Source organism: Kogia breviceps, chromosome 15 (assembly GCF_026419965.1).
Source record: "Kogia breviceps isolate mKogBre1 chromosome 15, mKogBre1 haplotype 1, whole genome shotgun sequence".
Taxonomy (NCBI): Eukaryota; Metazoa; Chordata; class Mammalia; order Artiodactyla; family Physeteridae; genus Kogia; species Kogia breviceps.
This window is the reverse complement of record NC_081324.1, coordinates 27,791,462-27,863,550: the sequence shown is the minus strand read 5'-3', so window position 1 is coordinate 27,863,550 and position 72,089 is coordinate 27,791,462. Positions and strand designations below refer to the sequence as shown.

At 37.1% G+C, this 72,089-nt stretch overlaps 1 long non-coding RNA gene across 1 annotated transcript; it reads left to right on the top strand.

Annotated features, from left to right (window-relative positions):
• The first annotated feature begins 33,694 nt into the window (after positions 1–33,694).
• On the top strand, positions 33,695–62,871 carry LOC136792686 (uncharacterized). The gene is made up of 5 exons (XR_010836831.1): positions 33,695–34,151; positions 46,720–46,847; positions 50,758–50,898; positions 59,845–59,987; positions 62,796–62,871. It is a non-coding gene; the product is annotated as an uncharacterized lncRNA (long non-coding RNA).
• Positions 62,872–72,089: the final 9,218 nt, after the last annotated feature.

Genomic DNA, 72,089 nt, shown 5'->3' with positions numbered 1-72,089 from the left:
CCTGGAAGAAATGGACAAATTCTTACAAATGCACAAGCTGCTGAGATTGAACCAGGAAGAAATAGAAAATATGAACAGACCAATCACAAGCACTGAAATTGGAATGGTGATTAAAAATCTTCCAGCAAACAAAAGCCCAGGACCAGATGACTTCATAGGCTAATTCTATTCCACATTTAGAGAAGAGCTAACACCTATTCTTTTCAAACTCTTCCAAAAGATAGCAGAGGAAAGAACACTCCCAAACTCATTCTATGAGGCCACCATAACCCTGATACCAAAACCAGACAAAGATGTCGCAAAGAAAGAAAACTGCAGGCTAATATCACTGATAAACATAGATGCAAAATCCTCAATAAAATACTAGCAAACAGAATCCAAGAGCACATTAAAAGGATTATACACCATCACTAAGTGAGGTTTATCCCAGTAGTGCAAGGATTCTTCAATATATGCCAATCAATCAACATGATACACCATATCAACAGACTGAAGGAGAAAACCATATGATCATCTCAATAGATGCAGAGAAAGCTTTTGACAAAATTCAACACCAATTTATGATAAAAACCCTGCAGAAAGTAGGCAGAGAGGGAACTTTCCTCAACATAATAAAGGCTATATATGAAAAACCAACAGCCAGCATCATTCTCAATGGTTAAAAACTGGAACCATTTCCACTAAGATCAGGAAGAAGACAAGGTTACCCACTCTCACCACTCTCATTAAACATAGTTTTGGAAGTTCTAGCCATGGAAATCAGAGAAGTAAAAGAAATAAAAGGAATCCAAAAAGGAAAAGAAGTAAAGCTGACACTGTTTGCAGATGACATGATATTATACATAGGGAATCCGAAGATGCTACCAGAAAACTACTAGACCTAAACAATGAACTTGGTAAAGTAGCAGGATAAAAAATTAATGCACAGAAATCTCTGGAATTCGTATACACTAATGATGAAATATCTGAGAGTGAAATTAAGAAAACACTCCCATTTACCACTGCAACAAAAAGAATAAAATATCTAGGAATAAACCTACCTAAGGAGACAAAAGATCTGTATGCAGAAAATTATAAAACACTGATGAAAGAAATTAAAGATGATACAAATAGATAGATAGATATACCATGTTCTTGGATTGGAAGAATCAACATTGTGAAAATGACTCTACCACCCAAAGCAATCTACAGATTCAATGCAATCACTATCAAACTACCACTGTCATTTTTTACAGAACTAGAACAACACATTTCACTATTTATATGGAAACACAAACGACCTCGAATAGCCAAAGAAATTTTGAGAATGAAAAATGGAGCTGGAGGAATCAGGCTTCCTGACTGCAGACTACAAAGCTACAGTATTCAAGACAGTATGGTACTGGCACAAAAACAGAAATATAGATCAATGGAACAGGGTAGAAAGCCCAGAGATAAACCCACACACATATGGTCACCTTATCTTTGATAAAGGAGGCAAGAATATACAGTGGAGAAAAGACAGCCTCTTCAATAACTGGTGCTGGGAAAACTGTACAGATATGTGTAAAAGTATGAAATTAGAACACTCCATAACACCATACAGAAAAATAAACTCATAATTGGTTAAAGACCTAAATGTAAGTCCAGACACTATCAAACTCTTAGAGGAAAACATAGACAGAACACTCTATGACATAAATCACAGCAAGATCCTTTTTGACCCACCTCCTAGAGAAATGGAAATAAAAACAAAAATAAACAAATGGGACCTAATGAAACTTAAAATCTTTTGCACAGCAAAGGATACCATAAAGAAGACCAAAGGCATCCATCAGAATAGGAGAAAACATTTTCAAATGAAGCAACTGACAAAGGATTAGTCTCGAAAATTTGTAAGCAACTCATGCAGCTCGATAACAAAAATCAAACAATCCAATCCAAACATTGGTAGAAGAACTAAATAGGCATTTCTCCAAAGAAGATATACAGATTGCCAACAAACACATGAAATAATGCTCAACATCATTAATCATTAGAAAAATGAAAATCAAAACTACAAGGAGTTATCATCTCACACCAGTCAGAATGGCCATCATCAAAAAATATACAAACAATAAATGTTGAAGAGGGTGTGGAGAAAAGGGAACACTCTTGCACTGCTGGTGGGAATGTAAATTGATACAGCCACTATGGAGAACAGTATTGAGGTTCCTTAAAACTACAAAAAGTACTACCATATGACCGTGCAATCCCACTACTGGGCATATACCCTGAGAAAACCATAATTCAAAAAGAGTCATGTACCAAAATGTTCACTGCAGCTCTATTTACAATAGCCAGGACATGGAAGCAACCTAAGTGTCCATCAATAGATGAATGGATAAAGAAGATGTGGCACATATATACAATGGAATATTACTCAGCCATAAAAAGAAATGAAACTGAGTTATTTGTAATGAGGTGGATAGACCTGGAGTATGTCATACAGAGTGAAGTAAGTCAGGAGAAAAACAAATACCGTATGCTAACACATATATATGGGATGTAAGAAAAAAAATGTCATGAAGAGCCTAGGGGTAGGACGGGAATAAAACACAGATGTACTAGAGCATGGCCTTGAGGATATGGGGAGGGGGAAGTGTAAGCTGTGATGAAGTGAGGGAATGGCATTTGCATATATACACTACCAGATGTAAAATAGATAGCTAATAGGAAGCAGCCACATAGCAGACAGAGATCAGCTCGGTGCTTTGTGACCACCTAGAGGGGTGCGATAGGGAGGGTGGGAGAGAGGTAGATGCAAGAGCGAAGAGTTATGGGAAGATATGTATATGTATAACTGATTCACTTTCTTGTAAAGCAGAAACTAACACACTATTGTAAAACAGTTATACTCCAATAAAGATGTTAAAAAAAATCAAGTAAACAAACAACCCAATCCAAAAATGGGCACAAGACCTAAATAGACATTTCTCTCAAGAAGATATATAGATTGCCAACAAACACATGAAAAAATGCTCAACATTATTAATCATTAGAGAAATGCAAATCAAATCTACAATGAGATATCATCTAACACCGGTCAGAATGGCCATCGTCAAAAAATCTAGAAACAATAAATGCTGGAGAGGGTGTGGAGAAAAGAGGACACTCTTGCACTGCTAGTGGGAATGTAAATTGATATAGTCACTATGGAGAACAGTATGGAGATTACTTAAAAAACTACAAATAGAACTACCATATGACCGTGCAATCCCACTACTGGGCATATACCCTGAGAAAACCATAATTTAAAGAATCATGTACCACAATGTTCATTGAAGCTCTATTTACAATAGCCAGGACCTGGAAGCAACCTAAGTGTCTTTCCTCAGATGAGTGGATAAAGAAGATGTGGCACATATATGCAATGGAATATTACTCAGTCATAAAAAGAAACGAAATTGAGATATTTGTAGTGAGGTTGATGGACCTAGAGTCTGTCATACAGAGTGAAGTAAGTCAGAAAGAGAAAAAGAAATACAACATGCTAACACATATATATGGAATCTAAGAAAAAGAAAAGTGTCATGAAGAAATTAGGGGTAAGATGAGAATAAAGACACTGACCTACCAGAGAATGGCTTTGAGGATATGGGGAGGGAGAAGGGTAAGCTGTGACAAAGTGAGAGAGTGGCATGGAGATATATACACTACCAAACATAGGGTGGATAGCTAATGGGAAGCAGCTGCATGGCACAGGGAGATCAGCTAGGTGGTTTGTGACCACCTAGAGGGGTGGGATAGGGAGAGTATGAAGGAGTTAGGTGCAAGAGAGAAGAGTTATGGGAACATATATATATGTATAACTGATTCACTTTGTTGTAAAGCAGAAACTACCACACTATTGTAAAGTAATTATACTCCAATAAAGATGTTAAAATAAATAAATAAATAAATTCCCCTACTATGATTGTATTACTGTCTATTTCCCCTTTTATGGCTGTTAGCATTTTCCTTATATATTGACGTGCTCCTATGTTGGGTGTATAAATATTTACAACCTTTATATCTTCTTGGATTGGTCCATTGATCATTATTAAGTGTCCTTCTTTGTCTCTTGTAATAGTCTTTATTTTAATGTCTATTTTGTTTCATAAGAGAATTGTTACTCCAGCTTTCTTTTGATTTCCACTTTCATGGAATATCTTTTTCCATCCCCTCACTTTCAGTCTGTATGTGTCCCTGTGTATGAAGTGGGTCTCTTATAGACAGCATATATATGGATCTTGTTTTTGTATCCATTCAGCCAGTCTATCACGTTTGGTTGTGGTGTTTAACACATTTACATTTAAGGTAATTACTGATACATATCAGCATATTACCATTTTCTTAATTATTTTGGGGTTGCTTTTATAGGTCTTTTCCTTCTCTTGTGTTTCCTTTTATAGGTCTTTTCATTCTCTTGTGTTTCCTAGAGAAATTCCTTTAGCATTTGTCGTAAAGCTGGTGTGATGGTGCTGAATTCTCTTAACTTTTCCTTTTCTTTTAGTATTTTGATTTCTCCATCAAATCTGAATGACATCCTTGCTGGGTAGAGTAATCTTGGTTGTAGGTTTTTCCCTTTCATCACTTTCAATATATCTTGTCACTCCCTTCTGGCTTGCAGAGTTTCTGGTGAAAGATCAGCTGTTATCGCTGGTTTCCTTATGTGGAGTCCCTTGTTATTTGTTTATTTTCCCTTGATTTTTTTTTTTTTTTTTTTTTTTTTTGTGGTACTCTGGCCTCTCACTGTTGTGGCCTCTCCCACTGTGAAGCACAGGCTCCGGATGCACAGGCTCAGTGGCCATGGCTCACAGGTCCAGCTGCTCCACGACATGTGGGATCTTCACAGACCGGGGCATGAACTAGTGTCCCCTGCATCGGCAGGCGGTTTCTCAACCACTGCTCCACCAGGGAAGCCCCCCTTGATGTTTTAAATATTTTTTCTTTATCTTTATTTTTTATTTTCCATATTTATTTATCTTTATCTTTATTTTTTTATTTATCTTTATTTTTTATCTTTATCTTTATTTTAATCAAACAAAAATAGTTTGATTAGTTTGATTAATACCTGTCTTGGCATGTTTCTCCTTGGGTTTATCCTGTATGGGCCTCTCTGTGCTTCCTGGACTTTATTAACTATTTCCTTTCCCATGGTGGCAAGTTTTCTAGTATAATATCTACAAGTATTTTCTTAAACCCTTTCTTTTTTTCCTCTTCTCTGCTACACCTATAATTCAAATGTTGTTGTGTTTTATGTTATCTGAGAATTCTGTGAGACTGTCCTCCACTCTTTTCATTCTTTTCCTTTTATTCTGCTCTGCAGCAGTTATTTTCACCATTCTATCTTACAGCTCAGTTATCCATTTTTGGCCTCATTTATTCTGCTCTTCATTCCCTCTAGAGTATTTTTAATTTCAGTTATTGTTTTGTTCATTACTGTTTGTTTGCTCTTTACTTTTTCTAGGTCTTTGTTAAACGACTGTTGTATTTTCTCTATTCTGTATCCAAGAATTTGGATCATCTTTACTATCATTACTCTGAATTCTTTTTCAGGTACTTTGCATATTTCCGTTTCATTTCTTTGGTCCTGTGGGTTTTTATCTTGCTCCTTTGCCTGCAAGATATTTCTCTGTCTTCTCATTTTGTTTAATTTACAGTATTTGAGGTCATATTTCCCTAGGATGCCAGGTTGTTTCTCCTCTTGATTCTGTTATCTCCCCCCTGTGGTGAGGTTAGTCCAGTGACTTGAATAGGCTTCCTGATGGGAGGCAGTGGTGCCTGCGTTCTGGTGGATGGAGGTGAGTTGTTTCCCTCTGATGAGCAGGGCCATGTCAGGTGCTGTGTTTTTGGGTGACTGTGAGCTTAGTATGACTTTAAGTAGTCTGTGTGCCGATGGGTGGGTTTGTGTTCCTCTTTTGCTTGTTGTTTGTTGTGAAGCATCCAGTGCTGGGAGCTGCTGACCATTGGGTGTAGCCAGAACTTGGATTCAGATAGAGGCCTCTGTGAGAGCTCACAGTGATTAACTTCCCTGTGGCCAGGAGTTCTCTAGTGGTCTAGCTTCTTGGACTCAGTGCTCCCACCCCAGAGCCTCAGGCACAACTTCAGGTCTAGGAACAATGACCCCACAAGTTGCTCGTTCTGGCAATAAAGGGGATTAAAAAAAAAAATAGAGTAACACACCTCCAAGGGTAAAAAGTAAAATCAAACCAACAAAAACAGAATCAAGGAAACACACACACACAAAAGGAACAAAAACAGAACCAAATAAATGAAAAAGCAAAAGAACAACAAGACAAACAAAATACTGAATAACGAAATGAAACAATTGAAAAAAAATGACAAAAACAGAGAAGAAAAGAGGCAAAACAAAATCAAAGGGCCAACTGAAGCATGAAGCAAAAGAACAAAACAAACTGGAAAAAATGATTAAAAATATAAAGAACAAGAAAAAGAGAAAGGGGAAACAAGACAGAATAACAAAAAAGCAATTTTGAAACAGAAATATATGTAAAAAAATAGAAATATATTAAAGAAAAAAGAAAGACAAATGAAATCCCAGAGAAATGGTAAAAACAAAATCAAACAGACAAAAACAGAAACAAGGAAACACACACATGCAAAAGAAACAAAAACAGAACCAAATAAAACAAAAACAAGAGAAGAACCAGGAAAACAGAAGAACTCAAAAACGAAATCAAGTGATTTGGAAAAAAACTAACAAAAAAACAAAGCCAAGCAGTGTGCCAAGTGAAGATTAAGGCAAGGAATCAGAAAAAAACTGATAAAAATGATTTTAAAAAATAACGAAAAAAATTAAAAAGGGAAACAACACAGAACAACAGATAAGAAAAGTAGAAATGGAAATATGGAAAATAAAAGTTAAAGAAAAAGAAGAAAAAATAAGAGACAAGAACACAGAACAACAGAAAAGCAAAGTAAAAATAGTAATATATATTTAAAAAATTTAAAATGTGTTATAGAACATGAAGACCACCAAAAGATAAAACAAAACAAAACTGAACTAAAACTAAAACAGAGGACCTGTGGGGAAGGGGAGAGTCACCATGTTGAAAGGAGGGCATCTGGAGTATGGAGTTCTGGAGTTTTGAGTCGTGTGGCTGACAGGATCTTGGTGCTCCGGGCAGGTGTCAGGCCTGTGCCTCTGAGGTGGAAGAGCTGATTTCAGGACATTGGTCTAGCAGAGACCTCCTGGCTCCATGTAATATCAAATGGTGAAAGCGCTCCCAGACATCTGCATTCAACATTAAGACCCAGTTTCTCAACATTAAGACTCAGGTCCATGACCTGATGGTCAATGACCATCAATCTACAGTCCTGGACACCCTATGCCAAACAAGTAAGACAGGAACTCAACCCAACCCATTAGCAGAGGGGCTGCCTAAAACAATAATAAGGTCACAGACACCACAAAACACATTACCGGACGTGGTCCTGCCACCAGAAAGATAAGATACAGCCTCATTCACCAGAACACAAGCACCAGTCCCCTCCACCAGAAAGTCTAGACAACCCACTGAACCAAGGTTAGCCACTGGGATCAGACACCAAAAACAATGGGAATTATGAACCTGCTGCCTGCAAAAAGGAGACCCCAAACAAAGTAATTTAAGCAAAGTGAGAAAGCAGAGAAACACACAGCAGATGAAGGAGCAAGGTAAAAACCCACCAGACCAAACAAATGATGAGGAAATAGGCAGACTACCTGAAAAAGAATTCAGAGTAATGATAGTAAAGATGATCCAAAATCTTGCAAATAGAATGGAGGAAATACAAGAAAAGTTTTACAAGGACCCAGAAGAACTAAGGAGCAAACAAACAATGATGCACAAAACAGTAAATGAAATTAAAAGTTCTCTAGAAGGAATCAATAGCAGTATAAATGAAGCAGAAGAACGGATAAGTGACTTGGAAGATAAAATAGTGGAAATAAATACCACAGAGCAGAACAAGGAGAAAAGAATGAAAAGAATTGAGGAAGTCTCAGACACATCTGGGACAACATTAAACACACAAACAAACGAATTATAGGGGTCCTAGAACAAGAAGAGAAAAAGAAAGGGATTGAGAAAATGTTTGAAGAGATTATAGTTGAAAATTTCCCAACATGGGAAAGGAAATAGTCAATCAAGTCCAGGAAGTGCAGAGTCCCATACAGGATAAATCCAACGAGAAACAAGCCAAGACACATATTAATCAAACTATCAAAAATTAAAGCAAAGAAATATTATTAAAAGCAACAAGCGAAAAACAACAACTAACATACAAGGCAATCCCCATAAGGTTAACAGCTGATCTTTCAGCAGAAAATCTGTAAGTCAAAAGGGAGTGGCAGGATATATTTAATGTGATGAAAGGGAAAAAACTACAACCAAGATTACTCTAACCAGCAAGGTTCTCTTTCAGATTTGACGGAGAAATTAAAAACTTTATAGACAAGCAAAAGGTAAGAGAATTCAGCACCACCAAACCAGCTTTACAACAAAAGGAAAGGAACTTCTCTAGGCAGGAAACACAAAAGAAGGAAAAGACCTACAATAACAAACCAAAAACAATTAAGAAAATTGTAATAGGAACATATATAACAATAATGACCTTAAATGTAAATGGATTAAATTTTCCAACTAAAAGACATAGACGGGCTGAACCTATCAAATACAAGACCCTTATATATGCTGTGTACAAGAGACAGACCTCAGACTTACAGACACATACAGACTGAAAGTTAGGGGATGAAAAAAGATATTCCATGCAAATGGAAATCAAAAGAAAGATGGAGTAGCAATTCTCATATCAGACAAACTAGACCTTAAAAGAAAGACTGTTTGAAGAGACAAAGAAGGACACTACATAATGATCAAGGGATCAATCCAAGAAGAAGATATAACAATTGTAAACATTTATGCACCCAACATACTGGCACCTCAAGTAATAAGGCAAATGGTAACAGCCATAAAAGGGAAAATCGACAATCACACAATCATAGTAGAGGACATTAACACCCCACTTTAACCAATGGACAGATCATCTGAAATGAAAATAAATAAGGAGACACAAGTTTTGAATGACACATTAAACAAGATTGACTAAATTGATATTTATAGAACATTCCATCCAAAAAGAACAGGATACATTTTCTTCCCAAGTGCTCATGGAACATTCTCCAAGCTAGATCATATCTTTGGTCCCAAATCAAACCTTGATAAATTTAAGAAAATTGAAATCATATCAAGTATCTTTTCTGACCACAATGCTATGAGACTAGATATCAATTACAGGGGGAAAAAATGTAAAATATACAAACACATGGAAGTTAAACAATACACTACTTAATAATAAACAAGAGATGACTGAAGAAATTAAAGTGGAAATAAAAAAAATAGGAAGAAACAAATGACAGTGAAAGCACAACAAACCAAAATCTATGGGATGCAGCAAAAGCAGTTGTAAGAGGGAAGTTTATAGCAATACACTCTTATCTCAAGAAACAAAAAACATCTCAAATAAACAACCTAAACGCCTAAAGCAATTAGAGAGAGAAGAACAAAAATACCCCAACGTTAGCAGAAGGAAAGAAATCATAAAGATCAGATCAGAAATTAATGAAAAAGAAATGAAGGAAATGATAGCAAAGATCAATAAAACTAAAAGGTGGTTCTTCAAGAAGATAAATAAAATTGATAAACCATTAGCCAGACTCATTAAGAAAAAAACGGAAGAAGAATCAAATGAATAGAATTAGAAATGAAAAAAGATAAGTAACACCTGACAATGAAGAAATACAAAGGATCATGAACATTACTACAAGCAACTCTATGCCAATAAAATGGACAACCTGGAAGAAATGGACAAATTCTTAGAAAAGCACAACCTTCTGATACTGAACCAGGAAAAAAAAAGAAAATGTAAACAGACCAATCACAAGCACTGAAATTGAGACTGTGTTTTAAAATTTTCCAACAAACAAAAGCCCAGGGCCAGATGGATTCACAGGCAAATTCTATGAAATATTTGGAGAAGAGCTAACAGCTATCCTTCTCAAACTCTTCCAAAATATAGCAGAGGGAGGAACAGTTCTAAAGCTCTTCTATGAGGCCACCAACACCCTGATACCAAAACCAGACAAAGATGTCACAAAGCAATAAAACAAGTGGCCAATATCACTGATGAACATAGATGCAAGAAATCCTCAACAGAATACTAGCAAACATAATCTAATAGCACATTAAAAGGATCATACAGCATGATCAAGTGGGTTTTATCCCAGGAATGCAAGCATTGTTCAATATATGCAAACCAATCAAAGTGATACACCATATTAACAAATTGAAGGATAAATACTATATTATCCTCTCAATAGATGCAGAAAAAGCTTTCAACAATATTCAACACCCATTTATGAGAAAAACCCTCCAGAAAGTAGGCATAGAGGGAACTTACCTCAACATAATAAAGGCCATATATGGCAAACCCACAGCCAACATTGTTCTCAATGGTGAAAAAGTGAAACCATTTCCACTATGATCAGGAACAAGACCACTTTGCCCACTCTCACCATTATAATTCAACATAGTTTTGGAAGTTTCAGCCACAGAAATCAGAGAAGAAAAAGAAATAAAAGGAATTCAAATTGGAAAAGAAGCGTAAAGCTGTCACTGTTTGCATATGACAAGATACCATTCATAGAGAATCCTAAAGACTCTACCAGAAAACTACTAGAGCTAATCAATGAATTTGGTAAAGTTGCAGAACACAGAATTAAGGCACAAAAATCTGTTGCATTCTTATACACTAATGATGAAAAATCTGAAAGAGAAATTAAGGAAACACTCCCATTTACCACTGTAACAAAAATAATAAAATACCTGGGAATAAACCCACCTAAGGAGACAAAAGACCTGTATGCAGAAAACTGTAAGACACTGATGAAACAAATTAAAGATGATACAAACAGATGGAGAGATGTACCATGTTCTTGGATTGGAAGAATCAACATTGTGATAATGACTATACTACCCAAAGCAATCTACAGGTTCAATGCAATCCCTGTCAAATTACCAATGGCATTTTTCACAGAACGAGAAAAATTTATTTCACAATTTGTATGTAAACCTTAAAGACCCTGAATAGCCATAGGAATCTTGAGAAAGAAAAGCGGAGCTGGAGGAATCAGGCTCCCTGACTTCAGACTATACTACAAAGCTACAGTAATCAAGACAATATGGTACTGGCACAAAAACATAAATATAGATCAATGGAACAGGGTAGAAAGCCCAGAGATAAACCCACACACATATGGTTACTGTATGTTTGATAAAGGAGGCAAGAATATACAGTGGAGAAAAGACAACCTGTTCAATAAATGGTGCTGGGAAAACTGGACAGCTACATGTAAAAGAATGAAATTAGAATACTCCTTAACACCATACACAAAAGTAGACTCAAAATGGATTAAAGACCTAAATATAAGGCCAGACAGTATGAAACTCTAAGAGGAAAACATAGGCAGAACACTCTATGACATAAATCTTAGCAGGATCCTTTTTGGCCCACCTCCTAGAGAAATGGAAATAAAAACAAAAATAAGCAAAATAGACCTAATGAAAGTTAAAAGCTTTTGCACAGCAAAGAAAACCATAAGAAAGACAAGAAGACAACCATCAGAATTGGAGAATATATTTGCAAATGAAGCAACTGACAAAGGATTAATCTCCAAAATTTACAAGCAGCTCATGCGGCTCAATATCAAAAAAACAAGCAACCCAATCCAAAAATGGGCAGAAGACCTAAACTGACAATTCTCCAAAGAAGTTATACAGATTGCCAACAAACATATGAAAGGATGCTCAACATTATAAATCATTAGAGAAATGCAAACCAAAATTACAATGAGGTGTCACCTCACACCAGTCAGAATGTACTTCATAAAAAAATCTACAAACAATCAATGTTGGAGAGGATGTGAAGAAAAGAAAACCCTCTTGCACTGTTGGTGGGAATGTAAATTGATACAGCCACTATGGAGAGTAGTGTTACTTAAAAAAAATAAAAATAAAATTACCATATGACCCAGCAATCCCACTACTGGGCATAAACCCTGAGAAAACCATATTTCAAAAAGAGTCATATACCACAATATTCATTCAGCTCTATTTACAATAGCCAGGACATGGAAGGAACCTACGTGTCCATCTACTGATGAATGGATAAAGAAGATGTGGCACATATGTACAATGGAATATTACTCAGCAATAAAAAGAAACAAAATTGAGTTATTTGTATTGAGGTGGATGGCCTTATAGTCTGTCATACAGAGTTAAGTGTGTCAGAAAGAGAAAAACAAATACCGTATGCTAACACATATATATGGAATCTAAAAAAAGAAAACACTGGTGGGATAGGGAGGTTGGGAGGGAGGGAGATGCAAGAGGGAAGAGGTATGGGGATATATGTATATGTATAACTGATTCACTTTATTATAAAGCAGAAATTAACACACCATTGTAAAGCAATTATACTCCAACAAAGATGTTTAGAAGAAAAAAAAACTTGTTCTGAAGAACTTAGGGACAGGAGAGGAATAAAGATGCAGATGTAGAGAATGGACTTGAGGACACGGGGAGGGGGAAGAGTAAGTAGGGACGAAGTGAGAGACTGGCATAGACTTATATACACTACCAAATGTAAAATAGCCAGTGGGAAGCAGCCGTATAGCACAGGGAGTACAGCTCTGTGCTTTGTGACCTCCTAGATTGGTGGGATATGGAGGGTAGGAGGGAGATGCAAGAGGGAGGAGATATGGGGATATATGTATATGTATAGCTGATTCACTTTGTTATATAGCAGAAACTAACACACCATAGCAAAGCAATTATACTCCAATAAAGATGTTAAAAAAAAGAAAGAAAAAAATTTAAAAAGCCAGAACCAACAACAGAATGAATTAAAACATAATAAAATTAATAGTAATAATTATGTTTTCTTGAGGTCTCAGCTGAAAGTGTCCTTGCACATGTCATGAGCCACAGCCCACCTCCATCTCCGCAAGAGGCCCTCCTGTGCCTCTGGTCTGGTCTCTGGACTTGCTATTGGCCTTGTGGAGACTCCTCAGACTCTCATCTGGCCCAATTCCTCTGTTTGTTTGCCTCCAAAGTCTACAGCTGCCAGAGCTAGACGTTTTCATTTGTGGTAACACTCATTGTCTACTCAGATATTCCAAAGACGCAGGGTCTCCATAGCTGAGTGTGGGGATTTAATCTGCAGCTTGTACAGCTGATGAAAAGATTTTTGATCTTATTACTTAGTCACCTCATCCCTGGGGTTCAGCTTTGGTTTTATCCCCACCTCTGCATATGGTCCACCCACAGGAGTCTAGTCCTGAGTCTGCCTTGGAGCTCTTGGGCCTGCACCAGTGAGGACAGGGTGCAGAGGTGGTATGACTGCTTGGATCGTGGGAGCCCTGGTGGCACCAAATGAACAGGGAAGCCAGTTGCCACGGGTGCAAGAGATGTGGCCCTAGCAAGGGCCTTTTCTAACTCCCAGCAGCAGGCCCATGAGAGCCAGCCCTGAGTAGGCTTCTTTTATTGTTCGTGGGCAGGCACCAGTGTGTGGAGAGAGAGAGGTTAAAATAGTGGCTCCTCCCCTGCATGTGACTCAGCAGTATCGTCCTGCTTCCATGGCCATCTGGTCTTCCTCTGTAGGCTTTCCCTGCTGCAGATTTCCTCCCTTCAGTTCCCTCAGTCCGTCTCCCCAAAGCCAACAGCAGTTCTTACTCTGGGCTGGTTCTCTAAACCCCATGCTCCAGCTCCCAGCCCCCTTGCACACCTGTGGCACAGGTCCCAGTCCAGGGCACATAGGGACGAGGTACGGACTGTCTATTTCTCACTCGGTCCCGTCTGCCACTGATTGGGCTCTTCACTCTCTTCTGACAGCCTCAAATTCTTCCTTTCTGTCCCGATCGATTCTGCCGTTAGAGAGTGCATTTCCCCATTAGAGAGGGGGTTTCCCCGAATTTGGGAATCTCTCCTCTGCTTCAGTGCCCTCGCCTCTGGGGTGCAGGTCCCATCCTGCTTCCTCTCCTTCTCCTTCTCCCCCTTTTTCCCCCATCCTACCCAGTTATGTAGGCATCTTTATAGTCCTTTCCACTGTCCAAGGTCTTCTGCTAGTTTTCAGATGGTGTCCTGTGAGAATTGTTTCATCTATAGATATATTCCTGATGCATCCATTGAGAGAGATGAACACCATGTCCTCTGCCATCTTTAATCTCTGTATATATATACTTTTTAAATCCTCAAAATAGATGTGCAAGATGTATGTTATTATGTCCAGAAGATGAGACACAAAGAGGTTAAATAACTTGGCCAGGATCATATAGCTAGTAAGCTAAATTCCTTGTATCAATCACAGATGGTATAATAAAATTGGAAATGTGAGGATAGTCTAATAAAAGAACTATTTTCAAAGGTGTGGGCAGGATATAGTGACCTATGATTAACAGTGGAATATCTTGGATATAGTGACAGAAGTGGTGCTACCACCCCTCAGCATAAAGGAGCAAGGAGCATAAGGAGAGAGAATTGCTGAGCTGTAGTTATAAGTTGAGGGACGCAGCCAGCCTAGGTGCCTAAGCATGGAGGGAGCCAGGAGAATAAATGTTCCCAAACTTCTCTCCACTTTCTATCCATTGCCTCTTTGCAAGCTTCCCCATTAACTGAACTAAAAAGAAGGCAGAGAGCAAGAGGACCTGTTCAAATAGCACATGGTGCTCAGTCTTCTGGGACACTGAAGTAGGTAGCTGGTGAGTCAAGAGGGACAAATGGAAGTTTGCCAGTGCATTTCTCTGCCAGAAAGTAATTCATCCCTTCAAGTCAGTGACAACAGTATCTGACTCATCTTCACATTCCACTGAACAATGCCTGTCACACCATAAATAATTAATGAACACATGTATTAATTCTTTCTTTCTTCACCATTCTTCTATCTCCAAGACCTCAGGCCAAAAGTGAAGATGGCATTACCAGCCAAGTGTGAGCAGCTGGTGATAAACTAATAAGAGAAGGGTTCTTCCCTTCTCCACCCCCTCACCACAGTTTGGGAGGTGTGAGTGGAGAACAGTCTAGAGCAGGACTCCTCCTTGTAAGGACTCCATGTTCCTTGACCTTTTGCAGTTGGCCTGGAGGCTGGGAACAGGGAGAGTGGTGTGTTTCTTTTTCTGGGGATGCTTCCAAGCCATTTTGTAGACCATCAGCAATGTTAATTTGGGTCATAACCAAAGTTTGAGAACCGACCTATTCAGTGAACTTATTTATAAGACGTTGGAAAAAAAAACAAAAAACAAAAAAACCCACTGTTTTTCAAGTGGCCAAAATTGTTGTCAGAAGTATTTTAGGTTTGAATCATATTCATGAGAAAAATGTGGCAGAACAGGGCTGCATATCTGTTCTTTCAATTAGTGTTTATTAACTCTCTATCAAGTGACCTTGTACCATAAACAATCAGATAAAGAGGATGAACAGATATCGTTTAAAGGCTAAAGCCAATAATGATTTTTTTCTCCCCAGGGTCCCTTCCCAAACTCTTGTGTCTCAAAAATGGGTCAGTCCTGCTCCAAGGAGGTCATCTTGCTTTTGGTTAGATTATTTGTTTCCTGTAGACCTTTCATATGGTTGTTGATGGTCCTTTAAACACAAGCAGCTGAGATCTCACCATTTGTTAAAATTTCTCTGGACACACGTGCACAACAGTAGGATGTGTTATGGAATCTTCAGGCTTGAAGGTCCTGGGGAGTCATCTGGTATGACGTCCCTTGGCTTTTCATTCTCAGTTTTTCCCACACTAGTTGATAGGAATCTTCCTGCGGGTGATGGCCCTGAAGAAGAGAAATCATCGTCTCCCAACTTGCCTGTCTTGCTAATAAGAAAGCAACTTCTTTCTCTGAATCTTGCCTGTTCAGAATTAAAAATGGAAAGTACAATAGTTTAAAACATTTTATGACCTTCATGTTTTATTAAATTTCATAAAGGCATTCCATTCAAAAAAGGGACAAATTTTAAATTAAGGTTCTACAACAAATATTTAAACTCAGATTTTATAAAAAATTTATTGCATTTTCATGCACTTGAAATTGATTATAGAAGACATAGGTATTGAAATTTTAAAAGTGTAATAGATATTGAAATGGATAATAATGTTTAGCAGGATACTGAATTTGTATTTATTTGGCCTACTTGATGTACATTTTGAAAATTTGTGAAATAATGAAAATTATTTTTTAGATACAAGTGCTTCATACTTAGAAGGGGCATTACAAATATTGATTGAAAAAATGCATGGATTATAAGAGTGAAAAAATATCTACAAACTTTATACTTTCTTTTAAAGTGAGAACTTCTACACTTTAATTAATTCAATGTAACAAAATTTCATACAGAGCTTAATTTATTCTAGCATTGCAACAAGCTTTAAAGGAGCTGTGTGAAATGTTTGTGCATCCTTAAAGAACTGAGCATTGAGTTGGAGGGGCATGATCTATAGACATAAAACATTGAGAGAACAACAACAAAAAAGAGATATCTGGCTCTCTTACAGCTCTCAGGGTACCTGGAATGGTTAGATAAGAATTTATGGAGGAAGGAAATTTGAGGCAGCTATTGAATAACTTCCAAAGGGACATATAATATGCTCTCCCATTTTATCATAACAAGCATTTAAGATTGTCAAAGGATTTGCCAAAGATTCATAGCAAGGCAGAATATAAAGGCTAGTTAAAGAAATTAAACTTCCTCCTCCATATCAGTATTTTTCTTTATGGAAATTTTCTCTTTAGCTTTGTTTCCAGAAGTTTGACTGTATGGTGCCTAGATATGACGTTTTTATATTTTTCCACTTATGGTTCACTGAGCTTCTTAAATCTGTAGGTAGGTGTCTTTCATCAATGTTAAAGAACTCTTGGCTATTTTCCCCCCAAATATTATTCCTTTCTTATTCCTTCTTTTTCTTCTCCTAGGATTACAATTACATATATGTTAGATAGTTTAATTCATCTCACACATTTCTTTCTGTTCTATTCTTTTTATTGTTTTTCCTTCCCATGCTTCATTTTGGGTATTTTTTAATACATTCTCTTAAGGCTCAATTATCCTATTTTATGTTGTGTCCAATCTGCTGTTAAACCTATTCAGTTTCAGATATTGTATTTTGCACATCTAGAATATTAATTTAATGACTTTTTCATGGATTCTGATTCTCTGTTAGAATATTTTATTTTTTTAAGCATTTCTTTCAATTTCCCCCTCTATTTCCTTTAACATCATTTTTTGAAGCCCTTGTCTGTTAATTCCAACTTCTAGATTATCTCTGGATTTGCTGCTCTTAACTCTATTGTCTCTGTTATCTCTCTTTTCTTAGTCACTTTTTTCTGTCTCATTTTATGTTTAGTAAAGTTTGATGGTGTGCTGGACCTTTAAAATAATGTTTTACAGAGGTTCAGATTGTGTTATCTTCTTCTAAAGGGAGTGGAGTTTTATTTTGGTAAGTGGTTAAATCAAGGATGAATTCCCTTGATTATTTTCAGGTCTGGTAAAAGTTTTATTAAAGCAGATCTATTTCAGGTTTGTTTCCTCTTATTCTCAGGGCATGGTCCTTACTTCTACACTATGGCCATTTAAAGGTCTCTAGTTTTTCCAAGTGTTGCCCAAAGTACCTCCACTCCAGCTGTCCCCTTTGGGATCTCTGTAATTTCTGATCAGTTCTCAACTCTCAGTGTGCTATTTTCTAGGTGTCCTAAAGCCTCAAGCTGCATGTGCAAAGTCCAGGAGTAGGCCTAGGACCCAAGAAACATTTCCACACAGATTTTTGAAATGCTTTCTCTGTAGTTTATCCTTTTTTATCACCTTGCTCCAAAAATCCCAGTTAGGACTCTAATTTTGCTTCCTTTGACCATTAAGATCACTTTTCATTGCTTGGGCTCCTCTTCCCTGCATTAAAGCCCAGAAAACATCCTTGTGGAGAAAGTCTGAGTAAATATAGCTCTCATCTCCCATGCCTTCATCCTCTTAAGGGACACAGCATTTCATTTCATCATTCTCCAATATCTGCCAATAATTATTTGATATAATTTATCTAAGTTTTATGGTTATTTGGTGGGCAGTGAGTCTAGTACTAGACTCTGTCACAGCTGGAGTGTCCCTACTAAAGATAAATTCAAACTCATATGTGTTCATGCATAATATACAGGTTTACTTGTACACACTCACACAACCAATGTGTATACATGCATACAAGTTTGCTTGTGTGTGAAGATATACACACATGTGAATGTGTATATATATATCACATGCATATGTTTACTTGTGAATATACATATGTGTGACTAAAACTGTGTGCGTGCTTGTATACACACACACACACACACACACACACACACACACACACACACACACACACACACACACACACACACACACACATGATTGAAGTTTAATTCATGCAGCCAGAATTGGATGGTGAATTATTAGAAGGTAGAGATTTGCCTTCCCACTGCCAGATAGGCTATTGGAGATTTATTTGGTTATTTGAGGATTTTTGTGAGGGTTAATTCACTGGTCATTGACTCATTGACACCTTACTGTGAATTCCCTGAAGTAGTCTCTCTTTCTAGCAGAGTCCCACAAGGGTAAATGCTAGAGCTGGCCCTGCAGAGCAGGTGTCCAGAGGTCTCACCAAATGCTCTTTCCACTATATTAAGTTTCAGTCTTAAAAAGGGATTAGTCTTTTCCTGGTATTCCTTACTCCAGGAGATACATGATTCCTTGCTGCACTAAATATTGGCTAATTGAGAAGTTCTGAGTGGCTCTCTGGAAATTTAACTCCATCCCACTGCTTTGGTGTCAGACATAAACTTGAGCTAGCTTTCATTTAATTCTCTCCAAAAACGGAAGACACCTTGCTCACTCAACAAGGTGAGAAGGGTGAAGAAAAAAAGAAGAGCTAACATTTGGACAGAAGTAAAGGCCAGAATAAAGCAAAAATGAGTAGAAGTGCCAAGCAACTTGTCAGTTCAGAGGCTTTTATTTTTGGAGCCCCTGTGCTCTCCATCTGGTCTTGCCCCAGTCCTGGTAGAGTCCAGATCTCCTCAGTGCTCTTCCCATCCTCCCCTCTAACCTTCAATTCCTAATTCCCAATTTGAGGTGACAATGACCAGTGATGATAAGCTAAATGTCCCCTTGAAGACACTTGCATTTTACAAAGCATCTAAACTTTGAACTAAGGAAACAAAACTACAAAGGTAATGTTTCTATCATTAGAGAAGAATATATATTATTGTATAATATATTACTATAGTATACATTATATTATGAAATATATTATTTATATAATATAAATAAATGGGGAGGATTGAACCAGGGCTCAGGGTGAGGCAGAAAAGTCTTTGCGCCCTCTGGAAGTTGGATGCCTGAGGAATAGAGAACAAAAGATTGCTAAAATCCTTCTGCCCTTGGTCTAGGCAGCTTGGAAATGAGGATATTACCAAGCTGAGGGTGAGGGTGATTAGACAAAAAGACTGTGAATGTAAGAGAAGATGGAGCTCCCTGAGGTGCTCATTCTTTTGAAGTTTGTTTTTTTTTTAAGGTAGATGAAATGATTGGCTTCATCAAAGTTTAGTTTAGCAAAGCTGTTTATAGGTCCTAGAAAGCTGTATATGGTAACAAAACCCATCCTCCATATAGCAGCCAAGTTTATCTGTTTAAAATGTAAATCATGACATGCCTCTTCACAGCTTAAAATCTTTCAATCTTCTCCTATGTCATGGCAACTGGACTCTGAGTCCCTCTGTGATCTGGTCTCTGCCTTCTCCTTCCTCTCCAAATCCAGTTGCACTGACCTTCTGTTTCTTAAAGAAGCCCAGCTTGTTCCTTCCTTGTGACATTTTCACTCTTTATTTTCAGTGCCTGAACAGCTCTTCCTTCTTGTCATTCAAGACTCAATTCCAATGTTTTTGCTTCAGAGAGGCTTCCATGACCCATGACATGCATCACATTCTCAGCTTGCGTTTTTCTTCAGCAGTGACCTTGGTTATTCATGTGTTTGTGGTCTGAGCGCTTGCATCCCCTTGAGAATGTCCTCTTTGAGATCACTGCTTTTGTCCTGTTCACCACAGTATGTTTGACTGCCAGAACAGGTTTTCAATAAAGTGTTGAACTAAAGAATTAATAGGCATAGAAAGGCAAATACCGTATGATAGCACTTATATGTAGAATCTAAAAAATAAAACATGCACATATATAACCAAACAAAAACAGACTCACAGATATGGAGAACAAACTAATGGTTACCAGTGGGGAGAGAGAAGGGAGAGGGACATTATAGGGGTAAGGAATTAAGAGGTAAAACTATTATGTATAAAATAAATAAGCTACAAGGGTATACTGTACAACATAGGGAATATAACCAATATTTTATAATAACTGTAAATGGAATATAACCTTTAAATATTGTGACTCACTAGGTTGTACACCTGAAACTTACATAATATTGTACATCAATTCTACCTTAATTAAAAAAAATAGAATTAGTGAATCAATGAACAAATAGTTCATTCTGGTATGTTTATAAGAATTTCATCCATGGATTCATAAAATGCCTAAATTGTGAGGCCTACAGAAACCCTCTAGTCCGATTTCCACTGAACACTGCTCCTCCACCACACATGGCATACTCAATAGCTGCTCTGCTTAAAACAGAAACTTTGTGCAATAGCCCATTTCACTCAGGACAGCCTTCCTAGTCCCTCATTCAGTGCATATTAACTTTTATTTGCTGCCCAATTTTCATGTGTTCATCTGGTTTCTAAGTCCTTAGGAGACCTGCAGCATCTAATTAGAAGGAGAGGGAGGGATGGTCACAGAGATAGGAGGAAGATGGGACACCTCATAGTCTGACAGTGAAAGAGGAAGCAAGACTCCTTAAAGCTCCTGTGAAAACAAAACCTGGAAACTGCACCCATCTAGTTAAGGGCAAAAATGTAGATGTATTTTCATAAGTGAAGGGCATCACAATATCACAGAAAAGGAAAGTACTGATAACAACTCAGATGTTGTCATTGAATTGATCTGAATTCAGGTTCACATTAGTAGAGAGACATCATGTAATTACCTTTGTAAGCTCCAAATTGCCCACTTGTACATTAGGGAAATAAGCCCTTCTTCAGAGAGATACTGTAGAAATTGATCTAATCTTTGTAAAATACTTAGCTCTATAAACTGACATGGAGTAAACCTTCAATAAATGTGAGCTCCTCACATTACAATAATAATGTTCATTGTGATGGGCTTATGTTATAAGTAAAAGGATATCTTCTTTGCAGTAAATTTTATTAATATCCAACACTATTACTCTTTTTAAGTTTTAGTATAAAATAAATAAAACTTCAAATATCCAAACAACCAGGCACAATTCATATCAATGTTAATAAAACTTTATTTTTCTAACATTTTATATTTTGCAAACCTCTTTCATGGATATTCTCTCATTTGATGGCTCACAGTTGCTCATTCACTGAATAATGTGAAGCTTTAGCAATAATGTTTTATAATAAGAGTTACCTGTATTTCAATTCAAGAACCAGCTTCATCACTTTGGTCTTAATCATTTTTTTGGCCAAATCACATTTCCTATGCCATAAAGTACAGAGCCAACTTGCTCTCTTGAAAGCTCAAATATTAAAGGTAGGGAAGAAAAGTCTTTATCTTAAAAATGCAGCTTGGAGGTGTCAGTTAAATTCCATGCCACCCAAAAATGCTTAACCTGGAGAAATCAGAAATAATGGAGGATTAAAGATTTTGCGCCCACAGTAATTTTGGAAAATGAAGGAATCTCTCAGGTAGAAACATGATCCATTAGCCCAAAACTTTTCAAGTTACAGCCTATAAATATTTGAAGTGTTTAACTTCTAAGGAGGCAAAGAAATTATTCAACCCAGTAGAAGGAGAGGTGTTGAGGAATAGTGGGATGACATTAACAAAGAGAACATTTCCTCAATAGGGAGAATAGATAATGCAAAGGTTTCACTTAAAATGGAGACTCCTTGACTTAGAAGACTTAAAACAAGATGACACCTTAGGGCAGGAACTGATGGCTGAGTTCCATTTTAAGTTCTTGTGATTTGTGACCTGCTCAAGAGTACATTGAATGACTATAATGGTTCATTCAGCACCTATTAAATTGGTTTGAGTGAACTGGTATAAAGAATAGTCATAATAAGTAGAAATGCTGATGATTCCCTGGCATGTTGACATCCATTTTTGCTGTTTTTCTTATTCACCACCACCTAATGAATTCACCTTATTTTGCCACTTTTATCTGTTCATGTGACAGTTCTCACTGATACTAAACAACAGAAGGAAAAAACAAGAGGCAGGAGTTGTGAGGGGCAGTAGGTTGGAGGAGGGAGAAAAGTGGATGTTAAGCTGATTCTCATACATGTGTAATCAATTGATGGATGTAAACACTGCCTTGAACAACCAGCACTAAGGCTGTGTCCCCATTTGTACATACAGATTTATTTCCAGTTCCCCTTACTGAATCCTTGCCAGTCACCCTACCTCCCATATTATTAAATAAAAGGAGAGAAGAAAACAAGAAAAAGAGGACTAAGAGTCATGATATTTCTGTCCTCTAATTTATCAATCTGGTTTTCAAATATTTAGATGATATAAATGCAATTTTTAAACATGATTCCACTTACATGAGGTACCTAGAATAGGCATATTCATAAAGACACAAAGTATAATAAAGGTTATAGGGGCTGAGGGGAGGGAAATGGGGACAATTTTTTTATGGGCATAGAGTTCCTGTTGGGATGATGAGAAAAAGTTCTGGAGATGGAAGGTGGTGATAGCTACACAATATCGTGAATATACTTAATGCCACTGAATTGCACACTTAAAAATGGTTAAAATGGTCAATTTTATGTTATGCATGACTTACTACAATAAAAAGCTATCTTTTACTTTGAATGTTAACTCTCAGGTCAAGGGATTAATGTTTACTGATTTCCTAGTTGTAGGAAATGTTTTCAAGAGCAGTTTGTTTTCCAAACTCTCTAGACATCCAAATCATTCTCTAACCCCCTTCTTCCAATTAGCACCACCAATAACTTTCTAAAACTTAAACTTAAAAACTATAATCTGATATTTATTGTAGCCATATATTGATATAAAATTTATGGCATATTATAATTTAAAAGATCAATTTACTCATTTGATAATTCATGCAATGAACATATTTAAGAATCTATTGGGCGGGGGACCTTCAAGACGGCAAACGAGTAAGACATGAAGATCACTTTCCTACCCATAAATACATCAAAAATACATCTATATGTGGAACAACTCCTATAGGACACCTACTGGACGCTGGTTAAGACCTCAGATTTCCCAAAAGCTGAGAAACTCCCCATGTACCAGAGTAGGGCAAAAGAAAAAAAGTAAAACCAGAGGCAAAAGAATAGGGACAGGACCTGCATCTCTGGGAGGGAGCTGTGAAGGAGGAAAAGTTTCCATACACTAGGAAGCCCCTTCACTGGCAGAGTCGGGTGGTGGATGGGGGGAAGCTTTGGAGCCACGGAGGTGAGTGAAGCAACAGAGGTGCAGAGGGCAAAGCAGAGAGATTCCCGCACAGAGAATCAGTGCCAACCAACACTCATCAGCCCGAGAGGCTTCTCTGCTCACCTGCTGGGGCGAGTGGTGGCTGAGAGGAGAAGCTTGGGCTTTAGAGGTCAGATCCCAGGGAGAGGACTGAGGTTGGCTGCATAAACACAGCCTGAAGGGACTAGTGCACCACAGCTAGCCAGGAGGGAGTCCAACAAAAAGTCCAAAACTGCCTAAGAGGCAAAAGACCATTGTTTTGGGGTGCGTGAGGAAAGGGGATTCAGAGCACCACTGAAACGAGCTCCACAGACGGGCGCAAGCTGTAGCTATCAGCGCAGACAACAGAGATGAGCATGATACACTAAGGCTGCTGTTGCCACCACCGAGAAACCTGTGTGCAAGCACAGGTCACTATCCACACCTCCCCTCCTGAGAGCCTGTGCAGCACTCCATTGTCAGGGTTCCATGATCCAGGGACAACTTCCCTGAGAGAACACATGGTGTGCCTCAGGCTGTTGCAAAATTACACAGGCCTCTGCTGCCACAGGTTTGCCACACATTCCTTACCCCTCTCTCCCCCCAGCCTGAGTGAGCCAGAGCCCCCTAATCAGCCACTCCTTTAATCCCCTGCTGTCTGGGCAAAGAACAGATGGCCTCAGGTGACTTTCATACAGAGTCAGGGCCAAATCCAAAGCTGAACCCTAGGAGCTGTGTGAACAAAGAAGAGAAAGGGAATTTCCTCCCAGCAGCCTCAGGAGGAGTGGATTAAATCTCCACAATCAATTTGATGTATGCTGCATCTCTGGAATTCCTGAATAGACAATGAATCATCCCAAAATTGGGACAGGGGACTTTGAGTGTAACTGTAGACTTAGGCTTTGCTTTCTGCATCTAATTTGTTTCTGGTTTTATGTTTTTTTTTTTTAGTTTAGTATTTAGAGCTTATTATCATTGGTAGATGTTTATTGATTTGGTTGCTCTCTTCCTTTTTAAAAAAAATATATATGGATACATTTTTTTTTCCTTTTTCTCTTTTTATGAGTGTGTATGTGTATGCTTCTTTGTGTGTGTGATTTTGTCTTATAGCTTGGCTTTTGCTGTTTGACCTAGGGATCTGTCTGTCCATTTATTTTTTGTTTTGCTTTCGTTTTTTTTTAGTATTTTTTAAAACACTTGTTATCACTGGTGGATTTGTTTTTTGGTTTGCTTGCTTTCTTCTACCTTTCTTTTTTTCTATTATGTTTGTATTTTTAAATTTTAATAACCATATTTTCTTTTCTTTCTTCCTTTTGTTATTTTCTCCCTTTTCTTCTGAGCCTTGTGGCTCACAGGGTCTTGGTGCTCCGGCTGGCTGTGAGACCTGAGTCTCTGATGGGGGAGAGCAGAGTTCAGGACATTGCTCCAACCAACTTCCCAGTCACACGTAATATCAAATGGAGATTCTCTCCCAGAGAACTCCATCTCAAAACTAAGACCCAGATCCACTCAATGACCAGCAAGTTACAGTGCTGGACACCCTATGCCAAACAACTAGCAAGACAGGAACACAACCTCACCCATTAGCAGAAACGCTGCCTAAAATCCTACTAAGTTCAGGGAAACCACAAAGCACACCACTGGACATGGTTCTGTACATCAGAAAGCTAAGATCTAGCCTCATCCACCAGAACACAAGCACCAGTCCCCTCCACCAGAAAGCCTACACAATGCACTGAACCAACATTATCCACTGGGAGCAGACAACAAAAATAATGGGAACTATGAGCCCGCAGCCTGAGAAAAGAAGACCCCAAACACAGTAAGTTAAGCAAAATGAGAAGACAGAGAAATACAGAGCAGATGAAGGAGCAAAGAAAAACCCACCAGACCAAACAAATGAAGAGGAAATAGTCAGTCTATCTGAAAAAGAATTCAGAGTAATGATAGTAAAGATATCCAAAATCTTGGAAATAGAAAGGAGAAAATACAAAAAAAAAAAAAAAAAAGTTTAACAAGGACCTAGAAGAACTAAAGGGCAAACAAATAATGATGAACAACATAATAAATGAAATTAAAAATTCTCCAGAAGGAATCAATAGCAGAAGAACTGAGGGAGAAGAACAGGTAAGTGACCTGGAAGATAAAAGAGTGGAAATTACTACCACAGAGAAGAATACAGAAAAAAAAATGAAAAGAATTGAGGACAATCTCAGAGACCTCTGGGACAACATTAAACACACAAACATTTGAATTATAGGGGTCCCAGAAGAAGAAGAGAAAAAAAAATGTACTGAGAAAATATTTGCAGACATTATAGTTGAAAACTTCCCTAATATGGGAAAGGAAATCATCAATAAAGTCCAGGAAGAGCAGAGAGTCCCATACAGGATAAATCCAAGGAGAAACAAGCAAAGACACATATTAATCAAGCTTTCAAAAATGAAATACAAATAAAAAATATTAAAAGCAGAAAGGGAAAAGCCAAATGAAATACAAGGGAAACTGCAGTCCAGAAGAGAGTGGCAGTACATATTTAAAATGAAGAAAGGGAAAAACCTACAACCAAGATTACTCTACACAGCAAGGATCTCTTTCAAATTCGATGGAGAAATTAAAACCTTTACAGACAAGCAAAGGTTAAGAGAATTCAACACCACAAAACGAGCTTCACAACAAATGCTAAAGGAACTTTTCTAGGCAGGAAACACAAGAGAAGGAAAAGACTTACAATAACAAACTCAAAACAATTAAGAAAATGGTAATTGGAACATACATATCGATAACTACCTTAAATGTAAATGGATTAAATGCTCCAACCAAAAGAGAAAGAAGGGCTGAATGGATACAAAAATAAGACCTGCATGTATGTTGTCTACAACAGACCCACTTCAGACACAGGGACACACACATACAGACTGAAAGTGAGGGGATGGAAAATTATATTCCATGCAAGTGGAAATCAAAAGAAAGCTGGAGTAGCAATGCTCATATCAGACAAAATGGACTTCAAAAAAAAAGACTATTACAAGAGACAAAGAAGGACACTACATAATGATCAAGGGATAAATCCAAGAAGATATAACAATTGTAAATATTTATCGACCCAACAGAGGATCACCTCAATACATAAAGCAAATGCTAACAGCTATAAAAGGGAAAATTGACATTAACATAATCATAGTAGGGGACCTTAACACCTCTCTTTCACCAATGGACAGATCATCCAAATTGAAAATAAATAAGGAAACACAAGTTTTAAATGATACATTAAATAAGATGGACTTAATTCATATTTGTAGACATTCCACCCCAAAACAACAGAGTACACTATTTTCTCAAGTGTTCATGGAACATTCTCCAGGAGAGATCATATCTTAGGTCACAAATCAAACCTTGGTAAATTTAAGAAAATTAAAACCTTATTGAGTATCTTTTCTGACCACAACGCTATGAGACTAGATATCAAAAACAGGAAAAAGTCTGTAAAAACTACAAACACATGGTGGCTAGACAATACACTAGTAAATAACTGAGATATCACTGAAGAAATCAAAGGGGAAATCAGAAAACACCTAAAAACAAATGACAAAGGAAACACAATGACCCAAAACTTATGTGATCTACCAAAAGCATTTCTAAGAGGGAAGTTTATAGCAATAGAATCCTACCTCAAGAAACAAGAAACATCTCAAATAAACAACCAAACCTTACACCTAAAGCAATTAGAGAAAGAAGAACAAAAAACCCCTAAATTTAGCAGAAGGAAAGAAATAATAAAGATCAGATCAGAAATAAATGAAAAAGAAATGAAGGAAATGATATCACATACCAACAAAATTAAAAGGTGGTTCTTGAGAAGATAAACAAAATTGATAAACCATTAGCCAGACTTATCAAGAAAAAAAGGGTGAAGACTCAAATCAATAGGGTTAGAAATGAAAAAGGAGAAGTAACAACTGACATTGCAGAAATACAAAGGATCATGAGAGATTACTACAAAAAAATATATGTCTTTAAAATGGACAACCTGGAAGAAAGGAACAGATTCTTAGAAAAGCACAACCTTCCGAGACTTAACCAGGAAGAAATAGAAAATATAAAGAGACCAATCACAAGCACTGAAATTGTGACTGATTAAAAATCTTCCAACAAAGAAAAGCCCAGGACCAGGTGGCTTCACAGGCAAATTCTATCAAACATTTAGAGAAGAGCTAACACCTATCTTCAAACACTTCCAAAATATAGCAGAGGAAGGAACACTACCAACCACGTTCTACAAGACCACCATCAACCTGATACCAAAACCAGACAAAGATGTCACTCAAAAAAGAAAAGTACAGGCCAATATCACTGAAGAACACAGATGCAGAAATCCTCAACAAATAATAACAAACAGAATCCAACTGCACATTTAAAGGATCATACAACATGATCAAGTGGGATTTATCCCAGGAATGCAACGATTCTTCAATATACACAGATCAATCAATGTAATAAACTATATAAACAAACTGAAGGAGAAAAACCATATGATCTTCTCAATAGATGTAGAAAAATCTTGTGACAAAATTCAACACCAATTTATGATAAAATTCCTCCAGATAACAGGTATAGAGGGAACTTACCTCAACATAATAAAGACCATATATGACAAACCCACAGCCAACCTTGTCCTCAATGGTGAAAAACTGAAACCATGTTCACTAAGATCAGGAAGAAGACAAAGTTGCCCACTCTCAGCACTATTATTTAACATAGTTTTGGAAGTTTTAGCCACAGCAATCAGAGAAGAAAAAGGAATAAAAGGAATGCAAATCAGAAAAGAAGTAAAACTGTCACTGTTTGCACATGACATGATACTATACCTATAGAATCCTAAAGATGATACTAGAAATCTACTAGAGCTAATCAATGAATTTGGTAAAGTAGCAGGATACAAAATTAATGCAGAAAATTTCTTGCATTCCTATGCACTAATGAAAAATCTGAAGGAGAAGTTAAGGAAACACTCACATTTATCATTGCAACAGAAGAATAAAATACCTAGGTATAAACCTACCTAAGGAGATGAAATCCTGTATGCAGAAAACTATAAGACACTGATGAAAGAAATTAAAGATGATACAAACCGCTGGAGAGATACACCACGTTCTTGGATTGGAAGAATCAACATTGTGAAAATGACTATACTACCCAAAGCAATCTACAGATTCAACGCAATCTCTATGAAACTACTAATGGAATTTTTCACAGAGCTAGAACAAACAATTTCACAGTTTGTATGGAAACACAAAAGACCCCAAATAGCCAAAGCAATCTTTTATTTTTAACACTTGATTGGAGTATAATTGCTTTGCAATGGTGCTTTAGTTTCTGCTTTAAAACAAAGTGAATCAGATATACATAAACATATATCCCCATATCTCCTTCATCTTGTGTCTCCCTCCCTCCCTCCCTTCCCACCCCTCTTGGTGTTCACAAAGCACCAAGCTGATCTCGCTGTGCTATGTGGCTGCTTCCCATTAGGTATCTATTTTATATTTGGTAGTATATATACGTTCATGTCACTCTCTCACTTAGTCCCAGCTTCCCCTTCCCCTTCCCTGTGTCCTCAAGTCAATTCTCTACATCTGTGTCTTTATTCCTGTCCTGCCCCTAGGTTGTTCATAACCTTTCTACCTTTCTACCTTTCTTGTTTTTCTTTTTCTTTTTTTTTTTTTTTTTTTTTTTTTTTAGATTCCATATATATGTGTTAGTATACGGTATTTGTTTTTCTCTTTCTGACTTACTTCACTCTATATGACAGGCTCTAGGTCCATCCACCTCACTACAAATAATTCAATTTCTTTTCCTTTTATGGCTGAGTAATATTGCATTGTATATATGTGCCACATCTTTATTCATTCATCTGTCAATGGACACTTAGGTTACTTCCATATCCTGGCTATTGTAAATAGAGCTGGAATGAATATTGTGGTACATGACTATTTTTGAATTATGGTTTTCTCAGGTTATATGCCTGGTAGTGGGATTGTTGGGTCATATGGTAGTTCTATTTTTAACTTTTTAAGGAACCTCCATACTGGTCTCCATAATGGCTGTTTCAATTTACATTCCTACCGACATTGCAAGAGGGTTCCCTTTTCTCCACACCCTCTGCAGCATTTATTGCTTGTACATTTTTTGATGATGGTCATTCTGACTGGTGTGAGGCGATACCTCATTGTAGCTTTGATTTGCATTTCTCTAATGATTAGTGATATTTAGCATTACTGTAGCCCAAAGCAATCTTGAGAATGAAAAACAGAACTGTAGGGATCTGTCCCCCTGACTTCAGACTACACTACAAAGCTACAGTAATCAAGACAGTATGGGACTAGCCCCCAAACAGAAATCTATATCAATGGAACAGGATAGAAATTCCAGTGAAAAACCCATGAACGTATCATCACCTTATCTTTGATAAATGAGGAAAGAATATAAAATCGAGAAAAGACAGCCCCTTAATAAGGGGTGCTGGGAAAATTGGACAACTACATGAAAAGGAATGAAATTAGAACACTCCCTAACACCATACACAAAAATAAAGTCAAAATGGATTAAAGACCTAAATGTAAGGCCAGACACTATAAAACTCTTAGAGTAATAGGCAGAACATTCTATGACATGAATCACATCAAGATCCTTTCACACCCACCTCCTAGAGAAATGGAAATAAAAACAAAAATAAACAAATGGGACCTAATGAAACTTAAAAGCTTTTGCACAACAAAGGAAAACATACAGAAGATGAAAAGACAACCCCCAGAATGGGAGAAAATATTTGCAAATGAAGCAACTGACAAAAGATTAATCTCCAAAATATACAAACAGCTCATGCAGCTCGATATCAAAACAACAAACAACCCAATCCAAAAGGGGGCAGAGACCTAAGCAGACATTTCTCCAAAGAAGATATACAGATTGCCAAGAAACACATGAAAGGATGCTCAACATCACTAATCATTAGAGAAATGCAAATCAAAACTACAATGAGGTACCACCTCACACTGGTCAGAATAGCCAGCATCAAAAAATCTACAAACAATAAATGCTGGAGAGGGTGTGTAGAAAAGGGAACACTCTTGCACTGTTGGTGGGAGCGTAAAATGATACAGCCACTATGGAGAACAGTATGGAGGTTCCTTAAAATATTAAAAATAGGACTACGATACAACCCAGCAATCCCACTACTGGGCATATACTCTGAGAAAACCGTAATTCAAAAAGAGTGATGTGCCACATTGTTCATTGTAGCATTGTTTACAATAGCCAGAATATGGAAGCAACCTAAGTGTCCATCAACAGATGAATGTATAAAGAAGATGTGGCAAATATATACAATGGAATATTACTCAGCCATAAAAAAGTGAAATTGAGTCATTTGTAGTGAGGTGGATGGACTTGGAGTCTGTCATACAGAGTGATGTAAGTCAGAAAGAAAAACCAATACCGTATGCTAACACATATATATGGAACCTCAAAGAAAAAAAAAGGGGGGCAGGACAGCAATAAAAAGCAGACATAGAGAATGGACTTGAGGACACAGGGAGGGGGAAATGTATGCTTGGATGAAGTGAGAGAGTGACATGGACATATATACACTACCAAATGTAAAATAAATAGCTAGTGGGAAGCAGCCGTATAGCACAGGGAGATCAGGTCCGTGCTTTGTGTCCAACTAGAGGAGTGGGATAGGGAATGTTGGAGGGAGATAAAAGAGAGAGGTGATATGGGGATATATGTATATGCATAGCTGATTCACTTTATTATACAGCAGAAACTAACACTCCATTGTAAAGCAATTATACTCCAATAAAGATGTTAAAAAAATAAATGTATCTATTGGTCAAGATTTTATTCTAGGTAGTATTATAAACGATGTTGGTTGGTGCAAATTCTTAGTAATATTAGTCTCCACTCTTAATGAGCTTAATATCTATCAAGAAAGATAAGACATTTATACCAACAACTGAAAAATTATATGTTGAAGATACTACAGCTCTCTTTCAAATAATATCTTACATTTGAATATTTTTAGTTTGGCACACACATTTGCATAAAAGGAGGTTGATTTGTTTGAACAGTGAGTCTTCATGGAGAAGTGAAATTTTATCCAGGCCGCAGAAAATGACAGTTACATTCATTCTCATTTTATATATTACATAAACTTTGCATAACCATGTAAAACTTAACAATTTTAAAGGATTATAGTTGTTATAGTTTGAAAAGGAGCCATGAGATTTGGAATCAGACCTAGATTTAATTTCTAAGTCTACTGATTACAACTGCATGGTTAAGGGTGAGTTATTTAATCTCCTGAAGTTTCAGTGTTGTTTCCCTAAAAATGGAGACACTAGCTCCCTCCTGGTCATGTTGTTGATGACTGAGATAACATATGTAAAGCACTCAGATGCATCAAGTTCTCAATAAACATTAGCTGTCTTCTCTATCTGTGGTTGTTGTAGCTTAGATTGCTATGACACAATGCTGATTGAATCTATGATTTACCCAGTGTGGGTCCTGGGTCTTGCACACCAGTCCCAATAATAAAATTGTTCCTATATGAAAATATAATCTGGCTCTCAGTGATCTGTGTTTGATAATCCTTTCTGGTGTGCTTTCCAGGAAGATGGCTTGATGAAAAACAAAGACTGTCTTATATGAGGTTGTGTGAATACATATATTCATATGTTAAAAAAAAAAAAAAATATATATATATATTTGTACTATTTTCAAGTACTTTAAGTAATACAGTCTAGTGTCTCACAAAGTGTTAAGAGAACAGTGTTCCTACCAGATGTGTTTGAATTACTGGCTATCAATCTTTTGTAATTAGCACACTATGTAAATTTATGCAACTTAAGTACTTGAAAACAATTTATTCTTGTAAGTAGATTAAATTGTCCTTTTTAGAATCCTGTTTACATTGGTAATTTAATTAACAGACCCTCATTTCATTGATGGTAAACTTTTCTCCTGCTTAAGTTCAAATTCTCTCATTTTGGCTAAGTGCCACCTGAATTTATGAGGTTATATTGTATTAAGAAAAAAAAAGGTGGAGTACCAAATTCCATCAATCAACTCCTGACTGTCAGTGACTGGAAATTGGCACACGCACAAGGACTCCTGACCAGATGGTAGACATCTGTGCTTTTCTCATCGGCAGGGCCAGGTCAACAGATAGGCCTCAAAGAGTCAGGACCCCATAGGTGGAGGGCACCTCAGAGCTGTTAAAACATTTGGGTTATGAACACCAAAGAAAAAACTGACACCTTGGGATGCCTTGAACTATTTTTTAAAATTATGTCATAGAATTTAGGACAGGAGCCAAACTTGATCTCCTTGAGAGTTCCTAAGCCTGGTTAGTACCTGTATCTTCAGAACAGAGGGGAAGATACAAAGGAGCAATATTCCAGAATGTCATTGTATTAGAAAGTGTCCTTGGAGGGAACCTGAGGGACTTTGGCTCTGACTTATTGTGGGAACTTTGGCTACTTCACAAGTTAGGATATTAATTTCTCTGCAGAAAGGGAACAAAATATACTTTCTGCTTTCCCTACTTTCCAGGGACAGTTTGCGGGTCTCATGAGCTAAAGGATGTGAACATACTTCTTAAATCCAGAGAGAACATAAGAAAGCATTGCCCCACAATCCCCTTCACCTACTAAGATCCCAGTTACCCTTCATGACAAAATTAAGCATTTTGTCCTCCATGCAAACCACCCTGTTCTTGCCACCTGCGTTGTGCTTTCCAAGTCTGGAGTGTTAGAACCTCTAAGATCTAACAGGGTCTTGCAATCTTCTTGACTCCACTCTGCAATGGTAAGGAATTTGAGTACAGGAGCCATGTCTTCTCATCCTCTTTCACAGGAAGATGCTAAATAAAAATGTGTTAACTGATTCACAGCTCTGACATTTCCACTCATATTCACAGCCCACTAGGCTGCAGTACTTTTCCCTCAAATATCTGGCTGAAATCCTGTTAAAAGGACAAGCAGGATATTTCCATTCTGGGGCCTTGTCAGTAAGCATTAAGCCCTGCCAATGCCCACGGATGAATCCCTGCCTCTTCTGTTCTGTGAAAGTAAAGGGAATCCATCAACAGCCTCTTGCACTCTGAGAAAGTCATCACTGAGCTTCAAATGCACTTGCAAATCTGTCTCTTTTACAGGCTGTTGTTATCGAATTTTGATAAACAATAACGATAGCAAGGACGATAAGAGAGAGGTAGAGATTCCTTATCATTGTGGTGACAGAAAAAAAGCACTGATCATGAAAATTTAGAGTTTTGAAATAATTCTAACTGTGCTTTTAACTAGCTCTGTAACCTTGAAGTTATTTCACAAATCTGAACCTCAGTATCTTTTCTTCTGAAATGTTCATTTGGACAAGATCGCCTCCAATGATCCTTCCTGTTCTACTACTTAATGATTCTCAGTGGAAAAGATCACAGAAAGAGTAAGTAAGAGGGTATGGAATGGCCAAAGAGGCAGACAAACTCTTATACTCTTTTCTGAAAACAAACAAATAAACAAAAAAACCCCTCTGTAGTTATTTATATGTTAGCAGAATTAAGTTAACCTTTTTTTCTTCCAGTTATATTGAGATATAATTGACCTACAGCATTGTATAAGTTTATGGTGTACAGCATAATGATTTGACTTAATATATCATGAAATGATTATCACAATAAGTTTAGTGAATATCCATCATCTCATATAGGTATAAAATTAAAGAAATAGAAAAAAATATTTTTCCTTGTGATGAGAACTCTTAGCATTTACTCTCTTAACATCTCTCATATATAATATACAGCAGTGTTGATTGCATTTATCATGTCATACATTACATCCCAAGTACTTATTTATCTTATATAAGGAAGGTTGTAACTTTTGACTGTCTTCATCCAATTCCCCTTTCCCCGCAACATTGGTCTCTGGTAAGCAAATGCCTGATCTCTTTTTTCTATTAGTTAGTTTGTTTGTTTTTGGAGCTTAATTGACCTATAACACTATGTTAGTGCCTGTTAAACAACATAGTGATTAGATATATCTATACATTTCAAAATAATCACCACAATAAATCTAGTTACAATATGTCACCATACAAAGATAATTTTACAGTTGACTATATTCCCCACACTGTACATTTCATACTCATGACATTTATTTTTCAACTGAAAGTTTGTACCTCTTAATCTCCTATTTCTTTTCTCTCCCTACCACCTTCCCTCTGTCAAACATGGTTTGTTCTCTGTATCTTTAACTGTTTCTGTTTTGTTATGTTTGTTCATTTTTCAAAAATTCCAAACATAAGTGAAATCATACAATATTTATCTTTCTCTGTGTAACTTATTTCACTTAGCATGATAACCTGTAGGTCCATCCATGTTGTCACAAATGGTGAGATATCATTCTTTTTTATGGCTGAGTAATATTCCATTGCATGTATATACTACTTCTTTTTCCATTTGTCTGTTGATGGGCACTTAGGTTGCTTCAATATTTTGGCTATTGTAAATAATGCTACAATGAATATAGGGTTGCATATACCTTTTCAAGTTATTTTTTTTCATTTTCTTCAGATAAATGTCCCAGAGTAGAATTTCTGGATCATATGGTAGTTCTAGTATTAATTTTTTGAAGAACCTCCATACTGCTATCCATAGTGGTTGCAGCAATTTACATTCCCACCAACAGTGCATGAGGGTTCTCTTTTCCACATCCTGGCCACTGCTTGTTATTTGTTGTCTTTTTGATAAAAGCCATTCTGACAGCTCTGAGGTGATACCACATTGTGGTTTTGATTTGCATTTCCCTGATGATTAGTGATGCTGAGTACCTTTTCAATGTGCTTGTTAGCCATCTGCATGTTTTCTTTGAAAAAATGTGTAATCAGATCCTCTCCCATTTTTTAATCAGGTTGTTTGCTTTTTTGATGTTAAGTTGTATGAGTTCTTTGTATTAACCTCTGATCAGATATATTGTTTGCAATATCTTCTCCCATTTAGGAGGTGGCTTTTTCCTTTTGTTGGTAATTTCCTTTGCTGTGCAAAAGCTTTTTATTCTGATGTAGTTTCATTTGTTTATTTTTGCTTTTGTTTCCCTTTCCTGAGCAGACTTATCCAAAAAAAATATTATTAAGACCAGTGTCAAAGAGCTTACTGCCTATGTTTTCTTCTAGAAGTTTTACATTTAAGTCATTAATCCATTTTGAATTTATTTTTGTTCACGGTGTGGAGAGTAGTCCAGTTTGATTCTTTTGCATGTAGCTATCCAATTTTCCCAATACCATTTATTGAAGAGGATGTCTTTTCCTCATTTTCCTATTTTGCCTCCTTGGTCATAGATTTTTTGACCATATAACTGTGGGTTTATTCCTGGACTATCCTTTTCCATTGATCTGTGTGTCTGTATTTTTGTATGTGTGTCTGTATCGTATTGTTTCAGTTGCTGTAGCTTTTTTTTTTTTTTTTTTTAATTTGAAATCAGGGAGTGTCCTATTTCCAGCTTTGTTCTTCTTTCTTAAGATTGTTTCAGCTATTTGGGATCTTTTGTGTTTTCATACAAATTTTAGAATTATTTATTCTAGTCTTGTGAAAAATGTCATTGGTATTTTGATAGAGATTACATTCAATCTGTAGAATGCCTTGGGTAATATAGTCACTTTAACAATATTAATTCTTTCAATCCATGAACATGATATATCTTTCCATCTGTTTGTGTTGTCTTCAATTTCTTTCATCTGTGTCTTATAGTTTTCTGAATGCAGGTTTTTTACCTCCTTTGATTGATTCCTAGATATTTTATCCTTTGTGATGCAATTGTAAATGGGATTGTTTTCTTAATATTTCTTTCTGATAGTTCATTGTTAGTGTATAGAAATGCAACAGTTTTCTATATATTAATATTGTATCCTGCAACTTTACCAAATTCATTGATGAGTTCTAGTAACTTTTTGATAGCATCTTTAGGATTTTCTATGTATAGTATTTTGTTATCTACAAACAGTGAGTTTTATTTCTTCCTTTCCAATTTGGATTCCTTTTATTTCTTTGTCTTGTTTGATTACTGTGACCAGCTCTTTTAATAATAAGTTGAATAAAAGTGGCAAGAGTGGGCATCCTTGTCTTGTTCTTGATCTTAGAGGAAATATTTTCAGCTTTTCAACATTGTGTGTGATGTTAGCTGTGGGCTTGTCATATACAGTCTTTATTATGTTGAGGTATATTCACTCTATACCCACTTTGTTGAGAGTTGTTATCATAAATGGATGTTGAATTTGGTCAAAATATTTTTTTGCTTCTATTTAGATGATCATATGATTTTTATTCTTTCATTTGTTAATGTGGTATATCACATTGATTGATTTGCAGATATTGAGACATCATTGCATCCCTGGGATAAATCCCACTTGATCATGGGGTAAGATCCTTTGAATGTATTATTGAATTTGATTTGCTAATATTTTGTTCAGGATTTTTGCACCTATGTTCACCAGTGATATTGAGTATTGGTTATTGGGTGTTATGATATTTTCTTTTTTTGTGATGTCTTTGGTTATGGTGTCAGGGTGATGTTGACCTTGTAGAATGAGTTTGGAACTGTTCCTTCTGCAATATTTTGGGGATAGTTTGATAGGTTTTAACTCTTCTCTAAATGTTGGATAGAAATGTAAAGCCATTTGGTCCTAGACTTCTGTTTGTTGGGAATTTTAAAATTATGGATTAAATTTCATGACTGGTAATTGGTTTGTCCATATTTTATATTTAATCCATATTCAGTCTTGGGAAACTGTACATTTCTGAGAATATTTCCATTTTTTCTAATTGTCCATTTGATTAGTGTATAGTTGTTTGTAGTAATCTCTGATGATCCTTTGTGTTTCTGTGGTGTCAGTTTACTTTTTCTTCTCTGATTTTGTTGGTTGGGGTCCATTCTCTTTTTTTCTTGATGAGTCTGGCTAAAGGTTTATTAATTTTATTTATTTTCCTGAAGAACCAGGTCTTAGTCTCATTCATTTTTGTATTGATTTTCTAGCTTATTTCAGTTACTTCTGCTCAGAAATTATGATTTCTTTCCTTCTAATAACTTTAGGTTTTGTTTGTTCTACTTTCACTAGTTGTTTTAGGTGTAAATTTAGGTTGTTTATTTGAGATTTTTCTTGTTTCTTGAGGCAGGAATGTATTGTTATAAACTTCCCTCTTAGAACTGCTTTTGCTGCATCCCATAGGTTTTGGATCATTGTGCTATTTTTTTTTTTCTAAATGTAAGCATGAACTTACATTTTTTCTTTTTAACATCTTTATTAGAGTATAATTGCTTTACAATTGTGTATTAGTTTCTGCTGTATAACAAAGTGAATCAGCTATACATATACATATATCCCCATATCTCCTCCCTCTTGTGTCTTCCTCTCATGCTCCATATCCCACCCCTCTAAGTGGACACAAAGCACCGAGCTGATCACCCTGTGCTATGTGGCTGCTTCCCACTAGCTTGCTATTTTACATTTGGTAGTGTAAATGCCAATCTCTCACTTTGTCTCAGCTTAACCTTCCCCCTTCCTGTGTCCTGAAGTCCATTCTCTACATCTGTCTCTTTATTACTGTCTTTCCCCTAGGTTCTTCAGAAACGTTTCTTTTCTTTTTCAGATTCCATATATATGTGTTAGCGTATGGTATTTATTTTTCTCTTTCTGACTTACTTCACTCTGTATGACAGTCTCTAGGTCCATCCACTTCACTTCAAATAACTCAATTTCACTTCTTTTTATGCCTGAGTAATATTCCATTGTATATATGTGTCACATCTTCTTTATATGTTCATTTGTTGATGGATGCTTAGGTTGGTTCCATGTTCTGGCTACTATAAATAAAGCTACAATGAACAATGTGGTACATCACTCTTTTTGAATTATGCTTTTCTCAGGGTATATGCTCAGTAGTGGGATCGTTGAATTGTATGGTAGTCCTATTTTTAGTTTTTTTAAGGACCCTCCATACTGTTCTCCATAGTGGCTGTATCAATTCACATTCCCACCAGCAGTGCAAGAGAGTTTGTTTGTCTGAACACACTCTCCGGCATTTATTGTAAGTAGATTTTTTGATGCTGGCCATTCTGACTGGTGTGAGGTGATACCTCACTGTAGTTTTGATTTGCATTTCTCTAATGATTAGTTATGTTGACCATCCTTCCATGTGTTTCTTGGCAATCTGTATATCTTCTTTGGAGAAATGTCTGTTCAGGTCTTCTGCCCCTTTTTCGATTGGGTTGTTTGTTGTTTTGATATTGAGCTGCATGAGCTGTTTGTATGTTTTGGAGATTAATCCTTTGTCAGTTGCTTCATTTGCAAATATTTTCTCCCATTCTGGGGGTTGTCTTTTCATCTTGTTTATGTTTTCCTTTGCTGTGCAAAAGCTTTTAAGTTTCATTAGGTCCAATTTGTTTATTTTGTTTTTATTTCCATTTCTCTAGGAGGTGGGTGTAAAAGGATCTTGATGTGATTCATGTCATAGAGTGTTCTGCCTGTGATTTCCTCTAAGAGTTTTTTAGTGTCTGGCCTTACATTTAGGTCTTACATCCATTTTGAGTTTATTTTTGTGTATGGTGTTAGGGAGTATTCTAATTTCATTCTTTTGCATGTAGCTGTCCAGTTTTCCCAGCACCAAGTATTGAAGAGGCTGTCTTTTCTCCACTGTATATTCTTGCCAAATATATGTGTGTGAGTTTATCCCTGGATTTATATCCTGTTCAATTGATCTATATTTCTGTTTTGGGGCCAGTCCCATACTGTCTTGATTACTGTAGCTTTGTAGTATAGTCTGAAGTCAGGGAGCCTGATTCCTCCAGCTCCATTTTTCTTTCTCAAGATTATTTCACTTTTCAGTGTCCTTTAGATTTCCATGCAAATTGTGAAATATTTTGTTCTAGCTCTGTGAAAAATGACATTAGTAGTTTGATAGGTATTGCACTGAATCTGTAGATTGCTTTGGGTAGTAGAGTCATTTTCACAATGTTGATTTTTCCAATCCAAGAACATGGTATATCTGTGCATCTGTTTGAATCATTGTTAACTTCTTTCATCAGTGTCTTATAGTTTTCTGCATAGAGGTCTTTTGTCTCTTCAAGTAGGTTTATTCCTAGGTTTATTTTGTTGCTGTTGCAATGATAAATGGGAGTGTTTCCTTAATTTCTCTTTCAGATTTTTCATCATTAGTGTTTAGGAATGCAAGAGATTTCTGTGCATTAATTTTGTATCCTGCTACTTTACCAAATTCATCAATGAGCTCTAGTAGTTTTCTGGTAGCATCATTAGGATTCTCTATGTATAGTATCATGTCACCTGCAAGCAGTGACAATTTTACTTTTTCTATTCCCATTTGGATTACTTTTATTTATTTTTCTTCTCTGATTGCTGTGTCTAAAACTTCCAAAACTATGTTGAAGAATAGTGGTGAGAGTGGGCAACATTGTCTTCTTCCTGCTCTTAGTGGAAATGGTTTCAGTTTTTCACCATTGAGAATGATGTTGGCTGTGGGTTTGTCATATATGGCCATTTTTATGTTGAGAAAAGTTCCCTCTATGCCTACTTTCTAAATAGTTTTTACCATAAGTCAGTGTTGAATTTTGTTGAAAGATTTTTCTGCATATTGAGATAATTATATGGTTTTTCTCTTCCACTTTGTTAATATGGTTTATCACATTGATTGATTTGTGTATATTGAAGAATCCTTGCATTCCTGGGATAAACCCCACTTCATCAGGGTGTATGAACTGTTTAATGTGCTGTTCAATTCTGTTTTCTAGTATTTTTTAGAGGATTTTTGAATCTAGGTTCATCAGTGATATGGGCCTGTAGTTTTCTTTTTTTGTGATATCTCTGTCTGGTTTTGGTATCAGGGTGACTGTGGCCTCATAGAAAGAGTTTGGGATTGTTCTTCCCTCTGCTATATTTTGCAACCATTTGAGAAGGGTAGCTGTTAGCTCTTCTCTCAATGCTTGATATAATTTGCCAGTGAAGCCATATGGTCCTGGGCTTTTGATTGTTGTAAGGTTTTAAATCAAAGTTTCAAATTCATTGCTTGTGATTGGTCTGCTTATATTTTCTATTTCTCCTGGTTCAGTCTTGGAAGGTTGTGCTTTTCTAAAACTGTGTCTATTTCTTCCAGATTGTCCATTTTATTGGCATTTAGTTGCTTGTACTAATCTCTCATGATCCTTTGTATTTTTGCAGTTTCAGCTGCTACTTCTCCATTTTCATTTCTAATTATATTGATTTGAGTCTTCACCCTTTTATCCTTGATGAGCCTGGTTACTGGTTTATCAATTTTGTTTATCTTCTCAAAGAACCAGTTTTTAGTTTTATTGATCTTTGCTATCATTTCCTTCATTTCTTTCTCATTTATCTCTGATCTGATCTTTATAATTTCTTTCATTCTGCTTACATTGGGGTTTTTTTATTGTTCTTTCTCTATTTCTTTAAGTGTAAGTTTAGGTTGTTTATTTGAGGTGTATCTTGTTTCTTGAGGTAGGATTGTATTGCTATAAACTTCCCTCTTAGAACTGCTTTTGTTGCATTGCATAGGTTTTGGATCATTGTGTTTTCATTGTCATTTGTTTCTTGGTATTTTTTGACTTCCTCTGATTTCTTCAGTAATCTCTTGGTTATTTAGTAGTGTATTGTTTAGCCTCTATGTGTTTTTCTTTTTTACAGATTTTTTTTCCCTGTAATTGATATCTAGTCTCATAGCATTGTTGTTTGAAAAGATACTTGATACAATTTCAATTTTCCTAAATTTACCAAGGCTTGATTAGTGACCAAAGATTTGATCTATCCTGGAGAATATTCCATGAGCACTTGAGAAGAAACTGTATTCTGTTGTTTTTGGATGGAATGTCCTATAAATACCAATTAAGTCCATCTTGTTTAATGTATCATTTAAAGCTTGTGTTTCCTTATTCATTTGCATTTTGGATGATCTGTCCATTGGTGAAAGTGGGGTGTTAAAATCCCCTACTATGATTCTTTTACTCTCAGTTTCCCATTTTATGGCTGCTAGTATTTGCCTTATGTATTGTGGTGCTCCTATGTTGGGTGCATAAATATTTACAATTGTTATATCTTCTTGGATTGATCCCTTGATCATTATGTAGTGTCATTCTTTGTCTCTTGTAATAGTCTTTAGTTTAAAGTCTATTTTTCCTTATGAGAGAATTGCTACTCCAGCTTTCTTTTGATTTCCACTTACAAGGAATATCATTTTCCGTGTCCTCACTTTCAGTGTGTATGTGTCTCTAGGTCTGCAGTGGGTCTCTTGTAGACAGTTTATACAGGTCTTGTTTTTGTATCCGTTCAGCCAGTTTATGTTTTCTGGTTGGAGCATTTAATCCATTTACATTTAAGGTAGTTATCAATATGTATGTTCCTATTACCATTTTCTTAATTGTTTTTAGTTTGTTACTGTAGGTCTTTTCTTTCTCTTTTGTTTCCTGCCTAGAGAAGTTCCTTTAGCATTTGTTGTAAAGCTGGTTTGATGGTGCTGAATTCTCTTAGCTTTTGCTTGTCTGTAAATATTTTAATTTCTCTGTTGAATCTGAATGAGATCCTTGCTGTGTAGAGTAATCTTGGTTGCAAGTTTTTTCCCTTTCGTCACTTTAAATATGCCCTGCCACCTCCTCTGGCTTGCAGAGTTTCTACTGAAAGATCTGCTGTTAATCTTAAAGGGATTTACTTGTATGTTATTTGTTGCTTTTCCCTTTTTGCTTTTAATATTTTTTCTTTGTATTTAATGTTTGATAGTTTGATTAATATATCTTGGCATGTTTCTCCTTGGATTTATCCTGTATGGGACTCTCTGCACTTCCTGGACTTCACTCACTATTTCCTTTCCCATATTAGGGAAGTTTTCAACTATAATCCCTTCAATTTTTTTCTCAGTTCTATTTTTATTCTCTTGTTCTTCTTGGACCCATATAATTTGAATGTTGTTGTGTATAATGTTGTACCAGAGGCCCTGAGTTTGTCCTCAATTCTTTTCATTCTGCTTTCTTTATTCTGCTCTGCTGTTGTTATTTCCACTATTTCATCATACAGGTCACTTATCTGTTCTTCTGCCTCAGTTATTCTACTATTGATTCCCTCTAGAGAATTTTAAATTTCATTTATTGTGTTGTTCATCATTGTTTGTTTGCTCCCTAGTTCTTCTAAATCTTTGTGAAACATTTTTTATATTTTCTCCATTCTATTTCCAGGACTTTGGATCATCTTTACTATCATTACTCTGAATTCTTTTTCAGGTAGGTTATTTCCTCTTCACTTATGTGGTCTGGTGGGTGTTTACCTTGCTCCCTCATCTGCCATGTATTTCTCTGTCTTCTCATTTTGCTTAACATTTGTGGTTGAGGTCTCCTTTTTGCAGGCTGCTGGTTCATAGTTCCTGTTGATTTTGGTGTCTGCTCCCAGTGGGTAAGGTTGGTTCAGTGGGTTGTGTAGGTTTCTTGGTGGAGGGGACTGGTGAGTGTGTTCTGGTGGATGAGGGTGGATCTTGTCTTTTTGGTCAGCAGGACCATGTCTGATGGTGTGTTTTGGGGTGTCAGTGACCTTATTATGATTTTAGGCAGGCTCTCTGCTAATGGGTGGTGTTGTGTTCCTGTCTTGTTAGTTGTTTGGCATAGAGTGTCCAGCACTGTAGCTTGCTGGTCATTGAATGGAGCTTGTTCTTAGAGTTGAGATGGAGATATCTGGGACAGCTTTTGCCATTTGATATTATGTGAGGTCAGGAAGTCTCTGATGGAGCAATGTCCTGAAATTGATTCTCCCACCACAAAGGGTCAGGTCTGACACCTGGCCAGAGCACCAAGACCCTGTCAGCCACAAGGTTCAGAAGAAAAGGGAGGAAAAGAAAGAAAGGAAGTAAGAAGGAAAGAAAGAAAGAAAGAAAGAAAGAAAGAAAGAAAGAAAGAAAGAAAGAAAGAAAGAAAGAAAGAAAGAAAGAAAGAAAGAAAGATAAAATAAGGTTATTAAAATTAAAAAATATTAAGAATAAAAAAGTAATAAGAAAAGAAAGAAGAGAGCAATGAAACTAAAAACAAATCCAGCAGTGATAACAAGCACTCAGAAAAAAATACTAAAAAACCCCAAAACAAAACAAAAAATAAACAGACAGAGAGAACCCTAGGAGAAATGGCAAAACAAAGCTATACCGAGAAAATCACACAAGGAAGCACATGCATACACACTCATAAAATGGGAGAAAGGAAAAAAAAAATATGCATATATATAAAGATAAAGGAAGAGAGCAACCAAAACAATAAACAAGTCTACTGATGATAATAACCTCTAAATGCTAAACTAAGATAAACATAAAAGCAGAAACAAATTAGATGCAGGAAGCAAACCCCAAGTCTACAGTTGCTCCTAAAGTCCACCACCTCAATTTTTGGGATGATTCATTGCCTACTCAGATATTCCAGAGATGCAGGTTACATCAAGTTGTTTGAGGAGATTTAATCTGCTGTCCCTGAGGCGGCTGGGAGAAATTTCCCTTTCTCTTCTTTGTTTGCACAGCTCCTGGTGTTCAGCTTTGGATTAGGCCCTGTCTCTACTTGTTGGTCACCTGAGGGCATCTGTTCCCCACCCAGACAGGATAGGGTTAAAGTAGCAGCTGATTAGCAGACTCTGGCTCACTCAGGCCTCAGGGAGGGAATGGCATGGAATGCAGGGCAAGCCTGTGGTGGCAGAGGTCAGCATGACATTGCAACAGTCTGAGGCATGCTGTGTACTCCTGGGGTAGTTGTTCCTGGATCACAGGACCCTGGCAGTGGTGGGCTTCAGAGTCTCCCAAGGGTGTGTGGATAGTGACCTGCACTTGCACACAGCCTTCTCGGTGGCTGCAGCAGCAGCCTTAGTGTTTCATGCCTGTCTCTGGGGTCCGCACTGATAGCCATGGCTTGCGCTCATCTCTGGATCTCGTTTAGGAGGTAGTCAGAATCCCCTCTCCTTCTTCACCCTGCAGCAATAGTCTCTTGCCTCTTAAGCATGTCCAGAGTTTTTCCTGGACACCCTCCCAGCTAGCTGTGGTGCACTAGCCCCCTCAGGCTGTCTTCACACAGCCAACTCCAGTCCTCTCCCTGGGGTCTGACCTCCAAAACCCAAGTTTCACCTCCCAGCCCCCACCTACCCTGGCGGGTGAGCAGACAAGCCTCTCAGGCTGGTGAGTGCTGGTTAACACTGATCCACTGTGCAGGAAACTCTCTGCTTTTCCCTCTGAAGCTGTGTAACTGCACTCTCCTTCATGGTTCCAAAGCTTCTCCCCTGCCAATCCCCCACCCCTGTCTCTGCCAGTAAAGGGGCTTCCTTTTGTGTGGAAACTTCCTCCTTCACAGCTCCCTCCCAGAGGTCCAGGTCCCATCCCTATTCTTTTGTGTCTGTTTTTCCTTTTTCCTTTGGCCCTACCCAGGTATGTGGTGAGTTTCTTGCCTTTTGGGAAGTCTGAGGTCATCTGCCAGTGTTCAGTAGGTGTTCTGTAGGAGTTGTTCCACATGTAGATGTAATTTTGATGTATTTTTGGAGAAGAAGATGATCTCTGTGCCTTACTCCTCCACCATCTTGAAGGTGCCTCAATCATTGTGCTTTCATTTTCATTTGTCTCAAGGTGTTTTTTGCTTTCTTCAGTGATCCACTGATTGTTCAGAAGCATATTGTTTAGCCTCCATGTGTTTGTGTTTTTTGCAGTTTTTTTTCTTGTAGTTAATTTCTAGTCTCATTTTGTTGTGGTCAGAAAAAATGCTTGATATCATTTTAATTTTCTTAAATTTACTGAGACTTGTTTTGAGGCCTAATAGGTGATCTATTCAGGAGAATTTTCCATGTGCACTTGGAAAGAATGTATATTCTGCTGCTTTTGAATGAACAGTTCTCTATATATATTTAATTATTCCATCTGGTTTAATGTGTTAAATAAGTCCAGTGTTAATGATTTTCTGTCTGGATGATCTGTCCATTGATGTAAGTGGGGTTTTAACATCCCCGATTGTTATTGTATTATTATCAATTTCTCCTTTATGCTTGCTAATATTGCTCCTATATTAGGCCGATGTACATTAATGAATGTTGTATCCTCTTCCTGTATTGATCCCTTTATCTTTATATAATGCCCTTCTTTGTCTTTTCTTATAGACTTTGTTTTACTTTGAGTCTACTTTGTTGTGTATATACTTACCCCAGCTTTCCTTTCATTTTCATTTGCATGAAATATCTTTTTCCATCCCCTCACTTTCAGTCTGTGTGTGTCTTTAGTTCTGGAGTGAGTCTCTTGTAGGAAGCATACAGTGGTTCTTTTTTTTTTTTCTTTTTTTTAGTGGGTTTTATTTTTGTGTCCATTCAGACACTCTATGGTTTTACACTGGAGCATTTAGTCCATTTACATTTGAAGTAATGATTGATAGCTATGCACTTATTGCCTTTTTAATTGTTTTTGCAGTTCCTTTTGTTTCTTTCTTCTTTTGTTCTCTTCCCTTGTGATTTGATGGCTATCTCTAGTGTTATGTTTGGATTCTTTTCTCTCTTATGTGTGTGTATCTGCTATAGATTTTGGTGTGAAGTTACATATAACAATCTATATACATGTGATTATTTTAAGTTGCTTACCTCTTAAATTCAAACACATTTTAACAACCTTGTAATTATTTTCTTTTTTTATATTTCTTCTTTTTCATTGAAGTATATTGATGTAAAATATTATATAAGTTACAGGTGTATAATATTGTTATTTACAATTTCAAAGGTTATATTCCATTTATAGCTATTATAAAATATTGGCTATATTTCTTGTGTTGTACAAGGTATCCTTGTTGCTTAGTTTTTTTTTTTAATTGAAGTATAGTTGATTTACACAGTTATGTTAATTTCTGCTGTACAATAAGGTGGCTGAGTAACATACATATATGTGTATATATATATATATATACATATATATATATATATATTCTTTTTTATGTTCTTTTCCATTGTGGTTTTATCACAGGATATTGAATAAAGTTCCCAGACCTTGTTGAGCCATCCTATGTATACTAGTTTGCATCTGTTAATCTGAAACTGCAAATCCTTCCCTCCCTCACACCTCCTTGACAACCACAAGTCTTCTCTATTCCTGTGAGTATTTTTTTGTTTTGTAGATATGTTCATTTGTGTTGTATTTTAAATTCCACATATAAGTGATATCATTTAGTATTTGCCTTTCTCTGTATGCCTTACTTCACTTAGTATGATAATGTCTAGGTACATCCATGTTGCTGCAAATGATGTTATTTCATTCTTTTTTATGGCTGAGTAATATTCCACTGTATATATGTACCACATCTTCTTTATCCATTCCTTTGTTGTTGGATATTTAGATTGTTTACATGTCTTGGCTATTGTAAATACTGCTGCTATTAACATAAGGGTACATGTATATTTTCAAATTGTAGTTTTCTCTGAGTATATACCCAGGAGTGGGATTGCTGGATCATATGGCAACTCTATTTTCAGTTTTCTGAGGAACACCCATACTGTTTTCCATAATTGCTGCACCAATTTATATTCCCACCAACAGTGTAAGAGGGTTCTTTTTCTCCACACCCTCTCCAATATTTGTTATTTGTATAGTTTTTAATAATGGCCATTCTGACTGGCATGAGTTGGTACCTCATTGCAGTTCTGATTTGAGTTTCTCTAATAACTAGCAGTGATGAGCATCTTTTCATGTGCCTGTTGGCTATCTGTATGTCTTCTTTGGAGAAATGTCTATTTAGGTCTTCTGGCTCTTTTTTGATAGGATTTTTTATTTTTTTGTTATTGAGTTATATGAACTGTTTGTATATTTTTGAAATAAAGCCCTTGTCAGTAGCATAATTTGTAAATATTTTCTCCTATTCTGTAGGTTGTCTTTCCATTTTGTTTATGGTTTACTTTGCTGTGAGAAAGCTTATAAGTTTGAGTATGTCCCATTTGTTTATTTTTGCTTTTATTTTTATTGCCTTGGGAGACTGACCTAATAAAACAATGGTAGGATTTATATCAGAAAATGTTTTGCCTATGTTCCTTTCTAGGAGTTTTATGGTGTTGTGTCTTATATTTAAGTCTTTAAGCCATTTTGAGTTTATTTTTGTGTATGGTATGAGGGTGTGTTCTAACTTCATTGATTTATTGTACATGCGGTTGTCCAATTTTTCCAACAGTACTTGCTGAAGAGATGGTCTTTTTCCCATCTTATGTTCTTGCCTCCTTTTTCAAAGATTAATTGTCCATAGGTGTGTAGGTTTATTTCTGGGCTGTCTATTCTGTCCCATTGATCCATATGTCTGTTTTGTGCCAATATCACACTGTTCTGATTATGGTAGCTTTGCAGTATTTTCTGACATCTGGAAAGGTTATGCGTCCTGCTTTTGTCTTTTTCCTCAGGACTGCTTTGGAAATTCTGGGTCTTTTATGGTTCCATTTAAATTTTAGGATTATTTGTTCTAGTTCTGTAAAAAATGTCATGGGTAATTTGATAAGGATCACATTAAAACTGTAGATTGCTTTGGGTAGTATGGTCATCTTAACAGTATTAATTCTTCCAACCAAGAGCATAGGATATCTTTCTTTTCTTTGAGCCATCTTCAACTTCTTTTATTAATGTTTTCAGCAGATAAGTCTTTCACCTCCTTGGTGAGGTTTATTCCTAAGTATTTAATTTTATTTTTGATGTGATTTTAAAAGGGACTGTTTGTTTACCTTCCGTTTCTGATAATTCATTGTTAATGTAAGGAAATGCAACCAATTTCTGTATGTTAATTTTGTATATTGTTACCTTGCTGAATTTGTTGAGCAGTTCTAGTAGTTTGTGTGATGTCTTTAGGGTTTTCTATATATAATATCATGTCATCTGCATAGAATGACAATTTTCTCTCCTTACTAATCTGCATACTTTTATTTCTTTTTCTTGTCTGATTGTTGTGGTTAGGACTTCCAATACTATGTTGAATAGAAGAGGGGAGATCGGGCATCCTTGTCTTGTTCCAGATTTTAGCCAAAAGGCTTTCAGCTTTTCACCATTCAGTATTATATTGGCTGTGCATTTGTCATAAATAGCTTTTACTATGTTGAGATATGTTCCCTCTATACCCTTTTTTTTTTTTTTTTTTTTTTTTTTTTTTTTTTGCGGTATGTGGGTCTCTCACCATTGTGGTCTCTCCTGTTGCGGAGCACAGGCTCTGGACGTGCAGGCCCAGCAGCCATGGCTCAGGGGGCTAGCCACTCCACAGCATGTGGGATCCTCCTGGACCGGGGCATGAATCCGTGTCCCCTGCATTGGCAGGCAGACTCCCAACCACTGCACCACCAAGGAATCCCTCTATACACACTTTGGTAATAGTTTTATCATGAATGGATGTTGAATTTTATTGAGTGCTTTTCTGCATCTATTGAGATGATCATGTGGTTTTTGTATTTTCTTTTTTTGATGTGGTGTATTGCATTGATTGATTTGCATATGTTGAACCATCCTTGTGACCCTGGAATGAATCCAACTTGGTTTTGGTGCATGATCTTTTTTTGTGAGTTGTTGGGTTCAGTTTGCTAATATTTTGTTGAGAATTTTTGCATGTGTATTCATCAAATATATTGGCCTGTAATTTTCTTTTGTGGTAGTGTCTTTGTCTGGTTTTGGTATCAGGGTGATGGTGGCATCATAGGATGTCTTCAGGAGTGTTCCTTCCTCTTCAATCTTTTGGAAGAGTTTGAGAAGGATATGTATAAATTCTTCCTTGTACATTTGGTAGAATTCATCTGTGAAGCAATCTGGCCCTGGACTTTTGTTTGTAGGGATTTTTGGGTTTTTGTTTTTAGGGATTCTATTTCACTTCTAATGATCAGTCTGTTCAAGTTATCTATTTCTTCTTGATTTGGTTTTGGTGAACTGTATGTTTCTAGAAAGTTGTCCATTTCTTCTAAGTTGTCAAATTTGTTGGCATGTAATTTTTCATAGTATTCTTTTATGTTTTTTTTTTTATTTCTGCAACATCTTTCATTTCTAATTTTGCTTATTTGGGTCTTCTCTCTTTTCTTCTTGGTGAACCTGGCCACAGGTTTGTCAACCCTGCATTTTATCTCTCCCCGCCCACACACATTTACTGCTTTTCACATCATTTTTTACATCTTTTTGTGTTGTGTACCCCTTAACTACTTATTGTGTATATAGATGACTTCACTACTTCTGTTTTTAACCTTCTTACTATCTTCATATGTGGTTGATTTACTGCATTTACTGTATATTTGTCTTTTCAAATAAAAATTTTCCTTTTGTAATTTTCATACTTCTAGTTGTGGTCTTTTCTTTTTCACTGAGAAAAGTCCCTTTAACTTTTTTCATAAATCTGCTTTTATAGTGCTGAACTCTTTTAGCTTTTGCTTATCTGTAAAACATATGACCTCGTCATCAAATCTGAATAAAAGCTTTGCCAGGTAAAGTATTCTTGCTTGTGGGCTTTTCCATTTCATCACCTTAAATATATCATGCCAGTCCCTTCTGACCTGCAGGGTTTCTGCTAAAAAGTCAGCTGAAAGCCTTATAGGAGTTTCCTTGTACATAGCTTGTTGCTTTTGTCTTGCTGCTTTTAATATTCTCTCTTTAATTTTTTAATTAAAATATGTCTTGGTTTGGTCTTCTTTGGTTTGATCCTGTTTGGGACTCTGTGCTTCCCAGACCTAGCTGTTTCCTTTCCCAATTTAATGAAGTTTTCAGTTATTAAAGATTTATATAATGTTCTCTGCCCCTTTCTCTCTCTGTTCTCCTTCTGAAACCCCTATACTGCAAATGTTAGTTTGCTTGATGTTTTCTCAGAGGTCTCTTAAACTGTCCTCATTTTTCAGAATCTGTTTTCTTTTTTCTGTTCAGCTTCAGTGTTTTCCACTTCCCTGTCTTCCAGATCACTGATCCATTATTCTGTATCATGTAATCTACTTTTGTTCCTTCTAGTGTATTTTTTTTTTTTTTTTGAGGTATGCAGGCCTCTCACTGTTGTGGCCTTTTCTGTTGCAGAGCACAGGCTCTGGACGCACAGGCTCAGTGGCCATGGCTCATGGGTCCAGCCACTCCACAGCATGTGGGATCTTCCTGGACTGGGGCACGAACCCATGTCCCCTGCATTGGCAGGCGGACTCTCAACCACTGTGCCACTAGGTAAGCCCCCTTCTAGTGTATTTTTAATTTCAGTTATTTTATTGTTCATCTCTGTTTGGTTGTTCTTTATATTTTCTCTTTGTTAAAAACTTCTGACTTCTTACTCTCTTCATCCAATCTTCTCCTGGGCTCTTTGAACATCTTTATGATCCTTACTTTGAACACTCTATAGAGTAGATCACTTATCTCCACTTCTTTAGTTCTTCTTCTGTGGTTTTATCTCTTTTCTTCATTTGGAACATATTCCTCATTTTTGCATAATTTGCTCTTTTTCTTTCTTTCTTTCTTTCTTTCTTTCTTTCTTTCTTTCTTTCTTTCTTTCTTTTTTTTTTTTTTTTTTTTTTGTGGTACATGGGCCTCTCACTGTTGTGGCCTCTCCCGTTGTGGAGCACAGGCTCTGGACATGCAGGCTCAGCGGCCATGGCTCATGGGCCCAGCCACTCTGTGACACGTGGGATCTTCCTGGACTGGGGCACGAACCCATGTCCCCTGCATCAGCAGGCAGCCCTGCTCTTTTTATTTCTATGTGTTTGGTAAGTTGTTTATATTTTCTGACATTGTAAAAGTTACCATTTTTAGAAGACATCCTATGAGTCCCAGCAGTGCATTTTATCTCTGGTCAGCAAAGCTATATGCTCTGGGGTATCCCTTATGTTAGCTGTATGTGTCCTTCTGCTGTGGTGGACTGACTACTGTAGATGGTCATATAGATGTAGCTGACCCCGAGTCTAGTTAGTTGCCTGGCCTTGACTTGTGCAAAGGCTGCTGTACTCTGATTGGCAGCATCAGTTCACAAGGTGGCTTGCTGTAGAGCCCTGGAGGGTCCCAGGGCTTATGCTGGCCCACGGGTGGGCAGAGCTGTGTTCTGGTGTGAGTGATTTCAGGACCTGTATTCTTGGATCTGTTGGTGGGCTTAAGTCAACCATTAGAACTCTATTCTAATGAAGGTGGAGACTTTGTACATGAGCAATACAGAAGGTTTATTTATTTGCTTGCTTTTGTGTTCATTCATTCATTCATTTACATATTAACTTCTTTATTCAATAAACATTTATTGAGCATCTATTTTGTACCAGGCAATCTCTTAGTCATTGAGGATACAGGTGTACATAGATACATACATAGATTAAAAACCTGGCCTCCGTGGAGCTTATATTCCAATATTCTAATAGTGACAGATACTAAAAAAACAAATAAATAGATAATATGTGAGGTAGGGTTAAGAAATCTTTGAAAGAATGAAGTAGGATAAGGATATAGAGTCAGGATGGGGAAGGTGCTATTTTCAATGTACCTGGTATGTTTGAGGACCAACTAAGAAACCAGTGACTGGAGCTGAAAGAACTATAAGGAGAATGGTAGAAAATGGTGTCAGAGCAGCAGCAGGGAAGGAGACTATAGAGTTTTATATGATAGTATGTGTTTGTGCTTTTACTCTGAGTGAAATGGGAACTATTATGGGATCTTGAGTCAAGGAGTGTCATGATCTGACATTTTAGAAGGATTATTCTGCTGCTTTTTGGAGAGTACACTGTATAAAAGCAAGGATAGAAGCAGAAAGACTAGTTTGGAGGCAATTTAAATAATTTAGGAGAAAATGGATGGCTGTCAGATTAGGAAAATAGCAATGGAAGTGGAGAGAAGTGGTCTGGAATCTAAATATATTTCCAAGGCTGGGCTGACAGAAGTTATAAGCTGACAGAATATGCTAACGAATTGGATGTGTGTCATCAGAGAAAGACAGACATCAAAGATGACTCATATTAAGGAATGACTCTAAGTTTTTTTGGTCTAAGAAACTAACTGGTAGAATGAAGATGCCATTTGTGAAATGAGGAATAAAGTGAGAGCACAAAGACTTTGATGGAAGGTTTCAAATCAAGAATCATGTTTCAAAAATGTAGAGCTTGAGTTGCCTATCAGACAGCCAAGTAAGGATGTCAGTAGGAAGTTATAGACATACATCTGGAGATCAGAGAAAGGTCAGAGGTAGAGATATACATTTTGGTATCATCAGCATATAGATATGGGGCTGTGAGATTGAATGAGTTCACTGGGTAAGAGAAAATAAATAGAGAATATGACCAAGAATTGAGCCCTAAAATCCTCTAACAAAGGTCAGGATGTTGATAAGAGAGTTATCATCTCTGTCAAATACTGCTAGTAAATCCAGAAGAATGAGAGATTTTATTTAGAATCCTCATTGTGACACAGCTGACTTTTTCTCCCTCATATACAATCGTGGTTCCCATCAATAGCTTTTCCTGCTAATTTGAATATGAAAAATGACCACTAAAATGAAACCAAACCTTCATCCATCACTTGTATGAAGGCTCAGAACTGGCTTCTATTTGGGATCTGTGTGTGTGTGTGTGTGTGTGTGTGTGTGTGTGTGTGTGTGTGAGAGAGAGAGAGAGAGAGAGAGAGAGAGAGAGAGAGAGAGAGAGAGTGAGAGACAGACGGACAGACGGACAGAGAGCAGACAGGCACAAAGAAACAGAGAGATATTATGCAGAGAAGCATGATAGAATTAGACATTGTCCCTGACTTTGAGGACTTTGTCTAAAAAAAAAGACAAGAGAACCACTAACTTGTATTCATGTGGATTCAAAAGATGCTTAAATAACTGCCTGCAGAATTTCAGCTAAGAAATATTAAGCAATCAGACAGGTGCTATGGGGCTGGGAAGGATCTATAATGCTTGAAAATTATTGTGAATGACTTTGGGAAAGCTAAGGAATCTCTTTTCAGGAAGCCATGCCTCAGAGTCATTTCTCAAGTTGTGTTATTACATTTTAGATTTGTTTAAGAATGTCCAAAATTGTTCCATTGTCTAGGGGATAATTTCTCTCCATAGCCCTGGCTAGCTTTCAAAGTTTTTCAAAAACTCATCCCAATCAGTCCTTCTAACTATTCTAACTTATAGCAAGCACTTCCTCCAAATCTTAGATCACTAGTTATCTACCTATCATTCATTAGTTGTCTTTTTAAAGTGATAAGATTTTACATTTTTAGAGCACTTTTAAATTCACAGTGAATTTGAGAGGAAGGTACAGAGATTTCCTATATATCCCCTGCTCCCACATATGCATAAGCTTCCCCATTATCAATATCCCCCACCAGAGGGTACATTTGTTACAACTGATGCACCTACATTGACAGATGATAATCAGCCAAAATCTGTAGTTTACATTACATTTCACTCTTGATGTTGTACATTCTATTGGTTTGTACAAATGCATAAGGATAGTATTCATCATTCCAGGATCATACAGAGTATCTTCACTGCCCTAAAAAACCCTCTGTGCTGCATGTACGCCTCCCTCCCCCCAATCCCTGGAAGGCACTGATTTTTTTTATTGTCTCCATACTTTAGAATATAATATAGATGAAATCAAGCAGTATGTATCCTTTCAGATTGGCTTCTTTCTCTTAGTAATATGGACTTACATTTTCTCCATGTCCTTTCACAAACTGTCAGCTCACTTCATTTCAGCACTGAATAATATTCCATTGTCTGGATGTACCAGAGTTTATTTATCTATTCACCTACTGATGGACAACTTGATTGCTTCTAAGTTTTGGTAGTTATGAATTAAGAGTCTATAAAATCTGTGTGCAGATTTTTGTGTGGACCTAAGTTTTCACATCCTTTGGGTGAATACTAAGGAGCATAATTGCTGGATCATATTGTAAGAGTAACTTTAGTTTTGTAAGAAACTGCCAACTGTCTTCCAAAGTGGCTGTACCATTTTGCATTTTCACCAGCAATAAATGAGAGCTCTGCTGCTCCACAACAATGTCAGTATTTGGTGTTGTCAATGTTTGGATTTTGGCCATTCTAATAGATATGTATATGTATCTCATTGTTATTTTAATTGTCTTGTCTTTTTTTAAACATCTTTATTGGAGTATAATTGCTTTAAAATGGTGTGGTAGTTTCTGCTTTATAACAAAGTGAATCAGTTATACATATACATATGTTCCTATATCTCTTTCCTCTGTGTTTCCCTCCCACCCTCCTTATCTCACCCCTCTAGGTGGTCACAAAGCACCCAGCTGAACTCCCTGTGCTATGTGGCTGCTTCCCACTAGCTATCTATTTTACGTTTGGTAATGTATATATGTCCATGTCCCTCTCTCACTTTGTGCCATCTTACACTTCCCCCTCCCCTCAAGTCCATTCTCTAGTAGGTCTTCATCTTTATTTCTGTCTTGCCCCTAGGTTCTTCTGACCAGTTTTTTCTTTTCTCTTTTTTTAAAAATATTCCATATATATGTGTTAGCATATGGTATTTGTTTTTCTCTTTCTGACTTACTTCACTCTGTATGACAGTCTCTAGGTCCATCCAACTCACCACAAAAAACTCAGTTTCATTCCTTTTTAGGGCTGAGTAATATTCCACTGTATATATGTAACACATCTTCTTCATCCATTCATCCGTTGCTGGACACTTAGGCTGCTTCCATGTCTGGCTATTGTAAATAGAGCTGCAATGAACATTTTGGTACATGACTATTTTTGAACTATGGTTTTCTCAGGGTATATGCTGGGTCATATGGTAGTCCTCTTTTTACTTTTTGAAGGAACCTGCATACTGTTCTCCAAAGTGGCTGTATCAATTTACATTCCCACCAACAGTGCAAGACGGCTCCCTTTTCTCCACACCCTCTCTAGCATTAATTGTTTGTAGATTTTTTGATGATGACCATTCTGAATGCTGTGAGATGATATCTCATTATAGTTTTGATTTGCATTTCACTAATGATTAAGGATGTTGAGCATTGTTTCATGTATTTGTTGGCAATCTACATATCTTCTTTGGAGAAATGTCTATTTAGTTCTTCTGCCCATTTTTGGATTGGGTTGTTTGTTTTTTGATATTGAACTGCATGAGTTGCTTGTATGTTTTGGAGATTAATCCTTTGTCAATTGCTTCATTTGCATATATTTTCTCCCATTCTGAGGGTTGTCTTTTGGTCTTGTTTATGCTTTCCTTTGCTGTGCAAAAGCTTTTAAGTTTCATTAGGTCCCACTTGTTTACTTTTGTTTTTATTTCCATTTCTCTAGGTGTGTCAGAAAGGATCTTGCTGTGATTTATGTCAGAGAGTGTTCTGCCTATGTTTTCCTCTAAGAGTTTTATGGTTTCTGGCCTTACATTTAGGTCACTAACCCATTTTTAGTTTCTTTTTGTGTATGGTGCTAGAGAGCATTCTAATTTCATTCTTTTACATGTAACTGTCCAGTTTTCCCAGCACCACTTACTGAAGACGCTGTCTTCTCCACTGTATATTCTTGCCTCCTTTATCAAACATAAGGTGACCATATGTGCGTAGATTTATCTCTGAGCTTTCTATCCTGTTCCATTGATCGATATTTTAGTTTTTGTGCCAGTAGCATACTGTTGTGATTACTGTAGCTTTGTAGTATAATCTGAAGTCAGGGAGCCTGATTCCTCCAGCTCTTTTTTCTTTCTCAAGATTGCTTTGGCTATTCATGGTCATTTGTATTTCCATACAAATGTTGAAATTTTTTGTTCTAGTTCTGTAAAAAATGCCAGTGGTAGTTTGATAGGGATTTCATTGAATCTGTACATTGCTTTGGGTACTAGAGTCATTTTCACAATGTTGATTCTTCCAATCCAAGAACATGGTATATCTCTCCATCTATTTGTATCATCTTTATTTTCTTTCATCAGTGTCTTATAATTTTCTGCATACAGGTATTTTGTCTCATTAGGTAGGTTTATTCCTGGATATTTTATTCTTTTGGTTGCAATGGTAAATGGGAGTGTTTTCTCAATTTCACTTTCAGAATTTTCATCATTAGTGTATAGGAATGCAAGAGATTGGTGTATGATCCTTTTAATGTTCTGTTGGATTCTGTTTGCTGGTATTTTGTTGAGGATTTTTGCATCTACTTTCATCAGTGATTTTGGCCTGTAGTTTTCTTTCTTTGTGACATCTTTGTCTGGTTTTGGCATCAGAGTGATGGCGGCCTCGTAGAATGAGTTTGGGAGTATTCCTCTCTCTACTATATTTTGGAAGAGTTTGAGAAGGATAGGTGTTAGCTCTTCTCTAAATGTTTGATAGAATTCACCTGTGAAGCCATCTGGTCCTCGGCTTTTGTTTTTTGGAAGATTTTTAATCACAGTTTCAATTTCAGTGCATGTGATTGGTCTGTTCATATTTTCTATTTCTTCCTGGTTCAGTCTCAGAATGTTGTGCATTTCTAAGAATTTGTCCATTTCTTCCAGGTTGTCCATTTTGTTGGCATAGAGTAGCTTGTAGTAATCTTTCATGATCCTTTGTATTTTTGCAATGTAAGTTGTTACTTCTCTTTTTTCATTTCTAATTGTATTGATGTGAGTCTTCTTTTTTTTCTTGATAAGTCTGGCTAATGGTTTATCAATTTTGTTTATCGTCTCAAAGAACCAGCTTTTAGTTGTGTTGATCTTTGCTACCATTTCGTTCATTTCTTTTTCATTTATTTCTGATCTGATCTGTATGATTTCTTTCCTTCTGCTAACATTGGGGTTTTTTGGTTCTTCTTTCTGTAATTGCTTTAGGTGTAAGGTTAGGTTGTTTATTTGAGATATTTCTTGTTTCTTAAGGTAGGATTTTATTGGTATAAACTTCCCTCTTAGAACTGCTGTTACTGCAGGTTTTGGTTTGTCATGTTTTTGTTGTCATTTGTTTCTTGGTATTTTTTGATTCCTCTTTGATTTCTTTAGTGTTCTCTTGGTTATTAAGTAGAGTGTTGTTTAGCCTCCATGTGTTTGTATTTCTTGCAGAGTTTTCCTGTAATTTATATCTAGTCTCATAGCATTGTGGTTGGAAAAGTTACTTGATATGGTTTCAAGTTTCTTAAATTTACCAAGGCTTGATTTGTGACCCAATATATGATCTATCTTGAAGAATGTTCCATGAGCACTTGAGAACAATGTGTATTCTGTTGTTTTTGGATGGAATGTCCTATAAATATCAATTAAGTCCATCTTGTTTAATGTATCATTTAAAGGTTGTGTTTTCTTATTTAGTTTCATTTTGGATGATCTGTCCATTGGTAAAAGTGGAGTGTTAAATTCCCCTACTATGATTGTGCTACTGTTGATATCCCCTTTTATGGCTCTTAGTATTTGCCTTATGTAATGAGGTGCTCCTATTTTGGTTCATAAATATTTACAATTTTTATATCTTCTTGGATTGATCCTTTGATCATTATGTAGTTTCCTTCTTTGTCTCTGGTAATAGTCTTTATTTTAAAGTCTATTTTGTCTGATATGAGAACCGCTACTGCAGTTTTCTTTTGATTTCCATTTTCATGGAATACCTTTTTCCATCCCCTCACTTTCAGTCTGTATGTGTCCCTTGGTCTGAAGTGGGTCTCTTGTAGATTGCATATATATGGGTCTTGTTTTTGTATCCATTCAGCCAGTCTATGTCTTTTGGTTGGAGCATTTAATCCATTTACATTTAAGGTAATTATCGATATGTATGTTCCCATTACCATTTTTAAATTGTTTGGGGTTTATCATTGTACATCTTTTCCTTCTCTTGTGTTTCCTGCCTAGAGAAGTTCCTTTAGCATTTGTTGTAAAGCTGATTTGGTGGTGCTGAATTCTCTCAGTTTTTGCTTGTCTGTAAAGCTTTTAATTTCTCTGTCAAATCTGAATTAAATCCTTGCTGGGTAGAGTAATCTTGGTTGTAGGTTTTTATCCATCACTTTAAATATGTCCTGCCACTCCCTTCTGGCTTGCAGAGTTCCTGCTGTAAGATCAGCTATTAACCTTATGGGGATTCTCTTATGTGTTATTTGTTGTTTTTCCCTTGGTGCTTTTTATATTTGTTCTTTGTATTAAATTTTTGATAGTTTGATGAATATGTGTCTTGGTGTGTTTCTCCTTGGATTTATCCTATATGGGACTCTCTGTGCTTTCTGGACTTGATTAACTATTTCCTTACCCATATTAGGGAAATTTTCAACTATAATCTCTTCAAATATTTTCTCAGTTCTTTTCTTTCTCTCTTCATCTTCTGCAACCCCTATAATTCAAATATCAGTGCATTTAATGTTGTCTCAGAGTTCTCTGAGACCATCCTCAATTCTTTTCATTCTTTTTTCTTTATTCTGCTCTGCAATAGTTATTTCTACTATTTTACCTTCCAGGTCACCTCTCTGTTCTTCTCCCTCTGTTATTCTTTTATTGATTCCTTCTAGAGAATTTTTAATTTCATTTATTGTGTTGTTCATCATTGTTTGTTTGCTCTTTCATTGTTCTAGGTCCTTGTTAAATGTTTCTTGTATTTTCTCCATTTTATTTCCAAGATTTTGGAGCATCTTTACTATCATTATTCTGAATTATTTTTCAGGTAGACTGTCTATTTCCTGTTCATTTGTTAGGTCTGGCAGGGTTTTGCCTTGCTCCTTCATCTGTTGTGTGTTTCTCTGTCTCCTCATTTTGCTTAACCTACAGTGTTTGGGGTCTCCTTTTTGCAGGCTGCAGTTTCGTTGTTTCCCTTGTTTTTGGTCTCTGTCCCCAGTGGCTAAGCTTGGTTCAGTGGGTTGTGTAGGCTTCCTGGTGGAGGGGACTAGTGCCTGTGTTCTGGTGGATGAGGCTGCGACTTGTCTTTCTGGTGGGCAGGTCCACGTCTGGTGTTGTGTTTTGGGGTGTCTGTGGCCTTATTGTGATTTTAGGCAGCCTCTCTGCTAATATATGGGGTTGTGTTCCTGTCTTGCTAGTTGTTTAGCATAGTGTGTCCAGCACTGTAGCTTCCTGGTCATTGATTGCAGCTGGGTCTTGGCATTGAGATGGAGATCTCTGGGAGATTTTCACCATTTGATATTACATGGAGCTGGGATGTCTCTTGTGGTCCAGTGTCTGGATATATATAATTGCTCCAAAGTCCACCTCCTCAATTTGGGATGATTCTTTGTCTTTTTAGGTATTCCACAGATGCAGGGTACATCAAGTTGATTGTGGAGATTTAATCTGCTGCTCCTGAAGCTGCTGGGAGAAATTTCCCTTCCTCTTCTTTGTTCACACAGTTCCTTCGGTTCAGCTTTGGATTTGCACCTGCCTCTGTGTGTAAGTCACCTGAGGGCATTTGTTCTTCGTTCAGACAAGACGGGGTTAAAGGAGCAGCTGCTTTGGGGGCTGTGGCTCACTCAGGCTGGGGGGAGGGAGGGGTACAGATGCCGGGTGAGCCTGTGGCGGCACAAGCTCTTGTGACTTTGCACCAATCTGAGGTGCAGTATGTGTTCTCCCAGGGAAGTTGTCCCTGGATCATGGGACACTGGCAGTGGCGGGTCGCACAGGATCCCAAGAGGGGAGGTGTGGATAGTGACCTGTGCTTGCTCACAGGCTTCTTGATGGCTGCAGCAGCAGCCTTAGCGTCTCATGCCCATCTCTGGGGTCCGCGCTGATAGCTGTGGCTTGCGCCCGTCTCTGGAGCTCCTTTAAGTGGCACTCTTAATCCCCTCTCCTCACGCACCAGGAAACAAAGAGGGAAGAAAAAGTCTCTTGCCCCTTTGGCAGTTCCAGACCTTTTCCCGGACTCCCTCCCTGCTAGCTATGGCGCACTAACCCCTTCAGGCTGTGTTCATGCAGCCAACCCCAGTCCTCTCCCTGAGATCTGGCCAAAGCCCGAGCCTCAGCTCCCAGCCCCCACCTGCCCCGGCGTATGAGCAGACAAGCCTCATGGGCTGGTGAGTGGTGATTGACACAGATCCTCTGTGTGGGAATCTCTCCGCTTTGTCCTCCACACCCCTGTTGCTGTGCTCTCCTCCCTAGTTCCATAGCTTCCCCTTCCGCCACTCACAGTATCCCCCCATGAAGGGGCTTCCTAGTTTGTAGAAACCTTTCCTCCTTCACAGCTCCCTCCCACTGGTGCAGGTCCCGTCCCTATTCTTTTGTCTCTGTTTTTTCTTTTTCTTTTTTTTTTTCTTTTTTTTGCCCTACCCAGGTAGTGGGGAGTTTCTTTCCTTCTGGGACGTCTGAGGTCTTCTGCCAGCATTGAGTAGGTGTTCTGTAGGAGTTGTTCCACATGTAGATGTATTTCTGATGTATTTGTGGGGAGGAAGGTGATCTCCATGCCTTACTCTTCCGCCATCTTGAAGCTCCTCCCTGTCTTGTTTTTTAAAAGTTTGTTTCTTATCTCCTCAAACAGAGGAGATAAGAAGCTATGGAACAAATGAGACATTATTTTACTTTTTTTTCTGTCCACTACTATAAATTATTATTAAGTGGGTACTTAATAATGCTATTTGGATGAATGCACAAAAAATGCCAAATATGTTCTTTACCTGTCATTCCTAGTGTTTACCCAGAGGTAATGCAACTATGAAAGAGATGAACAGAAACATTTTGGGGGTGGTGGATAAACATTGGTGAGGTATTCAGCTGGTGTGTTTTCTAAACTTAGCAGAATATAAATGAAGAAATTTAAATCAATATTTGGTGTGTATATTATTTTTCTTCAGAGAATTTAATAAAACTTCTCTCAAAGCTGCCATCCTTCCTGCCAAGTAAGTTATGACTTACTTCCACAAAAAGAAAAAACAATGCCTTGACCCACGGACCTTAACTCGAGTGATTAAATAACTTATCTTCTAGGCTGGGACAATTTTGAGAAAAAGGATGCTAATAACAGTTACACCAGATAAGCAGCCATGAGCCAAGACAATCCTAGAGAAATTTCCTGGGTCATGGACTCCTTGAAAACGGATAGAAGCTATAGTTTCTTCCTCTAGAAAAATCTTACCTTAAGTTTCAGGATAAACTCACCCCCCATAGCCTGTCCCAATTCACTGATTAAGAATCCCTGACTCACATGACCTCATGTCCATCTGAATGCTCTACTCCCTCAGTAAACTTGCTGCCCACATTAAAAGGTTAAAATGATCTTCAAAGGTCCCTAAATAAAACCAGAAGGAAAAATAATATATAAATATCATTTTCTGTAGCTGGTATATGTTTTCAACCAAAATGTTTATAAAGTTCATATCTATGGAGAAAATCCTATTTTCTAAAGCTTGCCCTTAAAAGTAGGAGATATGTTCCCATTTAGGGAAACATAATCAAATATTTTTCTATCGATATTATCATAGTAATTACTTTTGAAATAGATCTATATTTTTCAGTACGTTCAAATACAACCCTAAGCCCTTTGTCCTTGAACTCCTTTTGGCCTCCTTGACAGGCAGTTATAAACTCACCGAACTTGTTATAATGTCTGAGGGAGCTTGGTTACTGTACCACATCATGCCAGTAGGTGCCACTGTAACATGCTGGGCTTTTCTGGGAAGAGTTTTTAAACTACATATTTTGTGATTTCAAATTTTCAACAAAAAGATTATAATAATCTCATTATAAAGTTCAAGCAAGGCTTCATGTGTATGCAGTCTACTCATTCTGTTCCTTCAATTTTCTAAATATAATGAGTAAAAATATACAAGAAGCAATCATAGGACACTGCCAGTCAGTTTTCCTAAAAGTTGTCAATGTTTCTGTACACACACACACATACAAACACACACACACACACATACACACACATTTTTAGGATAAACTTTTACATCTTAAGGATTTTTAAATAATATTTTTTAAAATTTAAAGTTACTACAATCTCACAGAAAATTTGAAATCACACACAAAAATAGAAAATGTTTAAATTACCCACAATTCTATCATTCAGAGATAACTACTACTATCATATGCCTACAAATTTTTCTGTATATTTTTCTATATATAGAATACACATCAAGAAAAAGTATATACACAAATACTCCCCTGCTTGTATTTTTTTCAGCTCATATAAAAGTATAAACACTTTCCAAAAATCTAGAATTTAGAGTCAGAGAAGACCCGAATGATCTCCTTCTTTGTTTAATGCAGTTTCATTATAGATGAAGACATGAAGACCTGGATCTTGCCCAACTTTTTGACTTTCAAGTGAACAATTAGACAAAGAACCTGTATTTCAGTAAGTAAATTGTGTATTAATATGTAATCTCAAATTTAGATGTTATAGAATAGTTCAATAAACATGTATAGACTATCTACTATAACTGCAATTGTACTTTTTTGAATAGTACTTGAGAGATAACAAAGAACTTTCTTGTGAATTATTTTCTTTAATCTCCAGAATGTGGGAAATACTATTATTATTATAACTTCCATTTTAGACATTAGAGAATTGAGGTTCAAACAAGTCAAACAACATGCCAAAAATCATATAAGAAGTAAATGGATGAGCTGAAATTTAATCCTCTGATCTCAAGCCCCATGTTATTTTTAGTATAGTATTGTAATCCAGGTAGTAAAGTTAATTAAAAAGAGTCAGTCCTTAAGTGAGCTTCCAATTTTGCTGAAGAGACAAAATATGTTAATCAGAATGTATGAACAGACAGAGAAACAAACAAGAAAAGCTAGAATTTATTGAATATTCACTAGGGACTGAGCACTGTGCCAAAAAATTTCTTGCATTATCTGATTTGAGCCTCGCCTCTGAGGTAAGAACTATTTTCCCCATTTTACACGTGAAAAAACTGAGGCTTGGAGAGGTCTAATAATAAATCACTTAAAGAACTAGCGTTCAGCCTCAGACAGCTGGACCACAGAATCATTATGCTGAATAATTATGATACAAATACAATGAATTTTCTTCACTGAACAACTTGAAATTCTGTTTGAACCATTAAATCTGACACCGTTCCCCATGCTGGAAGTGGTGGGAAGAAGCTTCATAGAAGTTGTAGAGTGTTAGTCTGTTAAAAATCAGTGGGACTTAAACTGGACTTTGACATTGAGTAACAGCAACAGTGGATGAAGTGAGATTAAGAACAGAACTGTTGGCATTGCTGGTGTGGGCAGGAGCAAGAGAAAGGTAGAAACAGGGAAGAATGTGGCAACCCATACAGTTAGAAGCCTAAACCACAGCTTGAATAAATGTTTTGAGCCAGATTTGGAAGGGCCAAATGCCTGGATAAAGAGTTTGGGCTTTGCCATTAAAGAATTGAGAGCCACTGAAGATTTTTTAATGCAAAAGTCTGACAATGGTGTGCCATTGGGGAGGTGTTTCTGGGAGGGAAGGATGTCTAAGTTAGTATAATTGACATTGAACAGCAGCAGCTGTCAGCCGCTTCAGCTTAAAAGTTCATCTTTGGATTTGCCTACAGAGTTAAGGAAAGAATCATTGCTGTCCATGGTTCTATTGAGGCTACAGCCTGGGGCAAGGTTGGAAAAAAAATAAATGTCAGCCTGATTCCTTCTGTTGAGAAGTAAAAAAGAGAGCATAAACTCCACTCTGCTTTAGCAGTGTGAATTTTAGTATTCACATTTCAATAGTTCTCAAGTCTGAATGCACGTTAGAGTTACCTGGGGCACTTTTCAAAAGCACAAATGCTCCTGATCCACCCGCTGGAAACTGATTTAGTTTCTTAGGGAGGAGCCCAAACATTGGGAATTTTGACAGCTCCCAGACTATTCTAATGTATAGCAATGGATAGAGAGTCATAGCTGCAACGGAGGAAGCTAAAACTAATGCTGTGTGTGTCTTATGGTCTTAAAATGAAATCTCCTTTAAAAATCTATTGTTTAAACCTGAGCATCCAGCCTCTTGTAGTCAGAAAAGCATTTGAAAGGGTATCTTTGGATACTTTCTTTTACATTTCTGTATAACTTTGCGCAGAAGCCAAGAGAAGTAATGGAAAAACTTAATTGACCCGTCAGGGAATTTTTTTCCCTTGATTCTACTTCTCTTATGTCTCTCAAATGTAAGAAGGCAGGGGCTGATCTTATATGCAAACTTACCATCCAGACCTATGATTCTGGCTCATCTTCTTACTTTCCCTCCACTAACTTTCCCTATTCGTTCAACAACTACTGTGTTCTCAGCAGTTGGTGCCAATACAAGTAAGACACTTTCTTTCCTCAAGAAACGTTTGGCTGAATCATTCTTCAAGTCTCAGCCAAGGCAAGTCTTACCTCTTTCATGTGTCTTTCCCTGGTGGACCCCACTTTTGACAGGGTTTTAGCTCTTCTCCCTCAAATGGCAATTTCTCAAGTACCTTTATGTCCTGCTCATAGGAGATGCTGCATGAACCTTCTCTAACAGTCTTCTATGATAAATTTCTCCCTATACTCATCACTCTTGAACTCCACATGTGAGTCCTGATTCATTTTCTCATCTGCTCATTCTAATTAGAGTTACTGATTCATGGACTGTAGCTTTTTCTGAGGAGGCCTCCACAGGATACTGGACCCCTCCTACGAGGAAGGAACCTGGAAACTTGGATATTTTTATACCTCCTAGATGAAGTTAATTGTCAGCCAAGTTTAGAAAGAACTTTCTAGAGCAATATTTTAAGTTTATTTTAAATTTAAATGCACAGTAAGTAAAACATTTTTACCCTGCAACTCAATGCCACCACATCCATAACTGAAACAAATATATACCTACTATATGTGAAGTATTCTGATATTTTCTATCCTATTTTAGTTCATTTAAAAAAATGGGAATCTTAACAATTCTTTATTGAGTTGCATCTCTTAGTCTGAAAAATACTCTTCTAGAATTTAGCAGGTATTCACACAAGTATTTGAAAAATACTAGTGGAATTGATTTATATCTTTTTATTTTACTTCTAGGGGATGTTTTTTTACTTAAAAATATCTCCCTATCCCATTTCTCTCTCTTTTAAACTGAGTTATGAGTATAAGCCACTTCCCTGAGGCTGCTTACTATATCCCAGCTCTCTTTCTTTAAATCTTCAGAAAGTCTTGGTTCATCCAGTAGGCATTTCTTTGGACAACTTCACCCATGCTCCAGCCCATAAGGACAAGAGAATAGCTCCTTTCAACACGATAAAGACCTTACCATATACCTTGATTTGTATTGTATATCTTCCTTGGTGGACTTTAGCCTCCTAGAGAACACAGACCTTGTCTACCTCTACATTTATTTCAAGAACTGTCAATACTGTTGTATACCATTTGTTTGTTCAATACATAGTTGTTGAGTGATTGTCTTGTGCCTCCTAAATTGGACTATGTGTAATAAAACTTGACATCAATTTATTCAGGCAGAGACCTATTAATATACCAAGCTGTCACTTCTAGCTTTCCAGTTGAAAGACAAGAGGGTTGACACTCACACCAAGACAGATTGCATCACCTGTTCTCCAAAGTGAGAAAGTAAGGACAGGAGCTAACCCAAAGAGAATCAACAATACAGGAGCTGATTCATTCTTTCCTTTTTCTTTTTTTTTGGGTGTGTGTGTGTGTAATTGTTGGATGAGGCCCTGAAAATAATTGACAGGCCACATCATTTAATTGCAGTAGTAGAGCTATGAAGAGCCCTCTCAATTTTCCATTCAGTGTTAATTGGACCAAAGAAGGTGCTAAGAGGACCTCTCAGAGATTGAAGGAAGTTCTCTTAGTTACTTGACAAAAAGCTGATGCCAAGCTCCTCACTAGTAAGTTGGATTGCACATGGAAGCTGTGGATGCTGCTCAGAGAAAATGTTTAGATTTTTAAAAATGGTTAATGGGTAATACACTGTACTCTGAAATTAATAGGGTTAAATGCAAGCTTAACTTTTAAAATATTCCATTTTAGATATCTAGGTTATGTTAGGCTACATGATAACCATATTACAGAAGCTATGTAGAGAAATAATAATAATTAAGAAACAGAACATTTCTATGCTGAAAGGCTAATTTTCATCACAATGAGATCTAGTTAAATTTATGGGACCATATTTTATATACATATACACAGAGATATACATACCGATATATATTTATATCAAGACTAGCTAATGCTGTTAAAGAGGCCCAAATTCTGTGTAGAAAGAGAATGAACTCCTCTGAACTGATTATCAATATCTGAGACTGATAACTTCTTTGAATAAATTAGATTAAATAACTGCATGAAGATCAGAAGATAAAATTTTCTTTTGATTTTTATAAATTTGCTTTACAGATTATTTTTCATTCATTCAACAATAATTTATTGAGTACTCCTGATGTGTCAGGCAAAATGCCATGTTCCTGACATTAAGGAGCTCTCAATCTAGTAAGAAAGCATATAAACAAAAAGATTTTTTGAATACTAAGTTTCAACAGAAAACATAATAGAAACCTTCTTGGCTGATGTAATTCAAACCAGTATTTTGTGTGTTGAGAATGATAGTTAAAGGGGAAAATTATAATAAATACTAATGCTATAAGTACTGTATATTTTGCTTAAAATGATAATCAATTAATTTTAAAGTAGGTCAAGGACTTTTGTGTACAGGTTCAATAATTGGAGTTTCACATGCTCTTTCTTATGTAAACCACATCCATCATGCATTATATACTAATTTCCAATGTTATTTTTCATTTTATTTTAAAGAGTGAAAAATTTAAAATACCAGCATCAAAACAATCTGAGTTCTGAACCCCTCTGGAATGTTATATTTTTCACCCCTACTCTTTTACAATTTTTCATCCATCATAATTTGACTTGCTTTTATCAAATCATTCTAAACCAATAACTTAATTTTCACAGAAATAACCACCCCTTTTCTTTCACACTCATATTTCATCAATTTAAGTAACATATGATTTAATTACATAATTATAATTAAAAATTCAATTGTCATAAACAATTATAGGAATGAACTTGGTTGATTCTTGGAAGTGTGCTATTCAAATGCTGGTGAGAACAGATGTGAGTGCACTAGACAGCAGAATACCAGTCTCACCATCCTGTGTGCCCTGTCAGCTGCTTTATGGAGGATGGAAAACATAAGTTAATATAAAAATAATTATTTGAAAAGTCAAGAGAATTCCTAGTGTTGTAATCATGAGTTGAGCAAAATGGAGCAGGAGCATAGAAGAAGTTAAAGAAGGGTTCATAGGGGTAAGGTATTTGAACTGGATCTTGAGGCTTGAGAGGGGTTTTCAACATGAAGAAGCAGCAAAGGATATTCCAGCCTGAAGAAACAGCTTGTAAAAGTTCAGAGAGTCAAAAAGGATATGGAGTACTTGAGGCAAAATTGGAAATTGAGGGTGATTGTAGCATAGAATTTAATGAGCAGAGTAGCAAAAGATGAAGTTGAATGAGTAGGATGGGGTAGATGGTAGCAGGGTGTAATAATTAATTAGAGACTTAAAATGTAATTTAGAATACATGATTTATTAATTTATAAAAGTAGGCTGGTTATTCATTAGGTATTTATTAAAGAAATGTAAAGGGAAATAGCTTAGTGTCTATTACTGTGTATCCCTTCTGGCAGAATAACCAGGTCAATATTAAATCTTGTCTAGAATGTAAAGTATTTTTAAAAAAATTTAAATTGTCTTCTAAGTAGAAGGCTTGAAGTAATGCTTTTTATATGAAGAAGACTTGGGTATCTCAAAACTCAACACTAAAAAAGAAAAAAATCCAACTAGAAAATGGGCAAAAACATGCACAGACATTTCATTGAAGAGAATACACAGAGGACAAATAAACACACGAAAATATGTCAACATCATTAGCTATTAGAGAAATGCAAATTTCAGCCACAGTGAGATATCACTACACTTGTATCAGAATGATTAAAATGGAAAATTATGGTGAGGAAAAATGGTGTCAAGGATACAAAGAAATTGGATCACTCACACATTGCTGGTGGGAATGTAAAATGATACAGCTACTTTAGAAAATGGTTTTTTTCAAAACTGAAAATCTACTTAATATCTGGTTGTACACCCAGAAATTTCAGTCTTGAGTATTTATTCCAGGAAAATGAATGTTATTTTCATGCAAGAACATTACACAAATATTCATAGCAACTTTATTGATAATAACCCAATTTGGAAACTACCCATACACTCTTCAATGATTGAATAGTCAAATAAGCTGTAGTAATCTCTACCATGGAATACAATTCAGCAAGAACAAGGAGCAAACTTGCCACACACAAAACTTGGATGAACCTCAAGGAAATTATGTTTGATTCTATTTGTGTAACATTCTTGTAATACATAATTATAGAGATGGAGAACAGATTATTAGTTCCCAGGGATTAAGGGTGTTGATGAGGGCATGGAAAAGGGGAGTGTGTCTATAGAGGAATAACATAAAATAAATCTTTGTAGTAATGGCACAGTTAAGTATCTTGGTTGTGGTGGTGATTACACAAGGCTACACATATAATATTTCCTAGAACTATACACACATTCCCACATTAATGTGTGAACATATAATTGGTGAAATCTTAATAAATTCTATGATTATTCTCATGTCAATTTCCTGGTTTTAATAATGTACTAGAGCTGGGGTTGGCTGCGTGAACATAACCTGAAGGTGTTAGTGCACCACGGCTAGCCGGGAGGGAGTCCGGGAGAAGTCTGGAGCTGCCAAAGAGGCAAGAGAACTTTTCTTCCCTCTCTGCTTCCTGGGGCGCGAGGAGAGGGGATTAAGCGCGCTGCTTAAAGGAACTCCAGAAAAGGGCACGAGCCGCGGCTATCAGTGCGGACACCAGAGATGGGCATGACATGCTAAGGCCAATGCTGTAGCCACCAAGAAGCCTGTGTGTGAGCACAGGTCACTCTCCACACCTCCCCTCCCGGGAGCCTGTGCAGCCCGCCACTGCCAGGGTCCCGGGATCCAGGGACAACTTCCCCGGGAGAACGCACGGCGTGCCTCAGGCTGGTGCAATGTCACGCAAGCCTCTGCCGCTGCAGGCTCGCCCCGCAACCATACCCCTCCCTCCCCCCGGCCTGAGTGAGCCACAGCCCCCATATCAGCTGCTCCTGTAACCTCGTCCTGACTGAGCAAAGAGCAGACGCCCTTGGGCGACCTACGTGCAGAGGCGAGGACAAGTCCAAAGCTGAACCTCAGGAGCTGTGCGAACAAAGAGGAAAGGGGGAGATCTCTCCCAGCAGCCTCAGAAGCAGTGGATTAAAGCTCCACAATCAACTTGAAGTGCCTTGCATCTGTGGAATACCTGAATAGACAGTCAATCATCCCAAGTTGAGGAGGTGGACTTTGGGAGCAAGATATATTGTTTTTTTTCCCCTTTTTCTCTTTTTGTGAGTGTGTATGTGTGTGCTTCTGTGTGAGATTTTGTCTGTATAGCTTTGCTTTCACCATTTGTCCTAGAGTTCTGACAATCCCTTTTTTTTCTTTTTAAAATTTTTCTTCTTCTTCTTTTTTTTTTTTTTTTGCTGTACATGGGCCTCTCACTGTTGTGGCCTCTCCCGTTGCGGAGAACAGTCTCTGGATGAGCAGGCTCAGCAGCCAAGGCTCATGGGCCCAGCCATTCCACGGCATGTGGGATCTTCCTGGACTGGGGCATGAACCCATATCCCCTGCATCTGCAGGTGGACTGTGCCACCAGGGAAGCCCTAAAAATGTTCTTCTTAATAATTATTTTTTATTTTAATAACTTTATTTTATCCTACTTTATTTTACCTTCTTTCTTCCTTTCTCCCTTGCATTCTTCCTTCCTTCCTTTCTTTCTTTCTCCCTTCCTTCCTTCCTTTCTTGCTTCATTTCTTCCTTTCTTTGTTCCTTCCTTCCTTCCTTCTTTCCTTTCTTCCTTCCTTTTTTTCTTCCTCCTGCCTTCTTTCCTTCTTCTTTCCTTCTTTCCTTTCTTCCTTCCTTCCTTTCCTTCTTCCTTCCTTCCTTCCTTTCTTCCTTCCTTTCTTCCTTCATTTCTTCCTTTTTTCCTTCCTTTCTTCCCTTTCTATTTTTCTCCCTTTTATTCTGAGCTGTGTGGATTAAAGGCTCTTGGTGCTCCAGCCAGGTGTCAGGGTTGTGTCTCTGAGGTGGGAGAACCAACTTCAAGACACTGGTCCACAAGAGACCTCCCAGCTCCACATAATATCAAACAGCGAAAATCTCCCAGAGATATCCATCTCAACACCAAGACCCAGCTTCACTCAACGACCAGCAAGCTACAGTGCTGGACACCCTATGCCCAACAACTAGCAAGAGAGGACCACAGCCACATCCATTAGCAGAGAGGCTGCTTAAAATCATAATAAGGCTACCGACACCCCAAAACACACCACCAGACATGGACCTGCTCACCAAAAGACAAGATCCAGCCTCATCCACCGGAACACAGGCACTAGTCCCCTCAACCAGGAATCCTACTCAACCCACTGATCCAACCTTAGCCACTGGAGACAGACACCAAAAATAACAGGAACTACTAATCTGCAGCCTGCAAAAAGGAGACACCAAACACAGTAAGGTAAGCAAAATGAAAAGATGGAAAAACACACAGCAGATGAACGAGCAAGGTAAAAACTGACCAGACCTAACAAATGGAGAGGATATAGGCAGTCTACCTGAAAAATAATTCAGAATAATGATAGTAAAGATGATCCAAAATCTTGGAAATAGAATAGACAAAATGCAGGAAACATTTAACAAAGACCTAGAAGAACTAAAGAAGAAGCAAGCAATGATGAACAACACAATAAATGAAATTAAAAATACCCTAGATGTAATCAATAGCAGAATAACTGAGGCAGAAGAATGGATAAGTGACCTGGAACATAAAATAGTGGAAATAACTACTGCAGAGCAGAATCAAGAAAGAAGGATGAAAAGAACTGAGGACAGTCTCAGAGACCTCTGGGACAATATTAAATGCACCAACATTCGAATTATAGGGGTCCAAGAAGAAGAAGAGAAAAAGAAAGGGACTGAGAAAATATTTGAAGAGATTATAGTTGAAGACTTCCCTAATATGGGAAAGGAAATAGTTAATCAAGTCCAGAAAGCACAGAGAGTCCCATACAGGATAAATCCAAGGAGAAACACACCAAGATACATATTAATCAAATTATCAAAAATGAAATACAAAGAAAACATATTAGAAGCAGCAAGGGAAAAACAACAAATAACACACAAGGGAATCCCCATAAGGTGAACATCTGATCTTTCAGCAGAAACTCTGCAAGCCAGAAGGGAGTGGCAGGACATATTTAAAATGATGAAGAAGAAAAACCTACAACCAAGATTACTCTACCCAGCAAGGATCTCCTTCAGATTTGATGGAGAAATTAAAACCTTTACAGACAAGCAAAAGCTGAGAGAGTTCAGCACCACCAAACCAGCTTTACAACAAATGCTAACTGAACTTCTCTAGGCAAGAAACACAACAGAAGGAAAAGACCTACAAGAACAAACTCAAAACAA